The sequence below is a fragment of the Miniopterus schreibersii genome, assembly GCF_964146895.1.
Source record: "Miniopterus schreibersii genome assembly, chromosome: 7".
NCBI lineage: Eukaryota > Metazoa > Chordata > Mammalia > Chiroptera > Miniopteridae > Miniopterus > Miniopterus schreibersii.
Window position 1 is genome coordinate 79,035,739 of NC_138108.1, and position 72,089 is coordinate 79,107,827.

Sequence of the window (72,089 nt, forward strand, 5' to 3'; positions counted from 1 at the left end):
GTAGTTGGACTTAATGAGAACTTCAACAAAGAGGAAAAATAAAACTGAAAACTAGAAAATATATAAAAGAAACAGTCAGAAATGAATAATACATTAGCTGAAATGAAGAATACATTACAGGGAATCAACAGTGGCATAGATAAAGCAGAGGATCAAATCAGACATGCGGAAAACAAGGACTCAGAAAAAAACAATCAGAATAAATAAAACAAACAAACAAACAAACAAATAAATAAATAAACGTATGAGGAGCCTCTGTAACAATCTCAAGCACACCAACATTTGCATCATGGGGATCCTGGAAGGAGAAGTGAGAGAGCAAGGAATTGGAACATGTGAAAAAATAATGATGGAAACTTCCCTAACCTGGTAAGGAAAACACATACAAGTCCCAGAAGTGCTGAGAGTCCCAAACAAGATGAACTTAAGAGAATCATACCAAGATACATCATAATTAAAATGCCAAACATGAAAGACAAAGAGAAAATCTTAAAAGCAGCAAAAGAAATGCAGTTAGTTATCTATAAGGGAGCTCCCATAAGACTGTCAGCTTATTTTTCAACAGAAATTTGGCAGGCCAGAAGATAATATTCAAAGAAATATTCAAAGAAATGTAAAGCAAAAACCTACAACCAAGATTACTCCACCCAGCAAGGCTATCATTTAGAATCCCAGGACAGATAAAGAGCTTCCCATACAAGAAAAATCTAAAGGAATTCATCATCACCAAACCAGTATTACATGAAATGTTAAAGGATCTTCTTTAGGAAGAAGAATAAAATCAAAAATCTAAATAATAAAATGTCAATAAATACATCTATCAACAATTATATATTAAAAAAATAAATGAACAAGCAGAACAGAAACAGACTCATAGATACAGAGAACATTTTGACTATTGCCAGATGGGAGAAGGGTTGCAGGAGATGGGTTAAAAAGGTGAAGGGATTGTCTGGTCCACATGGCTCAGCAGTTGAGCATCAACCTATGATTCAGAAGATCCTGGTTCAATTCCGGGTCTGGGCACATAACTGGGTTGCAGGCTGGATCCCCAGCAGGGAGCATGCAGGAGTTATCCAATCAATGACTCTCATCACTGATGTTTCTATCTCTTCCTCTCCCTTCTTCCCTCTGAAATCAATAAAAATATATTTTTTTAAAAAAGGAGAAGGGATTAAGAAGTAGAAATTAGCAGTTACAGAACAGACATGGGTATGTAAAGCACAGCATAGGGAATATAGTCAATAACATTGTAATAACTATGTATGGTGTCAGACGTACAAGATTTATCCAGGTAATCACTTAGTAAATTATATAATGTCTAGTCAATGGGTTGTGCACCTGAAACTGATATAATATTGTATGACAACTGTGATTGAAAAATAAATTGTTTAAAGGGAAAAAAATTAAAAATCTGAAAAAGAAGAAAGAAAAAATCAGTGAAAAAAAACAGAGGGAGTAGTGTTTGCAGTGAAGTAAAAGCACAGAAATGCTGAAAGTTCTAAGACAAAGCAGGGAGTTCAGCACCAACAGTGGATCTGAAGGGCAACAGAAGCTGTGGCAACCTTTGTAGTTTCCTGAATACAATCCAGGACTTTTAGTGGAGGTAAAACAAACACAATAAAACAATGAAAAACCGTGTTCTTTTCCTTCATGCTCTAAATATTGACAACTGACCACAGTCCACAGATGTCCACAGATATGTGTATCACATCTATAATCAAACTACAGAATTTTTTTGGTGTTCAAATTAAAGATCTTAAAATATAACTACTCTACATTATTTACAAGGAGCAATATTTTCTGAGAAATTGATAGAGGAAGAACGGACATTTACTCCTTGTGAAATAATATTTGGTATTCACCACCAAGACCTTTACATTGTAAAAATAAGTAAATAAGAAGCATTAGAAAACATGGTCCAATAATAAACTTCTCATAACAAAATGCCATATGTGTCAATAATAGATAAAAGTGATATGCATAACCTTCCGTTTGACCCAAATAATTTAATTACTTATCCATCAGTTGCTTCACATAGAAATGTGATAAAATAATGTTCAGGGTTAATGTTATCCACTGTAATAGCCTCAAAAACAAATAGAAATATCACAGGATAATAGAGGAAAAAGAAGTGCAAAACTCTTTTTTGAGAAAACATGCTGCTAATGTGTTTCCAAAATATCATTTGCCAAGAAATAACCAGCATAAAAGGCACATTTCAGGCCTTTTGTTCATTGCTGTTGGTTGATTTTTTGATTGTGGCTGAAAGAGGACAGGGTTAGAACACTGCCAAGAGTAATTACAACCCTCAATGAGCCTAGGGCTGCAGCATTGAGAAGGGATTTTTTCATCATGGAGTTCAAATATCCATCCATGTCTTATCCATCCTCAAGCATCACTGACCACATGCTACTAGAGCAGGCACCTTCTTGTGTCCTGGGAACACAGCAGTGAATGTACATTTCACCTCATATCTAGTAATCCGATTAAGAGTGCTGATTGCTTTTACAGTGGCTGAACAGAAGAACAAAGAATTCTGTAGGGCAGTGGCAAAGGAAAAGAGAAGGAAAAAATTAAAATACAATTTTTTTTTTAAATATGCAATAAATTCAGTATACAACATTTTAGTCTAGATTTGGTACAAAGAAGTATGTATTATGTAAAAATGACAATTTTAAAAGACACTGCAGGCTACTGTTTCCTAATGTTCAGGGTAATCATTTAAAACTGAGTGTATTCCAGATTGCACCTTACTTGACTTCTGTCAATCTTTACAATAAGCTCAGCATTTAGTAGCTGCTTGGTTTACTGACAAGAACCCTGAAATGGCAGCCAAAATATGTGGTTCCAGTTAGAGTTATTAGACATTTGGCCCTGGAAGAAGCACCTGCATTCTGAAGCTCCATTATGCGGACATCACTACCTCTCAGTCCACCCCCAGAACACTGGTGTCAAGAACAAAGGCAATATTTCTGGGCTTTCTGTGTGGCTGCCAGAGGTTTAATAGTCCAACCTCACCCCAGTGAGCCGGGCTCAGTTCAGGTGTGGTCAATCTGTGCTACTCCTATAGCAGTTTTCCCTCTAGTCACAACTATCAGCATGGAACTTCTACAACGTTTGGGGGAGAATGAGAATGCAGGGAAATTCCAGAATTATCTGAAGGGTAAAGTGGGCGTGTGTCTTGTGCCCCAGGCCAAAGGCCAGATTGTTTAGGCGGCTCTCTTCTGAGTTCTCCAAGCCTACTTTGAGACATTCTGCTTCTCTGCCCTTTGCCCGTAATGTCTCATGGGTCTGTTGTTCTGTGAGATTGTACTCTTCCTTGCTCATTTAGTGACCCCTATTTCTCTACCTAGGAGCTTTCATTTGCCCTCACCCCCCATCACCATCCTGTCTGAATACTACTCACTGAAAACTGATTTCCAGTCCTTCATTCTGAAGCTCTTAAGGCCCTGTGGCCACCAATGGCCCTTTCTTCGGATCACTTAGGGCACTCACTTCCTTGCAATTTTGCAAACTGACTATCACTAAGTGTTCCTAGTTTTCTACCATATGCATGCTTTTCTCCTCAATTAGTATTAATCTTGTTGAAGGAGGAGCTGTGCCTCAAAGGTTGTCTTATCACTCACAGGACCTAGCACAGGTGCTAGACATGTAGGAAACAGATATTTCCTACTGATGGTATACTAGTTACAATGTCAGAAAACATGCATATTTAATCCTTCCATTTACAGATAAGCCAATATCTTTTTGGCCACAATGCAGAAAATAAAATAATTATAAAATAAAATTTGTTAAAATGACTCTTATTGAAATAGAATTATATTAATGCCACTCTGAATGTTGCCCTGTAAGAGTCTGTGAAATGTATGCCCTCCTATTATTAAAAATATCACTTTTGAAAACCTCTATTTTAATCTTTTAAAAATATTGTATAAAAAAGTCATCTCTTTTCCCTAATACTATTGTTTCAGTTAGATGTGAAACCAGCATGCAGACTTAGAAAATGTTGTGAGAGTCTTGAAAGTATAAGCCCACTTAGGAAACAGCTTCACAGAAGAGAAACTTGTAACATCAATGTTTCTTCCAGAACTTTAAGGCTGAAGTGCATGCTTCTTGATTAAAATAAGGTGAAAAATGTTCTTTTTCTGAATAAATAATTAGCAATTGAAGTTTTATTGCAATCATCTTTTTGATAGTTGTACAGAATAATGCATTGTTTCTCTTAAGTGAGTAAAATATTTAGCCTCTGTAAGTGGAAAAAATTGTCCTTGTCACAAACAAATCAGTCTCCATAAGAACCTTATTAAAAACCCTTTTAATAATTTGGTTTGGCTGAGCATTGTAGATGCAATTAATTAAAAGGGAATGCATAGTATCAAGGTTAGTCACTGGTCATCATCATTATTACTACTAATAATACAATTTACATTTTAAAAAATTTATCTTTATTGTTGAAACTATTACAGATGTCCCCCTTTTTCCCCCATTGATTCACTCCACCCTGCATCCACCCCACTCCCATGTCTCTCCCATAACAATGTTTGTGTCCATGGGTTATGCTTATAGACATATAAGTTTTTTGATTAATCTCTCACTCCCCACTCCCCACCCCCACCTTCCCTCTGTGATCCCTCAGTCTTTTCCATGCCTCTATATCTCTGGATCTATTTTGTTCATCCATTTATTTTGTTTATTACATTCCACATATAAGTGAGATCACGTGGTACTTGTCTTTCTCTCACTGGCTTATTTCACTAATCATAATACTCTCCTGTTCCCCCCTTGCTGTCCAAAGGACAAGAGATCCTTCTTTTTTACAGCTGCATGGTATCCTGTGGTGCAAATGTACCATAGCTTTTTTATCCACTCATCTACTGATGGGCACTTGAGAAGAATGTATATTCTGCATCTTTGAGGTGGATTGTTTTGTAAATGTCAATTAAATCTATCTGACCTAGCATATCATTTCAGGTCACTGTTTCCTTGTTGATTTTTTGTCTGGAAGACCTTTCGAGTGAAATCAGTGGGAATATTAAAGTCCCCTAGTATGACTGTCTTTCTGTAAATCTCTCCCTTAAAGTCCTCTAGAAGTTTGTGCATTTTTTTGTTTTATAAATTTAGGTGCTCCTATATTTGGTGCATATAATTTTATCAGGGCTTTATCTTCTTGTTGGATCGATCCTTTTAGTATTATGTAATGACCTTTCTTGTCTCTTATTATGGTCTTCATTTTGAAGTCTGTTTTGTCAGATATGAGTATTGTTACCCCAGTTGTTGTTTTTTCTTTTCCATTTGAATGGAACATTTTTTTTTCCATCCCTTCACTCTCATACTGTGTGAGTCTTGTTCTGAGGTGGGTCTCTTCTAGACAGCATATATTTGGGTGATGTCTCCTTATATATTCAGCCACCCTATGCCTCTTTATTGGAGCATTTAATCCATTTACATTTACAGTTATTATTGATAGATACTTATCTATTGTCACTTTAATTCTTTATGCCTATGTTTCTCTTTCTCTCTATTTCTACTTCTAATTGCAACAGTTCCTTTAACATTTCCTGCAATGCTGGTTTGGTGGTGATAAACTCATTTAGCTTTCTTTTTTCTGAGAAGGTCTTTATTTCACCATCTATTTTGAATGATAGCCTTGCTGGATAAAGCAGTCTTGGTTTCAGATCCTTGTTTTGCATTACCTTGAATACTTCATGCCATTCCCTTCCGGCCTATAGAGTCTCTGACGAGAAGTCAGCTGAGAGCCTTATGGGAGCTCCTTTGTAGGTAACAGATTGCTTTACTCTAGTTGCCTTTAATATTCTCTCTTTGTTTTGAATTCTTGGCATTTTAATTATGAGGTGTCTGGTTGTGGGCCTCTTTGGATCTTTCTTGCTGGGACTCTCTGTGTCTCCTGAACTTGTGTGACTTTTTCCTTCCCCATGGTTAGGGAAGTTTTATGCCATTATTTCTTCAAACAGGTTCTCTAACCCTTGCTTATTTTTTACCTCTTCTGGCACTCCTATGAGGCAAATATTGTTACATTTCATGTTGTCCCACAGCTCCCTTAAACTGTCCTGTTTTTTCTTTTTGGGTCTCTGATTGAGTGATTTTTTTTTCTACCCTGTCTTCTAATTCTGTGATACAATCCTCAGCTTCATTTAATCTGCTGTTTATTCCTTCCAATTAATTCTTTATTTCTGCTATGTCATTCTTAATTTCCTTCATAGTTTTCATATTTTTTTTCATGCTGTTGAGCATCTTTACAATCAGTATTCTGAACTCTATATCTGCTAGATTGCTTATCTCAATTTCATTTAGCTCTTTTTCTGTAAACTTCTTTTGTTCTTTCATTTGGGGTTTGCTTTTTGTCTACCCATTTTTGTTTACCCATGTTTGGGTTGTTTCTATGTATTAGGTAGATCTTCTAGGACTCTCAGTCTTTTTGAAGGGTCTCTGCTGAAGGCCAATGTCAGATGCGGTTTATGACTGGCCCTGAGTACCCTGTTTGGAGCTATCAACAACCCTCAGCTTGAGATGTCCTCTGCTGTGGCTGGGTGTGGTTTGACAGGACCAAGATGCACACCAAAGTCTGTTTTTCTAAGATCCAGGTCCAGAAGCAGATCAGGCAAAGACTTAAAACACTCTGAGGTCTGCCTCTGCCTGTAGGCTGATTAATCTGATTCTCTTAATGAGCCTCAAGCAATAGAAAATTCAAGGGGTTGTGCAAGAGGCATTCCAGCAGGGTGGGGCAATTGCTTACCCTTCAGGCAAAAGCTGCTTGGAGGGTAAATGTCTGCCTCTGCAGGATGGGAGAATGATAGCACAGGATTCCAGAGGGGTGCACTCTGAGCTCTATCTCCAGAGCCCACAACCTTAAATTCTCCTCACATAGCTCTAGTCCACTCTGCTCTCCCTCTGCTAGAGCCCAAGGTGAGTGGCTGCACATGAAACTTTGTGCACTGGCCTTTAAGAGAGTGCCTGCATTTCCACCCACCTCTTCCTGGTAGACAGAAACCCTGCTGCTTTTCACAGCCAGATGTTATGTGGGAATTGAGAACTGTTTCTCAGTTCTGCTGCTTTTGGCTGGGAAGCCCGGCTTGGGGTTTAGGTCCCAGAGTTTTTAGTGGGAACCTCCCACAGCTGAGATCTCCCTCCAGACCTTTAGCTGCTGCCTGTGGGAGCCAGGCCAGCCCTATTGTATCTCCACACTTCATACCAGTCTCTATGTGGTCTCCACTTTTCCTCCTTGGTTTATGAGGCTGCTCTCCAGCTCATCTTCAGTTGCAGCTGATTATTCAGGATGGTTTTTCTATATTTTAGTTGTAATTCCAGTTTGGTCCTGGGGGAGTGTCAGTGTAGCTTCCACTCAGTCCACCACCATCTTTAATCTCCTTAATCTAGTTGGAGTCTTTGAATAAACTAATTTCACAATTTACATTTCTTTAAAAATATATAGAGTGAAAAGAATCAGACAAAAATACATAATATATGATTCCATTTATGAAAAGTTCTGGAAAATTCAAAGTCACTGATACTTTAAGAAAGCAGCCACTCCCTAGAGATGGAATGAGGCATCACACAGGGCATTAGGAAACTCTTAGAGGGAATAGCAATGCTCATTACTTTGATTGTGGAGGTAGTTTTACAGGTGTATACACATGTAAAACACATAAAATTTTATACTTTAAATGTGTGTGCAAATACAATATATTCATTTATACTCTTAAAATACTTTCACTGATATTACCTGTGCATTGGGCTGCAGCATGGACTTCACAGCTCCAACCCTGTTACCTTGGCAGTTCTCCCTTAGCCCCTCTAGAACCCCAGCTCACACTCTGCTCACATCTGCTAGACACTGTTGGAGGAAGTGTCTTCTCTTTCCCTGTTTAAACTTAAGTACCCTCAGATTTATTTCCCACTCCAGCCTGGTCTAAAAAAAAAAAAAAAAAGCCAAACCATATCTAACACACACACTCATTACTTTGTTTCAACAGATACCAATATCATCAGTGGAGTGGTATTACATAGCTGGACGAGCAGGCATCGGGATGAATGGAACATTGATTGGAGTGTGATACCTCATAGGAAGATGTTATATTACACTCAAGATGAGCCCTGCTGGGATCTTTGTCTTACATTTTCACTCATCCATTAAATCACTTATACAATACACATTTTTGGACACCTAGAATGGTAAAGCTTGGAGCTCAGTCCTAAGGATCTCTGTTCTTCTATAGGGAGAAAACAATCTCTCTGTTCTTCTGCCTTCATTAAAGAGAAGCATTAATAAATAGATACATATTTATAGTGTAATGTGAGTTATCAATAGAGTTCTTACAAAAGTCATATCCTCATTCAAATGTACCCCTTTCTGTTTTTTTATCCACATGTACATCTTTATACATTTTCTGTGATGTACATTTAAACAGAATGCAGTATAGCTTTCTATTTTTAAGACTTATTTTAAAATAATATACACATTTCTTGAATAAGAACATCATGTACTCAAATCCTTTTTTGTGTGAGTGTATTGAATATTTTTTGAGGTGGATGGAATTCATAGTGTTCTTTTTTAAATTTATTTTTCAATGATAGTTGTCAGACCATATTATATTAGTTTCAGGTGTACAACTTAGTGATTAGACATTTATATACCTACAAAGTGGTCACCCCAATAAGTCTAGTACTCACCATACATTGTTATTACAATATTATTGACTATAGTCCTTATATTTTACATCCCTGTGACTAAGTACTCCATTCTTTCAGAGAATTCTCTAGTCATTCTTGAAGATGTGTTATTGAATCAGTAATTGTGAATATTTTACATTACCATCATTAGCTGTATTTGTGGTGTTATTAACAGTTCTTTTGCACAGGAGTAGAAGTTCTAATTAAAGTTCTCCACATCAGCATCCTTATCACAAATTACAGTGCCCATATCACTAAATTATTTTTCATTGATTTGTATTTCTTTACTCACAAACTTCTGGAAATCTTAAAGCTGCCAGAGAATTTTTCTGAGTTTAAGGAAATAAGAAAAAACAAAACCAGTAAGTATATCAAGCTCCACCCTGGATGAGGCAGGAGCTGTAATAACATTGAGAAATGAGGATCAGAAGTGGGCAAGCACGTTCTTTTAACTTATGTATGCTAGGGTCTGCCCAATCCTTTTATCACACAACCAGACAAATATTAGAACAAGTTTCCTGTGACTTGTTTAACAAGGAATAAAAAGCTCACTTGTTAGGCCAGCCTGCAAAATATAATGATACTCCCACCTTGATCCTGAAGATTCCAATTAGGCAGAATCTACTGTGAAGAAAAGAAATAAAAATCAACCTCAAAAAAGTGAACTATATTTATAGCAAATGTTACAAAAGAAGAAAAATCTAAAACCAATAATCTAAATGTTCACCTTAGGAACTAGAAAAAAAATCAATGTAAGAAGAGAAAATAATTAAAGTAGAGTTAATAAAATTGTAAATAGAAAATCAGTAGAAAATATCAACAAATCCAAAATCTGGTTCTTAGACAAGATCAATAAAATAGATAAACCAAGGTTAGAGAGAGAGAGAAGGAGAGAGGGAGAGAGGAAGAAAGGGAGAGAAAGAACACAAATCACTAATATTAGAAATGACACAAGGGGGCACCTCTATCAATTCTATGAAAATGAAAAGGATACTGAAGGAACACCCACAGATTTGACAGCCTAGGTGAAATAGGCCAATTCCTTGAAAGACACATTCTATTGTCAAAACTCACACACAAAAGATAAAAATATGTACTCTGAATAGGCCTGTATCTATTAAAAATTGAGGCAAAAGCTAATAGCCTTCCAAAACAGAAAGTCCCAGTCCCAGTTGCATATACTGATGAATGCTACCAAACGCATAAGAAAGAAGTTAAACTAATACTCTATAATCTGTTACAGAAGATAAAAAAGAGAGAACACTTCTGAACTCATTCTGAGGCCAGCATTATCTTAATAGCAAAACAAAACTAACACATTACAAGAAAAGAAAACTATAGATCAGTATCTCTCATAAACATTAATGGAAAAATCCTGAAAAATATTAGCAAGTCAAATCCAAAAGAAGATAAAAATAATTATACACTGTGACAAGGTGCAGTTTATCCCAGATATTTAAGGTTGGCTCGACACTTAAAAATAAATTAAGGTATTTGTCATATCAGCATTGAAAATGAAAAATCACATGATTATATCAAGAGATGAAGAAAAATATTTTAAAAAATCTAGCACCCATTTCCAATAAAAGTTCTCAGTAAACTAGAAATACAGGGAAACTTTATCAACTTGATAAAGATTATCTCCAAAAATCTAAAGTTAACATCCTACTCAATGGTAATAAGCTTGAAGCTTTTCCACTATCATCAGGTGCAAAGCAAGGAAGTTTCCTCTCACCATTTCTTTTTAAAATCATATTGGAAGTTCATGCTAACACAATAAGGCCAGAAAAAAGAAGCAAAATGTATATAGGTTAGGAAGCCAGATATAAAACTCTCCTTTTTCTCAGATGACATAATAGTCCACTTAGAAAATATGAAAGAATTGATCAAAAGACTCCTGGAACTAATAAGTGGTGATGACAATGTTACAGGATACACAGTTAATATACAAAAAATTCCTCCCCCACATAGCAACAATGAACAAGTGGAATTTGAAATTAAAAACACAGTATCATTTATATTAACACCCCCCAAAATAAAATACTTAGGAATAAATCTAACAAAATATATTCAAATCCATATGGTAAAAATTACAAAATTGTGATTAATAAAATCAAAGAAAAACTAAGTGGAAGGATAATTATTTTCTTGGACAATAAAAGTCAACCTGGTCAGTTGTTGGTTGTTCCAGCTTAGCCTATAAATTCAATGCAATCCTAAGTCAAAATTTCTGCGAGTTATTTTGTAGATATCAACAAACTTACTCAGCTTATTTGGGGAAGCAAAGCACACAGACTAGCCAAGACAATATTGAAGAAGAACAAAATTGGAGGACTGACACAACCTGACCTCAACATTTACTATAAAGCTACAGTAATCAAGACTTTGATGTTGACAAAATATTAGACAAACAGATCAATGGAACAGAACAAAGGGTACAGAAATAGACCTACATAAATACAGGTAATTGACTTTTGACAAAGGAACAAAGATGATAAAATGGAGCAAAGCCAGCCTCTTCAATAAACGATACTTGAACAACTAGACATGCACATGCAAAAATAAATCTAGGCACAAATCTTAAACCCTTCACAAAAATTAACTCAAAATTGATCAAGACCTAAATATAAAATGCAAAACTACAAAATTCCTTGAAGACAATATAGGAGACAACCTGAATGACCTTGGGTATGGTGATGCATTTTTAGGTAAAACACCAAAAACATGGTCCATGAAATAATTAATCTGGAATCCATTAAAATTTTAAAAATCTTCTGCTGAATGAAATACAGTTACCCAAAGAATTAGAAGACAAGCCATAGATTGTGATAATACATATGCAAAATAGACATCTGATAAAGGATTATTATCTAAAATATACAAAGAACTCTTAAAATTTAGCAATAAAAAATAACCCAGTTAAAATATGGACCAAATACCTTAACTAACTCCTCACAGAATCAGCTATACAGATGCAAGTAAGCATATGAAAATATGCTCCACATCATGTGTCATCAGTGAAATGGCAATTAAGCAACAATGTGATACTGGTACACACTTATTAGAATAGCCAAAATCTGGAGCACTGACCACACCAGGTGCTGATGAGGATGTGGAGCAGCAGGAATTCTTCAACATTGCTGGTGGGAATGCAAATTGGTCTGGGCGCTTTGGAAGACAGTTTGGCATTTCTTACAAAACCAAACATACTTTTACCATACAATCCAGAAATAGTTGTTCTTTGGTAATTACTCAAAGGCATGGGAAATTTATGTCCATACCCTGCATATGAATATTTAGAGAGGCTTTATTTCAAACTGTCAAAATTTGGAAGTAACCAAGATATCCTTCAGTACGTGTATGGAGATGTATACCGGGATGCATCCAGACAATAGAATATTATTCAGTGTTTAAAAAAATGAGCTATCGAGGCATAAAAAAAAGAGAAATCTTAAATGCATATTTTTGATGAAAGAAGCCAATTTAAGATGGTTACATAACGTATGATTTCAAGTATGTGACATTCTGGAAAAGGCAACTCTATGGAGACAGTGCAAAGGCCAGTGGTTGCTAGGGAGAATGGGGCAAGACTGATAGGCAGATCACAGAGGGGGGTTAGGGCACTGAAAATACTCTGTATGATATTATATTGATGACTATGTCATTCTGCATTTGTTCTAAGCCATAGAATGTACACCAAGAGTGAACCCTAATGTAAACTGTGGACTTTGGGTGATTATGATGTGTCAATGCAGGTCCATTAGTTGTAACAAATGCACCACCTGGTATAGGCTGGTTAATAATGGAGCAGGCTGTGAAGTGTGGGTCAGGGGATGAGTGGGAAACCTCTGTTCCTTCCTCTCAATTTTATTTTAAACCTAAAACTGTTTTAAATACAGTCTAAAAATCTACATCCTAGATGCTTCAGAATACTTGTAACTTCAAGTTTGGCACATTCCATGTAGATATCAAGGCTTTTACTTACCTATTTAAAGGGAGAAAGTTTGTCTCCTATTGGTATTGTGGAAAGTTTTTTAAGGACACAATGTGAAACTCTTTTCTTTCCCTTTCCCATACTTCTGACTCTTATATTTTCTTCTAATAAAAATGGTATGAAGAATTTTTTTATTTTATTTTCCTCTTCTTCTGTGCTGCTTTGGGCAATAGCACTCTGACATTGATCTCATTTCAGAGATACCCTGTCCTAAGGCTCCTAATCAGTGTGGAGCTGTCAGTTTCAATTCCCCAAGAAACTCTCCTGTGATAGGGGCTTGATGTAAGAAATGGCAGCAGGAAATGGAGAGTTCAGAGAAAGAGACATACTGTATTTCAGACTCATCAAGGAATCATTTTCCAATCCACATCTCTCGTCAGGTGGTCTGGTAATTTCTCATGGGGTCTTATAGTGTCCTTCACTAAGTGACCCCTTTTTTAGGCTTCAGTTTCAATTTGTTTTTTTTAGATGAAACAACAAAGAAAGTCATGGAACAACCTAGAAAGAGTGTAACCAAGGGGAAGGAAAAAACAAACTGGCTTTATGTGTATTTTCTTTCAATTTTGCCTTAGTATTCCATTGTTTATTACTTTTTAAAAAATAAATATGTTAGTTAAGCAAATGTTGTTTTGAGGACATATTTAGAAATCTGTGCTTTGCACTGGGTAAAATGCAAACAGTCCCTGCTTTTCTTCTGTGGGTGAGCTTAAGATCCATCCAGGAGGATGTGTGGCTAAGACTATTGGAGTCAAGGCTGTGACACGTACCAAGCACTCTACTCCACAGAAACATTTCTGATTAATTTAGTGGACTGGGCTCGTGCAGAATCTCCCTTCTTCTACTTGAAATAATAAAAAGCTAGAAAATACTTCAATAGAGAGTCAAGCAGAACAACTAGAATGCTTTCAGTAGCTTGGCTTTGGGGAAACAGACACCCTCATACAAGTCTGATGGTATATATACAAATTGGCATAACCATTATGAAAGAGGATTTGGAAATACTTAAAAAAATGAATAATAAATTTTAGTTTTGTCCCACTTCTAGAAGTTTACTGGGAAGATACATCACCAACACTAGAAACATATGTATGCACAAAGTTACCTACTGCCACACTGTCATAACAAAATGTTGGAAATATCTTTAAAGGTCATATGTAAAAGGTTGGTTGAATAACCTCTGGCTCATCCAACTGCTATGGAATGATTTCCAAGATACATTGTTAAGTAAAAAAGGCTAATTAAAAAAATATGCTATTTCATACAAAAGAATATAGAAAGTAAAAATACAGGTGTATGGAACTTTTCTCACTAAAAGAAACACTGTGAAAATAAAACATACATTAATGAGATTGATTACTTACGAGACATGGCTATAGATGGAGTAGAAATGTTGTGGGTGGAAGAAGGTCACTTCTTTAACTATCTTTTTTTATAGTTTTGACTTAGGAAGCTGTGTTCATGTTTTACATATTCGAAAATATAAAATCAAATCAACAAGGACTGGGAAGAAAAACCGCCATAAATTTGAATTCAAACAAGAAGCCAAATGACATAACTATGTTCCTAAGAAATATTGTAACTACCCTGATGGAAAGGAGGTATAATTTAAGCAGCTTTGCAATCTTTTTACTGTACACACTCAAACTAAAGATGGAAATAACTGTAAACAATCTGTGAACTCTAGTTGTGGGCTTCTTTTTCAATTGCTATGAGTTAGCAATTCTGAAACTACCTCCAGTGTATTGTATGTTTAAGAAAAAATTAAATGAAGGTGTAATGTGAACTGGATTTCTCAGGTACTACAGAAACTTGCAAATATGGTTAGATGAAAGAATAAACTGAACTATGTGAATTTGGATTGGAATTGGAAGTAACAGTATGAAGTCAAGGTTTTAGATAGAGAGAGATAAGGACATGAAGATATCAATATATTTATACCTCTCTGTATTTCCCAGCCCCACTGAGAATGAGCACACCCAAAGCCCACATCTTGGTTTCTAAGTACTCTTCTCCATCAAAAGAAACTAGAGCTCCTTGGAAAAATGGCTGATTTTAGATAAAGGAAGGGAAAGTCCAGGATATCCTGTTGGACCAGAAATATGAAACATCTCAAGTGGCCACACTTGGGTAATTTGATCAACAAATCAGATAATGATCGTCACGGATTATAACCTGATCAATACAATGAAAATACATGTGTTTACTTTTATATAAATAGGGAATATTTTCTGACAAAATCATCCATGTATGTTAAAATTAATGGATGTTTCATGAGGAACAGTATATTTACATAGTCTGAATGTATCTTATTACCTATTTCCCATTCGTTACAAAGGGAAAAGTAGTAACTTTACAGTGAGGAAGACTGCTAAACACCATCTGAACAGAGAGATTAAAGTTAACATTACCAGTGGTGGGAAAAACTGACATTCTCTGCTTTCTGTTTTAATTTACTGAGAAGAAAATAACATTATTTATTGGAATTCCTACCAAAATACACAAAGAGATATAATCATGAGAAAATTTAAGATATTAAAGAAGTTCAAGGTTTTTAAAAATATGTTTTTATTGACTTTTTTAGAGAGAGAGGAAGCAAGAGGGAGAGACAGAGACATCAGTGAGAGAGAAACACTGACCATCTGCCTTCCGCACGCCCCCATTGGGGATCAAGCCCACAACTCACTCATGTGCCCTGAATGGAATCGAATCAGGGATCTCTTGGTGCATGTGACCATGCTCAATCAACTGAGCCACATTGGCCTGGTGAAATACAAGTTTGTTCTAGGAAATAATTGGACTGTAAAGTTTAAAATATCAAAATTATGAGTAAATTTGCTATGTTGGCACAGGTAGAAATCATATTTCAAAAGATCAAGAAGTTAAGACGTGGAAGTGGAGATAGAGAATAAATTACATTCACTCATGTATCTAATCAGCAAAATTGGAAAAATTAACTGGACAAAGGTGAAAAGGTAGAAGCAGTTTGGTTTGGTTTAACTTGATATCGTTAGTCCTGAGACAGTTGAGCTTGCCTCTATCTGGGTCCATGAGGTTAACGACAAATTATTTGCTTAAAATAACCAATCAATTAGTCACTTTACTAATTTCTGAAATAGAAAATTCAATGGCATAGACTGTTACTCAAGTTCTCTCTTTGTTATTCCTCGGTAACCACAGCCGCCAATTCTCAGTGGCTTCCTACAGAAAAGGTTGGCGTCTCATTCATGCCATATGTTTGCCATTGTGGGTCCCTTCTGGTTCTGTTCCGCAAGCCTTTTTCATTCTGAAATCCAGGTCAAAGGAGAAGCACCTGTCAGGGACACTGCAGTTCTCAGGCTTAGCAGATGAATACGCAGTGAAGCCGCAGGACGGCTCTCAGAGGATCTTCTTGGCAGTGGCACAGGCAACTTCTGCTCTCATCCCATCAGTCAAAGTAAGCCACGTGCACGAGCATGGCATCCATGCAGAAATAACAAGAGAGATGTAGAAGGGATGCTGTGTATCCAGAAGTCCATTAACATGTTCAGTGAGTGTGAGGCTGGAACAACGATAAATAACACTTTAGTGTCCCTGACTGTCTAACAGAACCTGGAGGCACCTGGGGCTTAGCATCTTCTCCTGCAGCAACCTGTCAAGTCAGCAGCAGAGGAGAAGACAAGATTTTATGACCCTTCTCCCAGCTCTTCACCTACCCCCCCAACCGCCTGTTGCATGCTTCTGTTCCGTTCAAGGAAGGGTTTTCTTCCTGAAAATAACTGGTCATGGAGGGGGGAAGGTGATCTTATCTGGGGCAAAGGCATAAACTAGTTTTAAAATTGAGTACTTGAAGGGCTCGTGTTTGGTTCACTGAATTATTTGTGTATGGCTGTTTACAGGAAACTTACCTCCAAGGAAGCGACACAACAAAATTCAGATTTGGCAAGGCTGTTATGCCCGGTGGATCTCATAAAAAAGTACAAGGGTCCTCTCTTCCTGTGCGCCCTGGTCACAGCTCTCACTGGGCCTGGAGGGCACTGGGTGAAGCCGTCAGATCTAGAGGGATATGAGTTGAGGAGCTGCTTTCATGAAATAACCTCCTCACCAGCTGCTTTCGCTCTTATCTGAGCTTTGTCAGTGACTGGAGTATGACACATGATTGATTACTATTCTCTTGCCCAATTAAGAAAATGTATGTAATCCCTATTTCTATCCATAATCACTTTAGAGGAAAATAATCTGACTTTGATTTTTTGTATCAAGATCTATTTATTTTAAACATTAAAAAAAATGTATTGATTTTAGAGACAGAAAAGAAGTGAAGGAAGAGAAAGAGACACTGATTTGTTGTTCCACTTATTTATGTATCATTGGTTGATTCTTGTATGTGCCCTGACCCAGGACTGAACCCACAACCTTGGCATATCAGGACAATGCTCTAACTGATGGAGCTATCTGGCCAGGGCAGGATCTATTTATTTTAAACACAATGATTAGCATCTGCCCCTCTCTTTCTCCCTTTTCCCACTTGCATCAGTTCTCTGAAATGCATTTCTCTGTCTTTTCAGCTTAGATAATTCCTTCCTTCTTCTGATAGTCAGGGCATGCATCGCCTCTGCCTAACCAGTTCATTAATGCTCCTTTTCTGTCTTCTGCACTATCCTATTTGTAATTTTATCACAAATTCTGTCAGGCTGTTCCTGCAAAGATCATGCCCTGCACACTTATTTATCTTAAACTATTGGCCTGAAATTTAGCAGAGGCACGATTCTAAGAATCAATATGCATCTAATCACTTTTTTAAAGACCCAAACCAAATAAATTAAAATAAACAGATGTCAGATGCCAACACCCTAACCCTGGACAGCCAGATTTTTATATATTGAATGGGAGTCATGTATCTAAATGTTGGTAATTAATTGTCACATGAAACATGCTGTGTGGTTGGGTTGGAACAATTGCAGTAAGCACCTAGCATGTGAACTGACTGAAAATGACTGGGTCTGGTACATGGTTGGCCCATGCCTACCTGTCATAGGCACCAGTGAAATCCTGACTTGGACACAGGCATGCATCTGCCAGATAGTTTTTTAAGGATAAAGTGTTTGTAAAAGCACATGTTTGTAAAACATGTAAGTGACTGCAGTTGAAATCTAACTCACCCTATCAGTTCATTTCTTGGTACTTTCATGTACATATTTTGTCCTGAGAGAGGATAGCCTAGGCAGAGAAAGCAATCTGGAGACAAAGAAGGAGCCTAAGAATTTCAGTTTATCTTACCTTCTAATCTGTGAATTCATTCTTACATCCATGGATATATTCCGTGATACCTCTCTTTAAATTGGTAGCAGTTAAGTGGCAGAATGAAGTTAAAATTGTGTGTATAATTTTTCTCATGTTAGGTTCAAAAGAGTTGGGATTAGAAATCTTTCCATCATGGTAGAATAGGCATTGTTATGGTAAATGAATCTCTAACTGCCGGGGAAAAAGATGTTTAGCTCAAAGCCCTATACCTTGGTAATAGGAAGCAATAGATGTCAATTAAAGTCCTAAGGGGAAGACATGACATTTAATGAATCCAGTCTCCAGCAATAAAGGGGTACTGGCAAAATGCAATTGTAGGAGTTATTGGAAAAATAAAACTATTTCACAATTTTCCATTACACATGTGACTTCTCAATCAAAACACATGTCTTCTCCCCACCTAGATTTTTCATATAGGGGCTGTGTATTTATCTTCATAACTTCAATGCCCAGGGTAACCTCACACTGCACAAACTCAATGTTTATTGAATTGAAATTATAGATATTATTTCCAAAAATATGGACCCACATCTAAGAAAGTCCTTTTAAATTTTTTCACTTATAATGAATGCCATGGTTAACTGTGATTGGTCAAAAAGGGTGAAGAATGATAGAAAAAATAGCAGTAAGTAGAAAGAAACATAGATAGAAGGAGATCAAGAAGAACTGGGAGAAGCAGATGAAGTCAGAGTGAGAGGGGCCTGGGGAAGGAAGTCAGGGAGAAATGAGAGCAAATAAGATGGGTGAGTGGAGACGTGCAGGGGCACAAAGGAGAGGGGCCACCCTATGGTGAGGGTAGAATGTACAGCAAAGAGCTAAGCACCCTAAGGTTCTGTGAAATCAGTGGGTAACGGTACCTCTCATCAGTATCAGAACAGAATCTAGTAACAATAGAAGAAAGTTAGATCAGAGTAAACACAAAAGTAAGCGGTGTACATAACCATGTGGGCCTGAGGAACCACCACTTCCAGCCTGCTGGTCTTGTGTATTTTTATTTCCCTAATCACTTGGACACCCTCCAGCCCAACTTGGAAAAGAAAGGCTAAGGAACGGGACTGAATGAAATGTAAGAACATCATTTTTTGCTAATTTGCTAAAATAGCACATTCATAGATAAAATGAGAGAAAATGGTTAGAAGCAAAAAATGGAGATACATCTCCACGGCCCGCTGAGCATTTCAGCTCGGTGGACAATCAGCTCATAGTCAAGAGGAAGCTGCTCAGCTCTTTAGTTGGCTCTATTGCTTGAAAATCTTGGCTAGTTTGTATTTTCTTCTTAACATAGACTTCAGGCTGCTCTCATTAAGGAAGAAAGCCTTATTATCAACAAAGAGGCTTGAGACCTGAGTTAACTTTGGATGCTGGAGCTGTTTATCTTCGCCTGGGAAGAGTAAGAGCAGGGCTAGAAAAAAGGAGGAATCGACATTTCGTAAAGACGTCAAGAGGACTTGGTAACACTGCTACAAGCACCAGTGCTCCCAGGGAACAAAGGCAAATGGTCGATGGCTATGTCTACCTTGTCTATCACCTAATTTCTAAAGTGCACAAAATTCACTTAACTTTAGGAAATCAGCCCATCAGCCACATTGAAATCAATGGTTGTCATGGTGAGGATATTCCTGGAATTATTTCCAGGGCCTTTTTAGGTTATAACAGCAAAATTGCTCATACAACAGCTAAACCTTTCAGCGTGGGCAGCTTTATAAACTTTTTGGATCATAAAATCCTCAATTTAGAAGGAGTTTTTAGCGATTGTCTCATCATCACTCCTTGTAGTCCTTTAAAGACGGGGAGAGGGTGACCTAGAACAAGGGAGAGACCTATCTCAGGTCCGGAAGGTAGAGGCTGGGACCACTCATATCTCCCCACCTCCACGCCCCAGGCTTCAGGCCAACTGGAAAGGGGAACACAAAGTGGACATGCGGTGCGAAGCCTGCCAGCATCGGGTCCGTCTTCCTGGAAGGCAGAGCAGCGGCGTGCCTGAACCTGGCGGTTTCCCCTCTGTATTTCACAAGGCTGAGCCAAATCAGTACGTCCAGGCCTGCGTGGTGCACCCTTGTGCCCCCGACAGGCAACTCTTCCCTGTTCTTTCGGGATTGGCCCTGTGCCATGATATTTTGAATGGCCAGTGCACTGAATTTTACTTTTGTGGAGGTCTATTTTGAAAAGGAATGCCCGAGGCAGCATAGGATAAATAAATGTCTGCATAGCAGCTCTCTCTCTCCCTCTCCACATCTATTTAAACTTGTTCATTTGTTCTTTTATTACTAACGGCAATACAAACTTATTTCTCCAAGATGTCAAATGGCGTCTTTAAATAGGTCAGATTAGAGTGACAGACAGGTTTGGAATTTATTTATAAAAATCATCCTTTGTAAAATATACTCCAAAAATTGCTAAAAATGAGAAAAGTCTAGGGAGTCAGTGCCTTGTATTTACTTCAATAAATATTGATGAGGGCCCACTTCGTGCCAGGAACTTCCTTAGAGGCTAAGAACACAAATCGTAGTTCTGCTCATTGCTTGCTGTGTATGTTCTTTGGGCTTCAAAACTGAATACGTAGAATATAGTTAACACTATTTCTCTCATGCAGTTTTGAGGATTAAATGTGCTAATATTGCAATCTATTTCTTTGAGGGAAATTTTACACTTTCTTGCCATCTAGCTTTGTTTTAATGGGTCATGTTCCAATGGCCAAGTTCATGAGTTTTCACCCACCTGCACAAGTCACCTGTACAACTCTGGTCCTGAGTCAGAGAAAATGTCTGGTTACATGGACAAATGCTCTATGGCGGCCCTTTTGTTTGATATGTCTTTACATGTGAAAGGTTCATCCACCAAGAGGCTGGAGTATTCTCTCAGGGTAAGGAACTTGCTTACCTTTCTTTTTTAAAGGTTTACATGTATGAAGTCCATAGCTCATGCCTTTGAATGATTGTTTAATTGACTTGTAAAAACATTGCATGTATTAATAAAAATATTTCATTTCTGAGTTTGTTTATTTTTCACTTGATTTTAAAATAAGACTGTCTTGTTCAGACATTCATCACACTGAGCTGTCCCCATCCTGGCTGACTCATGCCCATGTGCAGGACACTTACTTTGCCCAACCTTGCTTTGTGTTTGCTCTGCTGCCATCATGTCTGTTCTCTTACACTGAGCAGAGCCTCCCATTTCTCACTCAAAACTGCCCTTTGAAAGTCACATCTGAAAAACAGCCTCTCTGAATATAGTTCCTCTTGTTATCTAGAAAGGAGTTGGCTTGGTATGGATTCAGTCTTTCTTTCTACCTCTAATTAATTTGAGTACAATACTTAAAGTATTTCAACAAATAGCTAGAATAAAACCCACTGTGTTTCCTTGATATGTGTGCCAAATATACAATCTCAATCAACACTGGGAGATAAAAATTATCAAATTTATTTGGAACTGAGCTTCTGAGATATTAACTTCTTCAAGTTTGCACAGATATGGTTAGCCAACCCTAAAATGTTCAGCCTTGTCATCTGTCTCCTCCCTCAAGACTCAAATATGGCAATTAATTCATTGCTTAATGACTACTAGACAACAGCCACTACGTTAGACATTGAGTAAATAAAACAGAAGATAAGAATTCTTTCTCAGGCCTAGTTCTACCTGATTTCTTTAATCTTCCACCCTTTCCACAACTACCTCCTTATCGAGAAGTTCAATTCCCTTGGCTTATGTAACCCAGCTTTCCCTGTGTTTTGTCTCAAAGATTCTCGTTCCTCTTTCACCATTTTTCCTTTGGGTACTAAATGTTGGATTCCTCATATTGCCATCCTAGGCCCTCTCCTCGTATGCGTTCTGTAAGAGGCGATATTACACCACACCCACAGCTTCAAATATCATCTGCTATGGACTGAATTTTATCCCCTCCCCAAATGTATATGTTGAAATACTAACCCCTCCCCCAGTACCTTGGAATTTGACTGTATTTGGAGATAGTGTTTTAAAGAGCTAATTAAGATAAAATAAGGTCATATGTATGGGCCCTAACCCAATATGACTGGTGTCTTTTACGAATATAAGATTAGGATGCAGGCATGCATAGAGGAAAAGACCATGTGAAGATATCAGGAAAAGACAGCCATCTGTAAGCCAAGGAGAAGAAACCCACCTCGCCAATACCTTAATTCCAAACTTCTAGTCTCCAGAACTGTGAGGAAATAAAATTCTATTGTTTAAGCCACGCAGTCTGTGGTACTTTGTTATGGCAGCCCCAGCAGACTAATATGCTACTTATATTTAATTTAGTGTTTTGTTTTTCTAAATCTAGATTTTAAAATGTAGTGAAAAGATAATGTCTAATGGCCTTTTGACAGTGGGGCAGAGAGCATAGACTGGAGGAGCATGAGTCTAACTTCAATGCAAATTGTGCCTTTGCTTGCTACTTCATGTAGGGGCAAAATAAAGATATTTCTGCCAAAATAAAAATTGTTGACAAAGTAATTATCATTGGGCCCCCACTTTAACTACAAATAACCTGCAAGATGTAGCACAGTAATCATATACAGTAATTAAAGATGAAAAAAATGTATGTCTAAACCAGATCTCTCCTCTGAGCTCTTGATCTGATTATACAACAGCAAGATATTCCCTTGTGGATATTTTAAAGCCACATCTGTAAAACCAAACTAATGACCACTCCCATTCAAATATGGAACTATTTCCAGTATTCTCTCTCTCCATCCATCTAGCTACAACTTCGCTTTACACATTCATCTTATTACTCTTGTAGCTAATGGTCAAGTCCTATCAATTTTGCCTCCTAAATATCTACTGAATCCATTCACTCCTCTCCATTTCTGCCCCGATGGTCTAAAGTAACATTGTTTCTCATCCTTACTACTCTAGGGACCTTCTAAATGGTGGTCACTGAATCTGCCTTTACATTTTCCAGTACAATCTCCTTCTCACAACTTACCTAACCTGCCCCTTAATTGCACCCTTCCTTCTGTCATCCCACTGATTAACCAGGAAGATATCACTTTAAAATGGTGATAAAGATGGTTCTAGTTACTGGAAGATCCATTCACCAAAAAGCCATTTGCTAAATTATAAGAATTTCTTTTGTATATTTGTCTTTCCTTTTGCTCCTGCCCTTATATCTGACCCTGAATCGGTCTCTACTGATTTGTAAGACCTCGTTTATAGTCAAGACAACTGATTCAAGAAAACATACAGAGGCAGGATAACACACAGGGAAGAACACACAGGAAGGTGGGGGCATCATTCCATAGGTGGATGGTCCTTCAGCACATTGATTAGGACAGATGACCCTGGAAATGAGTGACTGGAGAATTGTCCTATTCCCTCTGCCCACTAGGTTCTGACAGATATTAGCATTATCACACTTCTCAAGTTGATTTAATACCAATGTCTCCTTCACCATCATGTCAATAACCTTTTAACACAAGAGCCTTATTAAAGCCCTATGTAGTGGTTCTTAACTGGAGGTGTTAAGCTACTTTCAAGATGTCTCAAAATGTAGGGGACCATTCATTTGTCATAAGAGGTGGAGTGGGGTTTGGGCCTCTTTAGTGCATGAAGGCCAGAAATACAAAATATCTCCAGGTGCAGGCTACAGTTACCCCCCATAACACCTCTGCTGCAAACAGAGTTGGAGTGCACGAGCCATGTTCCCATAGCCTCTCCAGCTGGCCCTCCTCCCTCCAACATTATTCTGCCCATTCTCTTTTTACCAAGACAATCCTACTTAATATTCAGACCTTGGATACATTTCTACTCTACAAGAAAGTCTTGACCTTTGTAAATACATCAAATTATAAACTCAGCACTGTGTGCTCACAGTTTTATAGTAAGATGTCTATTCATGTGATCAGTTGATAAATGCCTGCTTTCCCCAGAGATAAATGTGAAGAACCACATTGTTGGTGTAATGACTGTATCCCCAGCACCTGAGAGTTCGAGGCACGTGGAGGCATTCTGTAAGCATCTGCTGACTGTGCAGATGAACTGACACAGGAATGGCACAGCCCCTGATCTCAAGGGACTTGCTGTATGGCTGGAAATATGGGACAGAGCCTGTGCTGAAGCACCACAGGGGGGCTATGAGCAAAGGAGGGGCACCCGCCTCAGCCTTGGCACAGTGAAGCCACTCTGTGCTGAGACAGGAGCTAGATGTCAGGGTTCACTCACACGTCAGTGCCTGGAATCCCTCAGGTCGAGACGGTTTTTCATTAGAAAGGTGGCACTTGGTGTGAACCACTCAGAAAGATGGCTGCTTCCAACCTGTCTCCTAGGCCTCCAGTCAGCTCCTGGCAGCACAGGCAACTCCTCGCTGCCTTGAGGGCGTGGAACAGCCCTGGGAGGTGAGGTTTTGTTTTTATTGGCTTCCACCACAAAGGGTCAGTGGGCTCTCGGAGGACTAAGGGGGCAAGGGGCCAGGTGCTGATCAAAGCAGGCTTCAGAGCTGGAGAGTGGAAGGCAGAGAGTGATGGGGGAGGGAATAGAAGCAAGTGGGGACGGAGCAGAGCAGGAATTAAAGAATAAAAGCAATCAGCCTTGAAAGTATCCCCCATGGTTGAAAAGAAAAGTCTATCTTTCTCATTTGCAAAGAAACCCGGAGCAGACAGACACCTCAGGATAGTCATTATGTCTTTACATCTTTAATTGGGCACTTCAAAGCATCACAATTAAGTTCTTTAAAAACATAAAACTCAAACTGAAAGGAATCCATGGAGACCAATGCTGTTGAATCTTCTAATCTGAACCCATGGCCCCGTTAAGAGCAGGAGGGGGCGATGGTGCAAAGACAAAGACCCGAGTCATTGGTTGAAGGACACATTCAGACTGTCCTCCCCGTGGTGATGGCTAAAACTGAAGGACAGGGAGAGACAGATTATGCTCTGTTCAACTCTAGCTCTGCAATGGATGCACTCTGAGAGGCAGCGCCGTTCCAAATGCCCCTGAGAACAGAGAAATTATGGTGCACGCCTTGAGCTCTGCCTCTGTGCCTGTGAATATGTGAATTATCTGTTTATTTGCTTATCCATCCCTACTTTTAGGAGCTGGATCACTCACACCTAACCCTGGACATGCCTCCCGAGGCCTCAGCTTCCCGATGTGCTGGTCAGAGCTGCCCGGTGCTGGGAACTCGCCTCTCTCCTGACGCTGTCGTGTGGACTCTGCTCTGGCTCCCTAACTTGTGCCTGCTTTCATAGCATCATTCTTCCCTCTTCCCCGAGTCCCACTATTCCTCACACGCGCCCTATGCACTTTACTTCTTGTGTATGGAGCTCTGCCCAGACTCTGCAAGGCAAAGACATAAGAAGGAATCTCAGAGCAGCAACTTAGAATTTCATCACTGTCTTCCTTGCTGTTCACTTGTGGTTGTTTTTAAACCCTACCTGTGGTGTGCTTCTGGCCTTTCCAATGTAACCAAGCCCACAGGGGGTTATTCTAGAGCTCTTTTTCCAGCCCAGTGCTCAAAATAAGCTGTGGCAGAGGCTCTGTGAAGTTGTTACAATAATTTTTAAGTTCAAATTTCTAATCCTGAACTATACACTCAGAGCTGAGCAATCATCACTTTCTCAGAATTTTCTTGAATCTTTGCGGGATGTGCACTGTCTTCTGAGGCCCGGGTGGCCTGGCACCATGCTTTACAGGCAGCCGGTACAGCCTGATGTCAGACCCTGGTTAGACTGCAGCTCAGCTTTCTTGGACTTCTACTCTCAGGGGCTCCGTAAGCCTCTTCTGATCCCACCTGCTCGATTGCTTTGGTTAGGTGGCTTTCCAAGATGCCCGATGCTACTTGAGTATTTTTCCGATTTCCGAGAGACTACTCTCTCTGATCAAAGTTCTAGCAAGTCCTGGGTTTCCAGTGGGTGTTTCCTTTCTGTACCCTGGCTTGGGTAACTGCTGGATATAGTCTACTTCTAGTCATTGTCTCTCTCTTGTTTCTCCAGTGTTGTTTTATTTTTTTTGACCCATTGTGGTGCCATGTATCTATGTAGTTCAGCACAGCTTAGCTTCTGTCATGACCCTAGGGAGTGAGTTGAAAGTAGTGAAGGAATACACACTTATGACAAATTTGCCCAAAGCCATTCGCGACTTTTTACCAACACCATATTGTCGCCATCAGGAATAAAACAGCTAGGTTATCCAATTAACCTGCTCTCAAAATCAGTGGGGATAACTCTTCCTAAGGGCCATTTTCTCTAAGGTTCTCCAGATTTCTCTAGTTATACAACAAGAAATTAATGTTTTATTATTGCCAGAAAATGTCCCGTGAAGAATGGAGATTAAGAAAGTCAGTTAAGTGCTTGCCGGTGTGGCTCAGTGGTTGAGCATCAACCCATGCACCAGGAGGTCAGGGTTTGTTTCCAGGTCAGAGCACATGCCCTGGGTTTTGGGCTCAATCCTCAGTAGGGGGCATGCAGGAGGCATTGGATAGATGATTACCATCATTGATATTTCTATCTCTCTTTCCCTCTCCCTTCCTGTCTCTAAAATCAATAAAAACATATTTTTTAAAAAAGAAAGCTAAGTATTCATAAGATTATCCATTCTGCTGTTATAAATCTTTGTCTGTTTTGCATAGCTCAATGTTATAAAAGCACCACTTATGAAATGATTGCTCAACACTTTGAGGTTATCACTAAGGCCTATGAAACTTTGTATGAGAAACTGAAAGAAACTGCAGAAAATGTTTGCCCTCAAAGAAACATGACGGTGATGGCTTCCTCTGTCTGGGGCTCTTATTGCTCAGGTGCAGCCTAAGGCTCCTACGGAAACGATCTTTCCTCCTATGTGGGGCATGATTACTGGGAATGAGGCTTCCCAGAGATGGAGGACCAACAGCTCTTTAATAACTGAGCAGCGGTGCTTTCCAACGCTTTATCAGCACTGCTTTCAAAGAAGGGTCTCAGTTCAAAGCGGTGAATGTGAAAAGTAGACATGGGTGGAGCAGTTTAAAAATGGATCCAGAGCCCTGGCCGTGTGCAGGAGGCAACCAATCGATATGTCTCTCTGACATCGATGTCCCTCTCTCTCCCTTCCACTCTCTCTGAAAAAGCACAGAAAAAATATCCTCAGGTAAGGATTAAAATAAATAAATAAATAATAAATAAAGTAAAAATGGAGCCAGAGCAGCCACTCCAGAGGAACTGCTTGGACATCTTGCCCCTTGAGCCTTTGAAATGTTTGAACTGCGCAGAATAACCTTTGGACTGGGCCAGACCAACATTGTCTTCCCAACAACTGTAAAATGAGCAGGTAAGCAGCCATTCTGACCACAAGAACTGATGATTATGGGCATTACTTAGAATCAGGAACCAGTCATGCAGAGCAAAAGAGTACTTTAGCTTCTAACACCAATAGACATTCCTTCCTTCCATCCATGTGATGGTTCCCTTCCTTTTCCCATAAAGCCCTTTGCTGTCACCCCATAATCAGGGCATAAGTTGGCTTTCTGCCTGAATCTATGTCTTGGATTGCAAGTCTGTCATTGCAAACAAATTCTTGTTGCCTCTCATTTTGACTTTTCATTTTTTATTTTTAGCTTAACAGTAGGTTTTTATTTCAATTTAAAGTTAAGACATAAAAACTCTGAAAGCTGGAAAAAACTTCACTTACTTCCACATCTAGTAAGTAGCAGGATAAGGGTTTGAATCTTGGTCTAATAGAACCAAAAACATGTATTTCCCATAAAAGCCAGAAACAGTTCCCCTTGCCATGGTCCCATCACTTTGAAGTTCATTTTTAGTATTGACTCTATTCTGCTTCTAATGGCTTTTATCTTTCAGGTAAATGTCAAAAAGCACTTAGCTGTCACCAAAAGCCAGACTGCATAGACAGAGAGGTGAACAAGTCCCAGCATCTGACCTCTAAATATCAAAAAAGTAGCTATCATGATTTCCACAAAGAACCTGGATTTCTGGTGCGCTGCTGCACACAGGAACTGGTTTCCTAACTGCAGTTTTGTAGGTTCTTTAGCTAAGAGTCACCAGAGAGCAAAGAGAGGGAAAAGATAGCACAGCCCTTTCTACCAGACTGACCCAGCCTGTAAACTTGGGTTAAACAGTTTTTATTCATTTATTGATATCTCAGAAAAAATGAAGCTCTTAAATATTTTTTTGAAAACTGAAACTTATGAATATTTTCCTCAAGTTATTGTGACTTTTATGTTCAATTTTTGATGTTTTAGGGAATTTCATATTTCCTGGCCTAAGAGACCCTAAAGACTGACAGTCTATCTTCCTGGTCTCCTTGATTGCTGCTTGTCTAGTAATTCCAAATGCTTTTTTAAAAATTTATCTTTATTGTTGAAAGTATTACAGATGCCCCCCATTTTGCCAATTGCTCCCTTCCACCTAGCATGTGCCCCTGCGCTCCACCCTAGGCCTTCCCCATACCATTGTCTGTGTCCATAGGTTATACATATATGCATATAAATTCTTTATTTAATCTCTCCTCACCCACTCCCCCACCCCCGCTTTCCCTCTGAGATCCCTCAGTCTGTTCCATGCTTTTGTTTCTGGATCTATTTTGTTCATCAATTTATTTTGCTCATTAGATTCCACATATGAGTGATGATTTTTAATTGTCTAAGGAGCCAAACTATTGCACATTTGGGGAGGTGACTCTCTTTGTCCTTCAGATGAGGTAGCTTTCTCTTTACCTGTCTAGAAAAATCTTAGTCATTCATTAAAGAATCCCGTTTCTTCACAGCAGGTGGTCACTCCCTTCTCTCTATAACTTCTGTGCTGTGCTTCTTTTTATTATCCTATTTATAATTGGTGATGATAGCTGCCTCTCCCTCTAGATTGTGAACTCACCAGAGCATAAGCTGTTCTTATTATAAGCTTATAATTATAATTACATATAATTATAATATTAATATATTACATGATGTTATTTAATTACTGTATTATTTGGACTAGAATAGTCAGATTTGTTCTAAAGAATCTTTGAATTTGGAAACCTCATTAAGACTTTAAACTTGCCCAGGACTGCAGATATCTGTGCACAGTGGGGTCAGGTGATGACACAAGAGCACCCACCAGTACTCTGGAGCAAGCAGTCAGGTTCTTTGGGACAACAAGTCAGTCTGAAGCAGGACAGGCTGGAGATGTGTTTCTGAGCCAAGGTCCTTGGACAGAGAATTGAGAAACAGGAGAGGCAGAAATTGAAAACAGACCCTAGCTATGAAGACACACGTGGGGCATTAACTAGGAGATAAACCCAAGGAACTGGGCTAGATGGGAGCAAGTGTAGAAAGGGAGTGAATCAAGCAGAGGGTCTCGGGACAGGAAGACCAGGGCTCACCCCTCTGTGTTGGTGCACATGCCTACTGTTTGGGGAAAGTGCGAGGCCAGGGTAAGGGGACTGATTTATAGATGGGATTCACTACTAACTCCTGTTATAGAGAATGAGACCTCTCTTTACCTATTCAAAGGACATTGCAAAATCTAGAATAAAAATAATCTTAACAAATAGTTGACATGGGCTGGTAGTGGCACTCTTGCGGCTCCTCCTATCCTGCAGTTTCAAGATACAAAGGATAAAGAAAGCATACCCGGGAGAGAGGCAGTCAGTCGGCATCCCTCTCTTCTTCCCGGGCACAGCCCTGTGCCCTGTTCAGTAGATCTTCAGACTACATAATTGAGTTTGGAGGGCTACATATCCTCATTAAACAGATTCTTACTATGAGACCGGATTAGACAAGCAAGGACAAGAGAATGGCAGAGATGGTGGCCATCCTGTTCCTGATGCAATCTCATTGACTGCGACTTGACCACCTAGTGTCCAAATTGTCTAGAAGCCTGTTTGAAACGTAAACTATGAAGGGTAAACTTTGCATTGAGTATATTTTGTGCCTTAAGAATCTGGCTAATGATAATCGCAAGCTGAAGTAAGTGGTACGATATTAAAATATACATTGTTTATTTCATCATTAGCTCAAAGGCAAACCTGGTTGATTTTGTTTGTTCACAATACATATAATATAACCTGGCAGCGGTACCTACTTGTCAGAGATGCTCGCATTTGATTTTCTGATAGGATATGTAGTCAAAAAGACTCACTGGCCATTTGCCTACCTCCTGGGCCTGTACCAGTGATTGCTTATTCTACCAATACGTTTTCAACTCCAACTTCAGATCGCAACTTCTGTTATTTTGGTTTCATTTGTTTCTTTCCCTTTTGACTTGAAATAGCTTGAAGTGACTCAGACAGACTCCTTCAAGACAGGACCAAAACTGTTAACTAGAGCACACTCATAGAAAGGACTCCGACTCCATAGAATTATAGTAAGACCGAAGGCCCCAGATATCAAACCACTTGGGCCAAATGGAGGAGGCAAAGTATAAATTGCTTAACAGTGTTTAATAAGTGATCCTCCCACAAAAAGTTTGAAAACTGCCATAGATGCATATTCACCATTTGAAGAGCTAGAGTCTTATTGTAAAGAAAACTTGAGCATGTGCGGTTCAAGCCCAAAGCCAGTGTTCCTAGGACACAATATGTGGTAAGGTGATGTAGATAAATTGCTAACTGTGAGAGGAGAGACTGTAGCCTGGGTCTTTATGGCAACATTTTAATCATTCAGCTTACCTATGCTCCTGAAGATCTTGCCCAGGGTGAGTGTTTCATTATCCAGTGTAAATTATTTTTGTTTAGTTGAAACTGTGATTGCCATTGCATCCAACTAGAAATCTACACTGGAGAGGGATTGCTGCTGTGGGTCATTTGTACTCAACTATTGCCGGCTTGCTGCTGCTGCAGATTAAACAAACTCGTCCCCATGCCTCAATTAGCTGGGCCCAGTGTTTTGGCTCATGGAAAAGTGAGGCTGTGGTACAGGGAAGACACAGAGTGGTCGCTGGAGTTGGATCAGATCTGACCAGGCATGGGCACAGATTTGTCACTGTCATTCCAAATGCAGCCTCAGGCTCCAGAACTAAGTTTTGGTTTTGGACTTTGGCATAAGTTAGATCTTTTTGAGTCTTAGTCCAATTTGTTATTGTCTGTGTGACTTTCCTAATATCCCCCAGCCTCAATTTTAACATCTATAAAAATAGGGCAAAATTTTACCAATTCTATGACTACAGGAAATGAGAAAGCTCCCAGAAAAATGCCCGCCCATGGTTCTCTACCTACTTTCATTTCTGCTTCTTTCTTATTAGATCTTCAAGTGTTGACAGTGAATTATTATTTTACGTATAGTGTTTTCTTTATTGTATTTAAAACTATTTTCTCCCATATTTGAATCCTTTCAATATTGGCCTGCCCTCTAAACTCCCCTGTTCCTTCCATGCAATAAGTAATAATCTTCTCAAGGTTGCTATTGAGAACATTCTCATATAATGATATTAAAGAGGAAATAAGGATATGAATAAAATAGCTACTATTTATCAAGTCCTTACTATGTGACAAACATTGAGCTGCTTTATGTAATTATCTTATTTAATTTTAATAGACTTGAAGATTGGAATCTAAAGAGATTAGAAAAATATTGCTGTGTTAAAATGTATAATGTTATTACTAATAAGGTAAAGTATACAATGCTCACTCAGAATTAAAATATGGATGAAGTAGAAAAAAATGAATAAATAAAATTATTATTCTAGCTTATTTTATTGCTACTTGTAAAACCAATTTGACTAGCTATTGCATTAAGATTTTTTTTGTTGTAATGTCATTTAAAAATTATTTATACTGAAAAATACTGGACTGTTTAAAAAAGATTTTTTTTAGAATAAACACATTTTAAGAACTCTGGAGAGCTTTTTAAGATGTAAGTTGCAGCCCAGCTGGTGTGGCTCAGTCTGTTAAATGTCAACCCATGAGCCAAGAGGTCCCATGTTTGATTCTCGGTCAGGGCACATGCCCAGGTTGCAGGCTTGATCTCCAGTTGGGGCATGAAAGAGACAGCCGAGGGATGCCTCTCTCTTGTTGATGTTTCTATGTGTCTCCCTTTCCCTTCCTCTCTCTCTAAAATCAATAAATAAAAATTAAAAAAGGAAGTAAGTTGCAAATCATGCTGATTGATAAAATAACAACTGAAAATGTCAATTTTGATTTTATTGTTGAATCAATTAATACTAGGGTAACCTGACCATAAAGAGACAGAGAGAGAGAGAGAGAACTGAAAATGTTAGAAAAGGGGACATGATTGAAGGAACCAGCACCTAGAAATTTGCCAAGATATAGAATCCAGGGTACAGAAGACAGTAGAAGATGCATTTATTCAGGTTTGTTTAATTGCTTTGAAATTATGTCAACGGGTGTAGAATCTGGCCTGTGATGAAGGCTCAGGTACATTTGAAATAACTTGAAAATGTTGACCAAGAGCCCTTTTCATGAAGATGGTGCTAAAAGCATAGAAGGAAACCCCTGCCCCTCCCAAAGCCTAAGCCAAAGCAATGGTTTTGAAGACAAAGGAAGCAATGCTTGAAGGCGTCCACAGCCACAAAAAATAAAATAAAATAAAATTGCACATTACCCGCGTTCCCATGCTGAAGACATTGCAGCTCCCAAGGCAGCCTAAATATCCTGGGAAGAGCATCCCCAGGAGAAACAAAGTTGACCACTATGCCCTCATCACGTTCCCCCTGATGATGGAGTCAGCCATGAAGGGACAGAAAAACAATACTCGTGTTCACTGTGCATGTCAAGGCCAACAAGCACCAGATCAAACAGGCTGTGAGGTGGCCAAGGTCAGCACCCTGATCAGCCTGACGGAAAGGAGAAGGCATGTGTTCAGTTGGTTCCCGACTATGATGCTTTGGCTGGTGCCAACAAACTTTGTATCATTTAAACTGAGTCCAGCTGGCTAATTCTAAATATAAAAAATTGTACTTTAAAAGCAATATTGATCAAGGAGAATGCCATCCCATGCTTCACTCCTATAGTGGAGTAAATTCTGGCTCAGAGGGAGTGTTAGAAGGCACTGGCTCTTCAGTACACTAGTCCCAATTATAAATTGACAGAAATTTTTCTTGATTGCTAATTTAGATAGTGGAAAACAGAAGATAAAAACTCAATGAAAGCCCAGCTGGGCGTGGCTCAGTGGTTGAGCATAGCCCTAGGATCCAGGGGATCAGGGTTCCATTCTCAGTCAGGGCACATGCCCGGGTTGTGGGCTCGATCCCCAGTTGGGGGTGTGCAGGAGGCAGCCGATCAATGATTCTCTCATCATTGATGTTTCTATCTCTCCCTCTCCTTTCCTCTCTCTGAAATTAATAAAGATATATTTTTAAAAACACACACACACACACAAAACACTCATTGAAAAGTAGAAATATTTATTATCCATATTGTCCTTTTTATGCATAAATGTTTCTAGAGACTCAGTAATAGGAGTATTTGGGGATTATTGCTGATTTTCTAACCTGAGAAGTGTCTCAAAAGGACCAAGGCAGACAGGCTAAATCTCCAAAGCACCCCTGTCCCAAGTGGTGATTAGAGCAAGTTTATCTCCTTAAGCTTCTGGGATAAAAGACCAATATGTTTGCCGGTCTTTCCCCTGCTCACTTCACCACAGACATTCTCTCACTTGTATTTGTGTTTTTAGCCCCAAGGGTCTGTGGGCAGATCCTAGGGTTTGCCAGGCTCTTATCTCACTGAGAGACGTGCATAAGCTCTTAACTTTGTGTAAAACAATCCTGTCCTGCTAATCCCCTGGCTGGTGCTATTATGTCATTCAAATCTTAGTTTAAATTTAGGTCTTTCCTTGTTATTGCCAAATAAGTGCCATTATTTATTTATTTTTCTTGGTATTTACCTGAATGTGCAAGAATATATTTAACATATTTTATCTGTTTTTCCCATTAGACTTTGAGCTTCATGAGATCTGGAACATTGCTGTGTCCTTCACCCTCACAGCCACAGCCTCTGGCACAGGGTATGGCCAACTGCTTGATAACGCCACAGAGTAAACAAGCAGTGGGTACTGGAAAACACAAAGTCCCTCCTTATAGAGAAGCTACCTCTGATTATCAGAATCCCTTGGAAAATTCTTAGAGATGCGTAATTCCTAGAGCAGATTCCAGACATTCCAGTACAGGAGGTCCAGGCTCACACTATTAAGTGTGACCTGGGCCCAGCAGCATGCCAGTCTTCTGGGAGCCTGCTAAAAAAATAAAACCTTGGGCCCCACCTGAGATCTACTGAATCTCGTTCTGCATTTCAAAAAGCTTAAGTGATTCCTATGAACATTAACATCTGAAAAACACTGGTCAAGGTGTTTAGTAAGTAATCTCCAGTTGTTTTTAAACTTCAACCCTGTTTTAAACCACTAGTCAAGAACCAGTCCAAGTGCCCATCAATAGATGAGTGGATAAAAAAGCTGTGGGACATTTACACCATGGAATACTATTCGGCTGTAAAGAAGAAAGGTCTCCTACCCTTTGGGACTTGGAAATGGACCTGGAGAATATCACGCTAAGTGAAATAAGCCCATCAGAAAAAGACAAGTGTCATAGGATCTCACTCATATGTGGAATCTAATGAACAAAATAAACTGATAAACAGAATAGATCCAGAGACATAGAAGCATAGAACAGACTGAGGGATCCCAGAGGGAAGGAGGGGGTGGGGGAGTGGGTGGGTGGATGGATGGATGGGGAGAGATTAACCAAATAACTTAAGTGCGTATATGCGTAACCCATGGACACAGACAATAGTGTGGTGAAGGCCTGGGGAGGGGGCTGAGTGTGGGGTAAAAGGGGTCAATGGGGATAAAAATGGGACATCTGTAATACTTTCAACAATAAAGATAACTTAAAAAAAAGAACATGTCCAAATCAATCAACGGAGTAAGAACGAACATTCACTGCTGCCTCCTCCCCTGTCCCAGCAGAACAGATGTTACAGCGAACATTTATTCATTTACTATAACATCCAGAATGAGCACCTAATTCAGTTAGGCACCTTGGCTGCCTCAGATAATACAAAGGAAAATGAAACGCTTTGCCTTCTCTTAGAAGGACATAAGTCTACAGTGGAAGAGAGGCTGCAATGTTGACAACAAAGAGCCAGGCCACACACGGGTGCGAAAGCTTGACTCCAAAGCAAAAGGGCCGGTTCTACTCAGAGCCTGATGGAAGCCCTTGGGTAAAGTAACCTGGTGATGAACCTGGACACACGAGGAGCTCACAGGTCAGGTAAAGTTATGCAGAGTCCCAGCAGCCTGGCATGACTGAGGATTGTCAACGCATGGTGAGTCCAAAGGGAGGCACATATGCAACTGGACAACCACCGGGCTCTTGCCGCCACGTTCAGCCTCTGCCCACAGTCCAGGGCACTGTTAAGTGAAGGGTCTATCAAATCATGGAATGAAAAAATGCCCTGGCAGGCGTTTTGGAGGGCCGATAACCAGCCTGTTCACCCTCAGCTATGTTCTCAAGGGTACCTAGATGTCAAAAGGTGAAGTCGAGCTGGCGTGGATCAGTTTTTGAGCATTGACATAGGAACCAGGAGGTCATGGTTCAATTCTTGATCAGGGCACATGCCCAGGTTTTGGGTTCAATCCCTGGTATGGGGCATGCAGGAGGCAGCAGACCAGTGACTCTCTCTCACCGTTGATGTTTCTGTCTCTCTCTCCCTCTTTCTGGAAAAAAAAAAAAGATAATTATAAAAAAAAGAAGGTGAAGCAAAAAGGGGGTACATTCTAGGCTGAGATTGTAACACACTTGAAGGTTTAGAGATGAGGCAAGGTTTCTTTTTTTTTTTTTATTTTCTTTCTTTTTTTACATTTTCTTTTAGGGAAAGCCAGCACTTCCCAGTGTTTCGAGTAGGCTGTGAGACAGGTGCAGCAACTATGAATCTGCAAGTTAGGAAGCCTCCAGAACATATAGCACCTTAAATGTCACACAGGGGAGCTGAGCTTATGTTGCTGGTCAGTGGAACACCTTCGAATGACTTTAAGTAGAAAGCCACCATGATCATATTTGAGGTGTCGGCCTTGTTAAGAAAGAATTAAGAGTAGCAAGTGCCAAGTAGAGGTCAGACGGGAGATGGTCTCAATAGCCCAGGCGTGAAGTGAGGAGAATTGCATCATGGAGGTGAGTGTAAGAAGGACAAATATCACTCAATATAGCATTCTCAAATTCCTTACTCAAAGGCGTTTGTCCTGTCTGATATAATTCTCAGGAGATCGGCTGATGAATTTCCCCGTTTATGGAATAATTTATTAGAAGCGTAAGTTACAATGTAGTGGGGATGACTGGGGATCTGCTTATTGACAGACCAAATACAAAAAGCACCAGGGAAAAGCTAAGAGGAAAATCTAATGAGAAGAGAGAAAAAGTAAACAAACAGCACACTCAGGGGCTGCAGAAGCGCGTCAGCGGTGTCCCAGTTAGTCTGAGGCACCTGTCCCTGGACAGCTGCTCGATCACATACACGGCACAGACAGAGAGCAGATACGCCCGAGGACCACAGACTCTCTGGGAAAAGAGTGAGCCTTGTTCACAAAGGCAGGAGAATGATATATTTTCTGCGTTAAGCACATTTTCTTTCAAGAGAATTCAAACTAAAGCTGGTATGGGCACTTGTAGGTGCAGAGTGAGCCACCCAGGCCCGCAAGCCCCCGCCCTCTCCACTTCCTCACCACCCTGATTCAGGGAAGAGAGCCCGGTTTGGGAAGATTGCCCAGGATCCTGCTCACTGTTGACTTCTGAGCTCACACTGAGAGCCAAGAGGGTAAAGGTTGAGATGCCACGACAGGGGCGACATCCCCCCGGTGACCCCATGTGATTTCCCATCACAGTCATCGCTGATGGGGGTGCGGACACAGCAAAGAGGTCCCTGTGTCCTGAAAGGGAACAAATACAGGTTTTTGGCTTTAGGGTCAGGAAATGAAAACGGTTGCATAGTTTTTGTTCTTGCTCACAACACTCAGGGGTACTACTGCTGAGCTGATTCTTCAGTTAGCTGAGCTGTGAGGCTCTGAGAGAGAGGTGAAGGTGATTTGGTAAAACACACGCACATAAGGGGAGGGAGACATATTGAGAAAATAGAAGATCAAAATCTACAAAAATATTTAAATTGTAATTTAAAAATTTCTAAGGCTTAGGAATTCTGATATTTCAGAGAGCATATTTCTTCTTAAAACACTGAGTCGGAGAGCAAGGTGGTAGAAATACATTTAAAATCCAAGGACTAGTTGGAATGTAAATCTTCCTACAAGGAAATCCTGTGAAAATGCTGATGGTTGACTGAAAGAATTCCTGGATTGTTATAACAGTAACACCAAGTAAACAACCTGAGCATTTACTGTGTGCTGGGCACTGCTATCCTGGCTTTGTCCGTATAAGGACAGGGGCTTCAGCACTGTGGCAGGTGAGGAAACTGTGTGCTTAGGGCTCAATGACTTCAGTGAAACCACACAGCTGGTCGGGGACAGGGCTGGCAGCCTCGCTCCAGAGCGCCTCCTCTCAACACATAACTTGGGTTGAGTTCCTAAAAATTAATCACATGTTACAAATGCAGGTCCTGAACTTGATGTCACAGCTTCTCTGTGAAACTGGGAAGCACACCCAGCAAACCCGATCAAATCCCTGCTGACAGGAACCATCATCAGAGGAGGCTTCTGAAGAAAACCGCCGGCCCACTGTCCTCTGCAGCTCGGGATCCCTTGACAGCCGTGCCTCCTGCAGGGGCCAGCACACCCCCGCCTGCGCGTGTTCCCTCCACAGCCTGGCTGCTGCCCACCCAGACCAGCTGGCTGAATGCGGACCTTCCTGTGCCCCCCACTCCCCCTCCGAGGCCCTGCTCCAGGCCCAGCCAGTTCCTGTCCCTCCGATGCACTCTGCGTGGGGTGCTCTTCTCATGAAAAATAAATGTGCATCTTTGTTTCCCAAAACATCAACCTGGGCTGGGGCCGTGGTGGACACAAACATAATCTAACTTGCAGCATTGCTCCAAGGAGTGGCTGAGAATGACAAGCAGTGGCTTGTCATTCGTAAAAATGAAATGATTCTGTACAGAGGCCCTGCCTATTAAAATGACCAGAGAATTAAGACTAAACTGCCTCTTCCTCGTCCTGCACTGTTCGGTTTTGGTTTTGCGCTGAGGGAATTTGACATCTCACCCCGCTGCTTAGAGAATGACGATAATTTTGTCACTTTTCCAGGCCAGGGCTGATTCTAGAATTTCTCTAGCTCCTCCAAACTCTCTATAATCCATTTCCTGAAGGGCTGCAATCACAGTACTAAGAACTTCAATGTGGCACCTCACTTAACATGCTCAGATATCATATGCTGCATCCTTAATTCCACATTTTTACAGATGGAAAAAAAACTGAAGTTGAATGAGATGAAGTAACTTCCCATTGCTGCCCGCTGCCGCCTGGTGAGCAGGAAAGCGAGCCCTGCGTTAAGGCCTTTCACCCGAACACTGTGTTTGCGGTAAGTCCGGTTCTTTCTTTGCCACAGCCCTTGTCTTTCATTGTCTACGGCACCAGTAAATCCAGCTCACCCGTGTTTGATGATAAGTTTCTTTTAAGAAAGATTTTCTATGATGACTTTTTAAAAGACAAACTGGTTTAGTTTCAGATTAAATAGGACAGTGCCAGGGGAAATTACTCCAGCCCAAGACATAATACCTCGTTTGTGTGTGTTTTCGTATAAGCCCATCTTCCAAATCCGATTTGCTGAAGAGTTAAACCCTAAAAGCAATGATTTGGGATAATGTGGTGGAGAGAGCCCGGCAGATGCGAGTTTCCAATCCTGTTCTCCATCCGTGTTTCTTTCTAGCTCAGCTCCTTCTGTGGACTTCACTCGGTAAACATTCCTGAGGACTCGGCCAGGCCAGGCTGAGACGGAGGTCACAAAGGTTAACAGCACACGGGGGCTGACACAGGCCGTATTTAAAGCTCAGCGAGGACCCTGTTAAAGGACCCACTGGCTGTAAAACAGGCCGCGGGCCATGCTTCTGCCGCGTGCTTCTTTGAAGGAGGTGGCCGCCGTCCCGCGAGCCCCGGAGCGCTGCGTGCTAGCAGCTCTGCCTTCGCCTGTGCTGTACCGACGCGCCCTTTCGATGCCCTGCAGCAAGCCGATCTGTTTGACTTTATTTAGGTCTGGTTTTACAAAAACAAAACAAAACAGAAAAACGATGGCTACAAAAACTTTTGCACCCTCACAACACTTAGTAAAATTCTGGCAAGAGTTAGTTTCTTCGAGTGCATTTTAGGAAATAGCATTTTTACCAGCCCCATAATCAATACCTATATCTCTCTCCTCCCTCAACTAAATAGCCTTATGAAATTGTCAAGAGCATCTTTCTTACAGAATTGTCCCATTATACAGGTTATGCTACTTTTTAAAATTTCAAATCAAGCACATAGAAGAGTCAAGGGTGTAGCATTTCACAATAAATTTTAGTGAACACCAGAGCCTTTTATTTTTTCTGTCAAAAACTACTTTTCCTGCTTTATGTGTCCTGATGCCCCTTTAATGACAAGCTCCACGAAGTGGCACTGCCTGCCACCCCTCAAACCCACCCCGGCACACTCACATCTTGGACGTAGGGCCCTAGAACATCCCTTGCCTTTATCTTTGCCTCTAGGAACTCTGCCCGTGTTGCTGGGACTCGGGCCAAGAACTTCAACGATGTCATTCTTGATCTTTACAACCCTGAGTGAACACCCCCTTTCCGGGGTCTCCAGGGCATCCTTTCTGGATCTGTCTTTCATGACACCTGTCCTGTTGTTAGGGCTTTCCATCGTTTGCCTACTAATGCTTGTCGGGAATGGGTCTTGTCTTTCAGGTGATGCAGACCATCTCCTGCCCTAGAGAATGTGCACTGTCTGTTTTTCAGTTTAGTTTACAAATAACAAAATTTACAACCCTCCAACCTATGAAATAAAACTGAGTTACATTAGATTTAACAAATAAAATATGATAATATAAAAAATGGATGGATTTTAGCTTTGATCAGGTTGAGTTTCTGATTGATCAGTCAGTTCTGTTGCTCCCTCAGGAAGCTCCTTCCACTGCTGTGCAATGAGCCTGGCCTTTCAGTCAGCAGCCAGAAAGGACGTCCATGGTCGGTGCCTGCCAGAGAGACGGTAGTTAAACTAGTTGTGTATAGAAGCAAGTCCAAGGGTAAACGTGAGACTGCCTTTGTGAGGTGAGGCTTCGGCTACTCAGCTGCCAGACCTCTCCTCCTTCCGTAGGCCATCAGAAAATATTTGGTTAATAGAAAAGTGTAAGCTAGAGTTTAAAAGTGTAACCATATCAATGGGGGGGGAAGAAAAATCGGAAAGCTCTTAGCTCAGAAAGGTTAAATCGCTTCCCTAACATCACCGAATTAGTCGGTGCATATAACTGGAGCTTAGGACCCAGGCGTGTGGCTCTGACGCCTGCACCCCCACCCCTGCCCTCCCCACGGCTGCTGCAGGGTCAGGGCAGAAGGAAGGGCTGCTCCGAAGCAGACTTGCGGACTAACTTAATCTGAAGAGGCTTTTTGGAGAAAATTGAATATTATTTTCCTGAAAGTTGCTAAATGCAGGTTTTACTGCATGATTTAGTTACTCAGTCAACATGGTTTTGCTTGAGTTGCTGTACATTATGCTACCAAAAAAAAAAAAAGATTGGAAGTGTCAGTGGCCTGTTTTAATGTAAATTCTCTATATGTGTGGTGAAACATATTGACTTCCAAGTAATAGTTTACTTTGACTTGATATATATTGACTTACACCTACTAGGGACTTATCGATTGTTTTCGGTAAATAGTCTGTGAAATGTTTTCTCATTTAGCTAGAAATAAAGCTCAGCTTTCGGCAAGATTTTTTTCCTTTCTTTTTAACTTTATTTTTATTGATGACACTATTACAGATGTCTCCATTCCTTGCCCTCCTCCACCCAGCAGTCACCCCAGCTTCCCTCTGGCCAACACAGCATGGTTGTCTGTGTCTGTGGGTTACGCATATATGTTCTTTGGCTAATTCCTTCATCTTCTTTTATCCCTCCCCCCTCTCCCCCTTGCTCTGACAGCTGTCATTCTGTTCCATGTTTCCATGCCTCTGTTTGCATTTTGTTCATTGGTTTATTTTGTTCTTTAGATTCCACATATTAGATTCCATCATATAGTACTTGTCATGAAAGAAAAAAATTTTTAATTGTGTTTCCATATGTCAGCACAATTCAAAACCATATTGTAGAAGAATTACAATTATTAAGTCAGGATGCTTTTGTTGTTATATCCAGATAGCTAAGTTTGTCAAAATTTGTGAATTTTAAGGATATTCTCTATATCAATACATTAATAGTAACTGTGTATGAATAGTGGACCCATGGGTGATATATTTTTCTTTCTGCTACTGTTCTGAACTTTTCAAATTCCTTAATTATTTAATGATTTTAAAAGTCAATTTAAAATATATATTTAAACTAAGACCTTACATTTTAGTTAGAGTTAGCTAAAAGATTCTTCACTACCGTTTATTAACATCTATATTATTGTATATAACATTCATATACCATTTCATTAAAAACAAGATATTTTACCTGTGTAATACAGCATGTGCTTCCAGGGCTGCTATGGAGATGGGTGCAGCCTGCAAAATGCACTTCCACCGTCTCATGAGCAGGAAGCCAGGATCAGCACCCTTATTTCTCCTGAAGTGGGTTATTTGTGGAGACTGCTCTCGGCAGCGTTCCCTGCCTTTTTGCACCCCAGCCCTCCATCACAAAAGCCACATTCCCCAGGATGCCTGGCCACCTGGCTCCCCACCGAGTTCAGCCAATGGGAGGCACAGGCAGGATTTGAAGGCTGAAGGAAGGGAGAAGGTCTGCGTCCCCCGCCCTCGGCCTGGCCAGTATCTTTCTTCAGAAGAGGCGCCAGGTCTCTGCTAGGGCTCTCAGACCTGCTAGAGGGCCGCACTGTAGTCGGTGTCCACCAGGCTTCAATAACACTGACCCCTCTCCTGGTACCTTCATTTTTCAGTGGCAGTGGTTTCCTGTTTTGTTAAAGGCTAGGTCCCTCTTTATTTTCTCAGGTCTTCCATCACCACCTACCGATTTTCCGCATTAAAATTCTTCTAGTAGAAGCGCTTAGATTAGATTCTATTTCCTGATTACACCCTGACTCATACAGTGGCCATCTGTGTCGCATCATTTGGACACCCTAGAAATCCAGCCACCATTACATTCTTTTGAATTTTGTGAAACTGCAGTATCTTGGAAATCGTGTCGATAATTCAAGGTGACTATGGAGAAGCCACTAGGCCCCAGGCATTGTAATGGATGTCCTCCAGCCCACCTGTCACTCATCTCAGGACACGGGTGTGCTCACTCTTTTCCTCCACCCATGCTGGTTCGCTTTCGGTCACCAAACACACCCTTTTTTTTTTTAACCTCAGGGCATGTGCACATGCTATTCAGTGTAGGAATGGCTTCCCACTTGACTCCTGAAAACTCACTATCCTTTATGCCTCAAGTGAAACATTACTTCTCTGTGAAGCCTTCCCTGACATCGGATCATTAATGTTTCCTTGGAGTACAGTCTCATTCCACCATTTAGTTCCTCCTCGTAGTACATATAAAATTAATTACTTAATAGTAGGCTTTGTATGCTAACATCTAATTATACCTGTTAAAATGTAGGGCCAATGAAGGCCGGGTCCAAATACACCTAATTTTAACCAGTGTCCCTAATATCTGCGAAGGTTCTTATGCATGCACAATTGGTGCTTGGTAATATTGGAGAAATTATTTCATTAATTGTCTCAATATCCCTTGAAAATGGATATTATTTTTTCTACTTTATATAATTTTATTAAATTCATTCTAAAATAGATTGAGTAGACTGCTACATAGCATGTTCTTTTTTTTTAATGCTGATGATAAAGCAATGGTCAGCACAGACCAAAAAAGTACTTCTCTTCATAAAACTTACGTTCTAGTCAGGGATATACACAATGCACAAATTAAATAACTAGCCTGTCAGATGACAGTAAGTAACACTGAAGACCATTCAGGAAAGCAGGCTAGAGAAAGCCATGTAAGGGCACGTGGTATTTTGATTCAGAAGTTTGGAAAGACATCCTTGATACCAGGATATGTGAGCCCAGAACTAAAGATGAGGCAATAAGACAAATGGAAGAACGGGGAAAGAATTCAGGGAAAAGAAAACCTTATTAATTTCAGAGGTAAGAAAAATAAAGTTCAAAGAGTTGAAGCAAGTTTCCTGAGTTTGTAGAGTCTAGATTCGTAACAGGCCTGTGTGACCTCAGGCGTCCGCTCTATTTGGTACATTACAATTTCACATTATGGAGTCTGGGATATTGAAACCATTACAAAAAGTTCATCACAACCGACATCAAGCCGAACCATTCAGCCATGATCGATACGTCTGCTCTCAGTGTGCTGACCATACTTCACAGGACAAGCAGCAGGTGAACACAGCATTAAGGATCTAATTCAGCTTCTACTTGTAGGAAATTTCATGTAAAAAAAAAAGCTACTTTGTAGGTGTTTGTTAGCAGTGGGGTTAAGACACCATCAATGCCCTGACCTGGTAGCTCAGCTGGTGAGAACATTGTCCTGACACGCCAAGGCCGCAAGTTCAATCCCAGGTCAGGGCACATGCAAGAATCAATAATGAAAGCATAAGTATGTGGAGCAACAAATTGATGTCTCTCTTTCTCTCTCTCATCAATAAGTAAATTTAAAAAAAAAGAAATTAGTATATATTTTAAAAGACACCATCAATGATAAAAGTAAAGCAAAGTATGGATTTTGAGCTCCAGAAAAACCCCTGAATTCTGTACTGTTTCAGAGCTGTGCTCACACACTCCCCATTTCTCATGAAGCAGCAACAGAGTGTGTAGTGTTGACTCTGGGAATGTCTACAATGTCATGGAAATAACTTGAAGTCATATGTCACCTTCACACACAGAGGCGTTATTAGGCTATCAAAAGGATGTCTTCGAAGCCATGACTAGTGAAAAATTTGTGTTTAGTTCTAGTCTTTTAAGTTAACTGTAGCGTTTTAAAAATGCTTCTGATGTCTAAGAACTCCTAATGAAGACGGATGAATGAGCTAGCCTTTTAGGCACAAACTGTGACAGTGTATACGAGATTGCCCAACTGTAGAGCTAGCCCCTTTGTTCAGCGAATCTTAGTGACTGCCTGTGTACATGACCTTTTCTATGCTGTCCTTGAGTCTCAAGATTAAAAGAAAATATCCAACTTAATTATAACAATGAGATTGCAGGTGGGATGGAGACTTGGAATGGTCAGACTTAAATTTTTGATTCTAGTCTGGACTAGGTATCAATGTCTTATGCTCTGAACTTCACCTGTAAAATGTCGAGGCATATATTATTTAAATTTAAGAGTGAATATAAAAGTATTGTTGTTTCATATTAAAATTAGTAATATTGTCTGATATTTTTAGATGTGTGGCAAAGGGTCACTCTGTTATGTGTATTTTCTGATTATAATTGACATTATTTAGTAGAATCAGGTTGGTATAGGAGAAAAGCACACATACTGGGACAGAGAGAACTGAATCATACCTTTGCTGTTCCAACAAATAACACTGTGCTTAAGGTCCCATAATGCTGCCTGCTGGACTCAGTCATTTTTTCATTGGGTATTAGGAGATTAGAGCAGAAGATTCCAAATTACCTTTTGGATTAAAAATATCCTGTGGTTCTCGAATTTATATCCTCTACTTATGTGATAAACAACATTTACAGGAACCTGCAACCTGAAGCTCTTAAGAAAGTCTAACATTCCGTTGATCACACAATGGAATAAACTCCAGTTAAAAAGCACCTTAGATTTGGGAAAGAGCATTGTTTCCAATCTAAGATAGCATTTGATTCAATCTATAAGATTATCCAGACTAACAAAAAAGGAATACTTCCAAAAAAGATTAGAAAACCTAGATTGCTTTGCCTTCTAATTTTGATAATGCAAGAAATAAAATTTCTTATTAATTATTAAGATCAATAAACTAAGAGCCAGCTTCTTCTAGAATCAAGCTTAAAAATCTTGGACCTAGTCGGTATTATGCTAAGTGAAGTGGGTTAGCCAGAGAAAGATAAATAACACATTTCACTTCTATGTGCGCTAGAGTCCCCATACTGTGGCAGTTTACCCAGTGCCACATGATTACCAGACTTAGTGTTATGATCCCATTGTAAGGTATATAAATGCTGAATTACTATATTGCACACCTGAAACTAATATAATATTGTACACCAACTCTACTTAATGAAATAAATTTAAAAAATAATTGAAAACCAAAACAAATAAATAAAACAAAATAGAAACAGACTCATGGGTATAGAAAACAAGCTGATGTTGGCCAATGGGCAGAGGGAGGGTGTAAGGGAATAAAAAATATCATATGAGGCTTTGTCTCTCCAGTTTTCACTCAAAATTTCTATCTAACTTAAAAAAAAAAAAAAAAAGCTGTCTGTATTAATGAGGTTAGATACCTCAAGTGCATTTATATTTGTCTGCTTGAGAATAAATGGCATTTTACTGGAGCTCTGCTTTTCTGTGCTGCTGGTATACAGGCCATTTGACAGACCGAGATATACACTTGTGCTTTAATTATTCTCTGCTCCTAAGGAATTTCCTGCTTCCTCTGGTACCCAGGCCACCAGAGCCAAACCTTTCAAAGGAAAGAGGAAAAGAACCATTACTTCCCTCCTTCAAGAGCTGCATGAAACTGCAGAAATTTGGATCCCCTTCTGGAATTTCTGTCCTTCTACCTGGAAGACTGCTCATGTTTTGCTTTATAAATTTCATCAATCACAAATTCTAAGGCTTTATATTAACACTTCACTTTTGAATTCAAGTTTAGCTTCTGCTGTGGAAAATGGGTGCTCATTAGTGTCTGCCTTTCTTTGCTTCTCAGTAGCATTAATAATGGAGACTTAAATGTATCAAAGAAACTTCAGTGTAATTTATAAGTTATATCACTGACAAATGTGCCTAATATACAAAAGCAATCGTTTTTAAAATTTATTTTATTGTTGAAAGTATTACAGATGTCCCTCATTCCCCCTTTTGCCCCCCTCCACCCATGCCCCACGCCACCCCAGGCCTTCCACTGTCTCTTGTCTGTGTCCATAGGCTATGCAATTATGCACATCAGTTCTTTGATTAATCAAAAACAGTCCTTTAAAAGAAGAGTAGAATATGTTAAAAATACCAACACTTCTATAGAAAAACAGGTTAGAGATATGAACACATATTTTGCAGAAAAAGAAGGTCCATTGCCCTTTATCATATAAAAATATTCTCAAGCTGAGTAATGAAGAGGTAAATGAAAATCTTAAATACGGTGATATACAATTTCTGACCTAGCGCTTTGACAATACGCTTTGTCGCAGAGACCAGGGGAAACATGGTAGTGGGGACAGTAAAGGATACAACACCTGTGAGGGAGAAGGTAGAAATAACGATCAACTTTACATGTACATCTACCTGTGGTCCAAGTAATCCCCACTTTAAGGATATAACACGGCCCTGGCTGCTGTGGTTCAGGTGGCCCGGCACCGTCCAGTGCACCAAGGGGTCTCCGGTTTGACTCCCGGTCAGGGCATATGTCTGGGTTTCGGGTTCAGTCCCCTGTCGGGGTGCATGCGGGAGGCAACTGATAGATGTTTCTCTCACAGTTATGTTTCTCTCTCCCTCTCTCCTTCTCCCTTCCTCTCTCTCTGGAATCAATGAAAACATTTTTTTAAAAAGAAGAATATAAGGCAGTGCATATGCAAAGGCATGTATGACGGGAAAATTATTTGTTATAGTAAAAGATGGGGACATCTCACATGCCCATTATAAGAGGAAGGCTGAGTAAACTCTGACAGATCTACCAGAAAGGAGACTTGGCACCTACAGTGAGAAATGAGGAATACCTCTAGCTGCTACTATGAGTGACGTCTTAAAAATGAGAGGGGAACAAAGTGGAGAAAATATATATTTTCCTACAAATAAATAAAATAATATGCTATCATTTATCTAAGAAAGTGTATGTAGTGTCTTATGTATTTATATATACACAGGTACAAGAAAAACAATTTACCCCAAAACCCGAAAATTAAACAGCAGATTATTTTGTGGGAAGAAGGAAAACAAGTGAAGATAATGGGAATAAAAGCTAGAGCTCTCTGAATATGCAATGTTTCACAGATTTAACCTTATGGGCATGTGAAGATTTTAGATACTTATAAAATAAGATAATATCCAACCAAAGGAAAAGGAAACAAATGCTTGTGTCTCAAGTTGGTGACATAAGTGACTCAAGAAGAATTATTTCAAAGTATGTGAAACAATGATTTTACTGTTCTCCCAGTGGGTCATACCATAAGGAAAAGTGAGCTGCAAAACAAAATAAAATATTAACTAGTTTATAAGTCATATTTTTGAGGTGATGTTGGTTTTATTACCCTGAGACTGTTGAATGTGTATTGTGAAATAAGCAACGAGTTACTTTCTTGGTGTCACTGAGGATCAGGGCAAAGAAAGCAAGAGGTAAGGTCACCAAGGCTATGTAAAGGTCATGCAGTATTGAAGTAAAGTTGGAAGTACTGGTACGAACTCATGATGCATTTTAACTAGTGAACAAAACCCTAAAAAATGACAATATTAGAATACCTGATTTCTAACTCCTAATAAAATAATGAATCTAGACAGTGACCATCAATAGCTGTCAACATCACTACAAAGACAATCTACTCAATCAGGTGTGTTCTCTGATGGAAATATACAGCCCACCTACAAAGAGTTCTGGGCAACAGTTCTATTAGGCCTATAGAATGCAAAAAGGAAATAGAGGGGCTGGGGGTGGGGAGAGATTAATCAATGGACTTATATTCATACATGCATAGCCCATGAACAAAGACTTTAGTGTGGGGAAGGCCTGGGGAGGGGGTGAGAGAGGAGTGGAGGGGGTCAATGGGGGGGAAAAAAGGGGACATCTTTAATACTTTCAACAGTAAAGATGAGTTTAAAAAAAGAAATACTGGGAACAGAGAACACATTACTTTAGATCAGGGAGCAGACTAAAAATTTTATATGACAAATATCTGGTTTCTTCAACAAATTAGTGCGAAGGAAAGTAAAAAGAGATAGAAGCTTAACCAAGAATTCAAATGGAACTTAAAAGACACATCAGTCAATTGCCATTGACTTGAAATCCAAATTCAAACAAGAAAACTTAAAAAAAAATGACAGGAAAATTTTGAACACCAAATCACGGATGATAATAAAAGTTATTCTTTTAATTAGTATAGGAATATGGCTCTTAAAAGAAAACACAACTTCCTTCTTTCAGAAATAGTCATGTGGCTCTTTTAGATAGAAAAGCGCCTATGTCTTTGAAACGCATTCTGACATGTTTACAGATGAAATGTTTGATTTGAGATTTTCTTCAAAATATTCAAAGTTGGGATGTGTGGGTGATGGTGACACACGACTTAACAATTTTTGAGTGTTATTTATGAGTATCTGAGATTTTATTATAGTATTCACACTAGTTTCTATTTGAAATATTTCATAATATAAAGCACAAAAATAGCCTTGTATCACTGTTTATCACTGTTTATCACTTTGCACTATCTCAAGTATTAATGAAATAATTAACTTATTTGGTGATATAAAGAAAATTCACCTAATTATTCCCAGGCTAAAATCCCTCCTTAACAGTGGTCAATGTCCTATCTACATTATTTTTATGTGATTATGTGGTCGTGGCTTTTGTCTCCAGGAACCCATTAAATCAAAATAAAATTCCTCCCCAAGAGAAACAAAAGAACTTATTATTTCAACTTTTTGAAACTTATACCATCAGAGTTTGCCAGTTCCAATAATGGATAAAAGTGTAACATTTTGATATGGGAGTGGATTTAAAACCATCCTTGTAATAGTTCAGTTGGAGCAGATTTTATTCTAGGGAGTTTAAGTGGGAAATGACTTACTATAGTGTATGTGATTGCTTGCAGAGGGTTAAGAAAGTTAAAAGTACATTCTAGATTGAACTTCTAAGTATTACTTCTTAAATCCCTCCACAGACCTGGATTATTGCTGTGTCCTCTATATCAGAAGACTTATACCTTCAGGATATCACCACTGTTAAACGTGGCTCCAGCAGGAAGCCAGTGTGAGTACTATGGGTCACACCTGTTACAATCTGCATCAGACAAAAAATAGATTCAAGTGCCTCTGATTGACCTAATCTAAATTAAATCTGGGAGTCTAGCTAAGAAAAAATTCTGTAAAATATAGTTTTAGCTTCCCAGCCATTTTATTCCCAGAAGTTACACTAAACAGAAGATACGGTGGAAGTAAAACACCAATCAACCACATATCACCAGGATCAACATATTTTTTGTATGGTTTTCATATATTATCACTCTGCAACCTTCTCTTTGTTCCCTCACCTCTGTCAGGTCTGAACCTGACTCCTTTCTGATGGTATGACACTTGCAGTTGTATAAAAGAAGCATTTTCTCTTATTCCAACTCCTTGTGGAGATTATGCAGACAGCGTTTCCCTCTCCACTTACTGGAGAAGTTTCATCCTAGACAGGGCGCTCTAGGCCAGGCCTCCTGTGAGGAATGCATCTGCCTGGAGGGCAGGAGCCTGGCTTCCGCCTCCACCTCAGGCTTTATCACCTGAAGGTGATTTTGAAGGGATGTTGAAAGTGGCTCAGCCTTTTGAGAGACGGGAACGTTTACATTGGTCATTCTGAAGCCCTCAAAGAGCTGTTCACGTATTTGTTTACTGTGAGCATTTGCCATTCTCCAGTTCAGATTCTGTACCGATCTCCTCTCTAAGCCTCCTTGCCAGTCGCAGCCTGGTGATCCTTAGAAGATCTCTATTCAGAGAGAGAGCCTCCAGCGCAGTGGGGCTGCTGCAGGGAACGGGCTCTGGGCAGCCACATGTGGACTTCTAGGATCAAGGTCTCTAGCAAGTGAGAGGCACAGAAGAAAGAGAAGCTGGGAGGAGGCAGGTGAAGAAAACACTGCAGGCAATGTGCTGACAAGGGGCGCTGATCAGCTGCAGAGAAGCTTTTCCTAAACAGAAATGGATTTGGAACATTAGAACAACAGCACACATGTCAATATAATATTCAAGGCCTGGTTCCAAATAATTCACCAGTGGTGGGACTAGGCGATAGCATGCAATTAAGACATTAATTAAAACCCATAATGCTTACCTAATTAGAAAATGTAAAAGTACCATTGTTCCTTTTTAAAGTAGCTGAAGCAGATGATTAGCAGGTGTTCTTCATGTAGATTTTTTTCATTAAATACTGTAGACTACCACGTGGGCAAAAATTGACTGGGAGTAATGATCAATGGTTATTATTTGAAGCAGCTGCTGAAGCAGAGTTGCTGCCCACTTCCACCCCCACCCCACCCCCGCCCTAGTACATGGCCAACTATATAACTGCTCTCTGTTTACTCCCAAATTCTGCTGTAGTTTAAATGGACAAGTTCCTTTCTTCAACTTTTTTCCTAAACTTTCTAGGAGTCTTATGGACTTTGAGTCTCTCAGATCTCAGGTTCGAAAAAAAAAGAACCCAAGGGGATGATTCAAATTGGAGCAGAGGACTATAGGTAAGAGACAGGAAATATTGCAGCAGGCCCTGAGGAAGCCAGTGAGCCTGGCAAGGCTACCCTGGAGGACCAGCCAGGTTTCCACTTGCTGGATGGAGGGCAGAGTTGATGCCATCCGCAGGAGCTTCTCGGATCCCTGTGCCATCCTTCTTGGATGTCTACTTTACGTTTATCATATTATATCATGTTATAAAAATGCATTTGTTTGCTTGCTTATTTCCATCCTGCTGGGCAATGAAACCTTCCCAAGTGTAGATATTCATTTGTTCTGTTGTAGCACCTGTTATATGCACAACACCCGAACAAGACTGAACACGAAGTGGATGCTTGGCAAACATTGATAGATGAATGAATGAATGAGTGAGACTAATGAGTTCTGTATTGTGTGTGCGTGTGTGTGTGTACTGCTTCTGGTATTATAGATGTTTTTGGTGACAGGTACTGTGTTTGCAACTTTTCATCGAATCAGAGCCTCCAGCATGGTAGTCAACTGTCACACATTCATAACAACCCCGGATTCAAACTCCATTATCACAGAGAAGTCTAGCAAATGCTACTAGCCTGAGGCTCATGCAAAGATGGCTAGGCTCAGCCTTTCACTCTCTACCCTGCTCAGATCTACAAACACCGCGAATGAAGACCACTAGTCCTAAATGTAGGCCTGGAAGGGTAAGCACAGAGATGGTCAGACTCAGCCTCCATGCACAGGAGACCGGAGATAGGGAAAGCATAAAAAGAAACAGCACCGTTGTGCACAAAGATACACAGACAAAATACTGACTAGTACCCTTTACTGGGGCTTACTCATAACTGGGCTGGGAAGGGAATGCGTGAAGGCATGAGCAATGACTGGGAAAGGTGGCCAGGCAAGGCGCTAAAGAAGCTTGCCAAGGGGTGCAGTTTATTTTACTTGGCCTCAGAATTAATTGTTGATGGATTTATTTTAAAAATTGACTTGTGAAATTTGTCTTCAGAAGTTTCACTGAGCAATCTGTATGGAAAATGAACCAGGGAGGGGAAAAGCCATAGGGAGAAAAACCACTGACATTGGGATGGTGAACGGTTCTTCCATTTTTGAATTTTTTATTTCTTCTCAAGTGTCTATTTTAATTAAATAAAAAAGACTGCCTCTCTTGTCCTTTTAGCATTTTTCTTTGGGGTTTTTATGTTCCAAGCAGAAGTTCTCAGCCCATTGAGACTTTTTTAATAGAAAGTATGAACTGAGGATGGAGGAAAGAACCTGAATCTATCAAAATCAGTGATTTCCCTGATGGTTGCTGTGAAAGGCTGCCCGCCTTCCCAGGCCTTGGTGTATGCTGAGTAAAAGCACTGATGTCCTCACAAGAGAGAAGATATAAAAACGCTACCAAAAATTCCTGGGTAGCTATAAAGGAAATAAATGGCTCCATTACTTTGAAATGTTAGCAGACATCGACACCGGAGCCCTGGGCAACACGTGAAGCCATCCGCTATTAAAAAATGGAATTTGATGACCTCGTCTCCCATGGAATATGAAGGAACGATAGTGTCATTTTCTGGGAAAGGCTATTTGGCTGCTAGTGGTGAAATGGGGTCACAGGGGTGTGGCTGTGTGTTCCTCGCCCCCCCTCGGTGTCCCTGTTGGCTTCACCTATGTCTGTAGCCCATGGGGACCATGGCAGAGCTTTCACCAAAGCACAAACCGTGGTGTCTCAGGGGCCGTCCAAAGTTTTTCAGTGCCTCTACCCACCTATTTCTGGAGATGCCTTTATTCTCTGTTTGCTCATTCAACTCCAAAATGAAGGCCCCTGAGGCAGCCATATACTGCTATGGAGGTGTGCTGGCTGCTGGGGCAGGACAGCGTGGGGAGAGGGGTAAGCGTCTGGGGCGGGGGAAGCATGGAGACCCGCCCTACTGCTTGTCTTCTCTCCCTCCCCATGTGGTAGGCTGCTGAGAAGCCCCTGGATGTGCTGCCTTGGCCCTGGGAGAAAGGAGGCCTGGCGCTGGTCGGAGACACTCGGCACCCACAGCGCACGGAGAAGGCCTCTGCGCTCCCCGGGTGCAGGTGACCCTGCCTCGCTTGGCCTTTGCAGCAGAGGGTGAGATGAGGGAACTGGTGACCTTGGAGGAGAAAGAAAAGGCCATTTATCCTAGGGGACACAATATTCTTGTTTTCTTTAGTCAGACCTGAATTATAATTTTCCACTAACTTGATCGACCTTGGGTAACCTTTTATAACCTCTCTGCATCGATTTATTTTTGTATACAAGACCAAAAAAACCCAACCCCTGGGATAGCCAATTCACAGAGGTGTGGGGGCACATTGGTCTGACATGCCTAAGTACTCAGTTTCAACTGCTTATCTTTATTGTTTCGCTCCTACCCTTACGTTTAGTATTGTCATGGTTGTTGAGAATAATGAAAGGGGTCTTCAGCACTCTCATGAACATAAAAGCGATGGAACTGCTCCATCACCAAAGGAACATTAGCCAGGAAGGTCTTTCAAAATATTTGCCTAAACTCACACACACACACACATGCCCATGCATCCACTGGAACCTGCCTCTGTACCTGGTGGAGATTTCAGGGATTTGGGATTAGGCTTCGAGCCACAGTGTATTCTGACTCCCACCCAGCATTTAGTACAAAAAACTGGGTGCAGAGCAAGATCTCAAAGCCCCACTACATGTGAGAGGGGCTGCTGATCAGAAGCATCTGTCCTGCCAGGAGGAGCTTTAGGTCGCTGCAGTGTCATCCAGGTACCTCTGGTTGGGCTGGGCCCATTTGTAACACTCCACCGCTGTTCTGTGGACCACGGCTAACTTAAGAAGGTCCCCTCTGTTCCCACTGTTCTGAGTGTTTTTATTATAAATAGGTATTGAATTATGTCAAATGCTTTTTGTGCATCAATTAATATAATCATGGGATTTTTCTTCTTTGGGTTATATTGATTTTAAAGTACTGAACCAGTCTTGCACCCTTGCAATAAAAATCACTTGGGCATGGCATATAATTTTTTTTATAAATTGATTAATTCTATTTGCTAATATTTTATGTTATCTTCATCTAAATTCATGAAGGACATTGGCCTTAAATCTTTCTCTCTCCCCTCCCCTCCCCTCCCCTCCCCTCCCCTCCCCTCCCCTCCCCTCCCCTCCCCTCCCCTCCCCTCCCCTCCCCTCCCCTCCCCTCCCCTCCCCTCCCCTCTCTTCCCTCTTCTCTCTCCTCTCTTTCTATTTTTCTCTCTTCTTTCTTTGTTTTTTTTCACCCTGTCTTCTGGTTTTGGTATCAGAGCAATATTAACTTCATGAAATAAAGTGAAATTCTTCTATCCTCTTGTTTTCTGAAAGAGTGTTTGTAGAAATGGTATTAATTTTTTTTTAAACATTTGGTAGAATTTGGCACTAATATTATCTGTGCCTTCAAATTTATTTTTAGTGGGGTTTTAAATTATAATTTCAGTTTCCTATATAGTGATAGGCTATTCAAAGTATCGATTTTTTGTTAGGTGGCTTGTAGTCATGTGTGCTTTTTGAAGAATTGGTCTATTTATATCTATGTTGTCAAATTTATGTGTGCAGAGCTGCTTATATTATTTTTATTACCCTTTTGATGTCTGCAAGGTGCATAGTTATGCCCCGTGTTTCATCCTGATATTGGTAATTTGGCTCTTCTCTCTCTGTTTCCTTTTCAGTCCTGCTACAGGTATGTCAATCTTACTGACTTTTTTCAGAGAATCAGCTTTTCTTTTATTGATGATAGTGTTTCATTTTCAATTGTATTGATTTCTGTTCTTTTAATATCTCATTTCTGTCCTTCTTGGTTTACTTTATGCTTTGTTTTCTCTTTTGTTTCTATGTTTGTTTGTTTTGTCTAGCTTTTTTTTTTTCAATGCTATTTTGTGTTGGTTCCAGGTGTTCAGCATAGTAGTTAAACAATCATAGTGTTCCCCTGGATGTTTACAATACATCAACTAGCACCGTGCATATTTATCACAATATTATTCACTGTATTCCCTGTGCTTACATCCCCTTGACTATTTTGCAGCTACCAATCTGTTCTTAATCCCTTCACTTCTTTCACTCATTCCTATAACCCCCCCTCCCTTCTGGCAACAACCAGTTTGCTCTCTGTGTTTATGAGTCTGTTTCAGTTTTTTGTTTGCTTATTTTGTTCTTTAGATTCCACATACAACTGAAACCACATGGTATTTGCATTGGTCTGACTGACTGGTTTCACTGAGTTGCAAATGATAAGAATTCATTCTTTCTCGTGGCTGAGTAATATTTCATTGAATCTCAGAGGGAGGGGGAGGGAGGACGGGAAGAGCTTAGCCAAAGAACTTACATGAATTTATGCATAACCCAGGGACACAGACAACTGCAGTAAAGGTGCGAGGGGGGCTGGACGGAGGGGGTCTGTGGAGGGAAAAAGGGGCATCTGTAAGACTTTCAACAACAAAGATAAATTTTTAAAAAATCAGTTTAGATCTGATATCACTTTTTTATCTGAATGTCTATTAATGGGCACTTGTGTTGCTTCCATATCTTGCCTATTGTAAAAATACTGCAGTGAACATTGAAATGTGCATATTTTTTCAAATTAGTGTTTTGGGCTTTTTCTAATATATACCCAGAAATGGAATTGCTGGGTCATAAGGCAGCTCCATTTTTAATTTTTTGAGAAAAACCCATACTGTTTTCAATAGTGGCAGCACCAATCTGCATTCCCACCAATAGTGTATGAGGGTTCCCTTTTCCCCACATTCTTTTTATTTTATTTTAAGTATATCTTTATTGATTTCAGACATAGGAAAGGAGAGGGAGAGAGAGAGACAGAAACATCCATGATGAGAGAGTCACTGATCGGCTGCCTCCTGCAGGCCCCCGACTGGGGATGGAGCCTGCAACCCGGGCCTGTGCCCTGACCGGGAATCGAACCCCATTCACCTGGATCCTAGGTTGATGCCCAACTGCTGAGCCACGCCCAGCCGGGCTCCCCACATTCTTGTCAACACTTGTCATTTGTAGACTTATTGATGGGAGCCATTCTGACAGGTGTGAGGTGATACCTCATTGTGCTTTTAATTGGCATTTATTGGACAATTAGTCACTTTGAATATCTTTTCATATATTAGCCATCTTTTCAAAGAATAAACATCTTTGGAAAAGTGTCTATCCAGGCCCTCTGCTCATATTTTAGTTGAATTTTTTGTTTTTTTGGTGTTCAGTAGCATGAATTGTTTATAAATTTTGGAGATTAACCCATTCTCAGATGTATCTTTGGCTAACATGTTCTCCTATTTAGTAGGTTGTCTTTTGGTTTTGTTGATGGTTTCCTTTGTTATGCAGAAATGTCTTAGTTTGTTATAGTTCCATTTGTTTATTTTTTCTTTTGTTTCCCTTGCCTAGGGAGATATAGCAGAAAAAAATATTTCTAAGAGAAGCGTAGGAGAGTTTACTGCCATTGTCTTCTTCCAGGATTTGAATGGTTTCTATTTGTCTTTTTTTTTTTTTTTTGAAATGGTTTTAGAGAGCAGGGAAGGGAAAAAGAGGGAGAGGAAGTGAGAGAGAGAGAGAAACATTGATGTGAGAGAGAGCATTAGTTGGTTGCCTTCCATACATGCCCTGACCAGAGACTGAACCCACAACCTAGGTATGTACCCTGACCTGTAATCAAACCCTCAACCTTTCAGTGTTTCGGACGACACTCCAACGAACTGAAACACACTGAGCAGGGCTCACTTAAGCCTTTAATCCATTTTGAGTCTCCTCTTGTGTATGATGTAAGGAGGTGGTCTAGTTTCATTTTTTTTGCATTTTATCTGTCCAGTTTTCCCAACACCGATTTATTAATAGATTGCCTTTACCCATTGTATGTTCTTGCCTCCTTTGTCAAATATTAATTGACCATATTGCTGTGGGTTTATTTCTGGGTGTCTGTTCTGTTCCATTGAACTACATTTCTATTGTTATGCTAGTACCATGCTGTTTTGATTACTATGGCCTTGTAGTATGACATAGTCTGATCCAGCTTTGTTCTTCTTTCTCAATATTGCTGAGGGTTTTTGCGTGTGTTTTTTGTGGTTCTATATAAATTTTTGAATTATCTGTTCTAGTTCTGTGCAATATGTCATTGGTATTTTGATATGAATTGAGTTGAATCTAAAGGTTGCTTTGCATAGTATCGACATTTTGATGATGTTAATTCTTCCTATTCATTAACACAATATACATTTTCATTTATTTCTATCTTCTTCTATTTCTCTGTTTAGTACCTTATAATTTTCCAGGACAGGTTTTTCACCTCCCTTGTTAAATTTATTCCTAGGGTTTATTTTTGTTGTTGTTTGTTTTTGTGTGTAAATGGGATTGTTTTCTTAGTTTTTGTTTCTGATAATTCATTATTGGTATATAAAAAAGCAAATGATATCTAATATTAATTTTGTACCCTGGTACTTTATATTGAATTTTTTTATGACTTATAGGTTTTTTTGATGGAGTCTTTAAGGTTCTCTTTAAATAGTATCATGTCATTTACAAATAATGACAATTTTCTGGCTTCCTTTCCAATCTGAATATCTTCTATTTCTTCATTTTGTCTTATTGCTATGACTCAGAGTCCCGGTGCTATGTTGAATAATATTGATAAAAGTGGATGTCCTGTCTTTTTCCTGATTTTAAGAGAAACAGTCTTACTTTTTTCCTGTTGAGTATAATGTTCGCTGTGAGTCTGTCATATATGACATTTATTATGGTGAAGTTTGTTACCTCTACTCTATTTTCCTGAGAGTTTTTATAATAAATGGGTACTGGATTTTGTCAAGTGCTTTTTCTCAATTTTCTGATATGATCATGTGATTTTTACCCTTCATGTTGTTTACGTGGTGTATCACAGTCACTGACTTGCAGATGTTGTACTAATGTTGTATCCCAGGAGTAAATCACACTTGATCATGGTGCATGAACTTTTTAATGTATTGCTGTGAATATGCTAGGTTTACAGGACAGAGGGGCATTCAGGGTACAGGCAGAATTACGTTTTTCATCAGTTGATGTTGCGATGGGGGAATTATTCTGAATTGTCTGAGTGAACCCAATGTAATCATCATGGTCCTTATAAACAGGAAAAGAAAACAATAGAAGAGTGAGTGTCAGGGTAATGCACCCAGGAATGACTTAGCACTCACTCCTGGCTTTGAAGATGAAAGTAGGGTACAAGCCCTAGATGATCTGTCCTCTCTCTGCCTTTCAGTTTTATTATGTTTTTTTCCTGTTGTTTCTTCATTTCATTTTGTGCATTTGTCTGGGTTTGTTTTGTTCTAAGAGGAATGAGACCCAGAAAATGTGCTATATTTTTAAATTAAAAATAGGGTGAGGTTCAGAGATGTTAAACAACTTGCCAAAGCTTGCACAACTGCTCATTCAGTGCAGTGATTGAATTCATTGTACCCTTACACCCTGTGTTTTTCCCAACTCCAATCCTTGGGGTAATGCTTTCATGCTATATTAGTATATATATATATAATTTTAATCCTCACTTGAGGATATTTTCCCATTATTTTCAGAGAGAGTGGAAGGGAGAGAGAGAAACATTGATGTGAGAGAGACACTTTGGGACTGGGGATCGAGCTTGCAACCGAGGTACGTGCCCTTGGCTGGAATTGAACCCAGGACCCGTCAGTCAGTGGGCCAGCGTTTAGCCACTGAGCCAAACCAGCTAGGGCATAAATCAATATTTTAAACGCTAGCTTAAGGAATGAAGATTTTAGCCCTGGCGTCGTGGCTCTGGGTGGAGCACAGTCCCATACACCAAAAGACAGTGGGCTCAGTGTCGGTCAGGGCACACACCTGGGTTGTGTGTTCGATCCCTGGTCATGTTTTTTTCTCTCTCTCTAAAAATTAATAAAACATATCTTTTGGTGAGGATTAAAAAAAGAAGGAAAGAATGCAGACTTTATTCCAGAAGTAACACAGAAACACTGAAAAAAGTTAGAAGAACTGGAAAGAGCATGTAATCAAGACATTTATGTGAATGATATTATTACTTAAAATTATACTTCTAAGTCTAAGGTATTTTTTCTTAGACTTAGTTTCCCTGTGTAACCTCTTTACAATACTGGCTATACTTTTGTTTAATACTTGTTTGGGGGTTTTTTATTCTAATTATCACTGACATTTCTCAAACCTCAAAACAGAGCTGGGAGAGGAAGGCTTCACTTTCTCCTGTTACCAGCAGCCTCAGGCACAGGGTGGGTGAGGAGAATGTTAAGAGGTATTTTGACAGAAGTACTAAATTAAAACAATTTTTAAAATATGTGTTTATCCAGCACATCCTAGTTTAGCAGCTGCGAATAGCTCTAGAGAAAGCCCAGCTTGCACCCATCTCACGGAAGCCAGCGTTTGTGTGCATATTGATTTGAACAGGAAACACATGTGATGTATTAGTATACAAAGCACACATCCATAAAGAGCTAGAACCACTTCATATCCAATATAACATGATAGGCTGCAAAATCTTAGATTTCATTTAAAAAAAAAAGTTACGTTTTTTTCAAAGGTTCCAATGAATATGTTTTTGTCTAGATATTAAAATTGATTATGTTAGGTTAAATAAATAACCAATAATTTATTGAACTCTTATTTACATTTAGCTGTATGGAAAGGTAACACTTTTTATGCCCTTATTCCTCAGAAACTGTTTTAGTCTTATCAGCCCTTTAACTCAATCCCACTTTCTCATTTTCAGCAGACAACCTCACTGCCTACTTACTGAGCAGATCCTGGCTGACTGAACAAAGTTCTCCTAGCTTCTCTTTTCTTCATTTGAAAAGGTCAGTGTGCATGTTTTGATTCCATTTACTTCCCTCTAAGAATAATGCATGTCCCCTCTCCATTCCTAGGTTTACTTCTCCATCCAGGCTTTGGCTCCCCTTCCCATTTTCAACATAGAGCAGATGTTTATACACACCCTAGGTTCACACTGCTGGTAGGGTCTCTGCACTCCCTAGCCCAAAGAATTATTTAATGACTCTATTTAATTATGTAAATCCATAAAATTAATCAACACTTATGGCCTTATAACTTTGTACCTGCTAGAAAAAATAATATACATAAATTGAAAAAAAAAAACCCTTTTATTGTTCAAACCACAATTTCTATTGAGATGTGTGCCTGTTGCTCACTGCACAGCTTCTCAAATAATGAAGACAAACTGGAAGCCACTGCTCTCTTATCATGTTTCACAGTGATTGTCACGTGGTGCTTGCTTTCGATGGCAGCAATACTGAGTACACAGCTTCAAGTGAGTAGGAGCATAGTGTAGTTTTAAGCAAAATGTCCCCTGCCTTTCCCAAGTTGTCCACATGGTGCCTTGTGGTTGTCAGATATCATTGTGCTTCTCTTAAAAATTTAAACTATTTCTAGTGACTGCTTGTGTTCACTGGGATGCTCTTAATACTTGAACACACATTTTGGAAACCATGGGCACGTGCCAGCTGCAGAGCAGGAAGTCTCAGCTCCAGGCCCAGTTTGTCTACATCCTACCTGCGCAGCCCAGGAGTTGTTTAGCCTGCATGATGATAGTACATGTTTGTGGGTTTGTCATAAAAGCTAAGTAAATTTTTATAAGCAAGGCATTTAGAATAATTCCAGACATAGGATCTACAGAATATAAATTAATGTTAGCTATCTATTTATATGTTAGCAATGCCCGCGTTTTCCAAAATCTTTAACCTCTTTATCAATTAGATCTCTTCCATCGCCCAATATATGCTACAGGCTCCTACCGTTCTAAAAACAGATATTTAAAAAACATTAAAATAAAAGTGTTTTCTTGACCTCACTCTTTCTCAAATCAGGTATCGTTTTCCTTCCCTCATCAGTTTCTTCAAAGAATCGTGATTCTGCTTCTGCTCCTCCCATCTCTGCGTAGCGTCGGGTTGTCTGGGCTGGGGGCTGGCTGTCCACGGCCAGGGGCCAGCATGGTCAGCGTCCGGTTTCAGCCTTCTCCCCGGCTTGCAGAACCTGTGGCTTTGCCTCTTCTCCAGGAGTGCGCATGGGGGGAGTGGGGAAGGATCTCGTTCTCTTTGCATGAGGCCACTAAACCATCATGAAGGCCCCATCCTCATGCCTCATGACATGATCTAACTTTACCATCATCTCTCAAAGGCTCCATCTTCAAATAACATCACAGTGGGAGCTAGGATTCCAACAAACAAATTTGAGGGGACACATTCAGTCCATAGCAAGGGGTTTACATGTCTACTGAGACATACACTAACCCATAAGGGCTAGGCCATTGGTCCTTGAAACTGCTGCTGCATCATCCCTGTGTTTGCCTGCAAGGGCTCTGACCTCTGACAGTTCTCTAGGGACACCCCTGTGTCAATCCTGAACTAGTGTAACTGCAGTTTCACTCCCCAGCACAAGGGCTTGTTAAAAAGCTCTCATAAGGCCCCTTCTATCTGCATATTAGTTGCCAGTCAAGGCTGTTCTGGAGGATGTTTCCTTCCAGGACCCAGAGAATCTTGATCAAGTGGGGAGAGGTGGTGGTGCTTTTATCAACTGAGTCCTAGGGACCTTCTCTTTTCTCAGGAGCCATACGCTCAAGAGCCTTAAAAGACAGAAACAGTTTTATGGTTTCTGTGCCACATTTTTTTCTTGAGGTAATGATCACAGGATGACCAACCTAATTAAATGTGGTGACTTTCCAAGTGTGAGAGAAATGGTTGGGCCAGAAACTTAAATAATACTAGTAAGGTTCTGAGATTTAAGTAGCTTTGTAAGTTATTCAGATGGACAGCCAACATGCAGAAAAAATGTTCTGTTTTCTCTCTTATTCATTTAATAAATTTCCATCACCCCCATCACCTTTATTTATTTATTTATTATTTATTTATTATCTATTGTTGACAGTCAGTATTACAGATGTCCCTGCTGCCCCTCCCCCTTTTGTCTCCCTCCACCCAAACCCTGCTCATCCTGGGCCTTCCCCACACTATTGCCTGTGTCCAAAGGCTGTGCATATATGCATGTATGTTCTCTGGTTCACCATCACTTTTAAAATCATAGCTTCCATAATTTTTCCTCTGACATAATGTCTCCTGTAAGCAACAGCATTTCCATGTTTCTGCTATATATGGCCACTTGGATGTCTCTAATACCTCAAGCTCAATGTAGACAATATTCAACTAGTATCTTACCTTGCTTTATAATTTCTACACCTCCATTCCTAATTGTGGGAAATGACATTACTTACTTACTCACTCTAGGGTCTGTGTCATAGATTCTGTAATAACCGTGTCTTCTAAAATCGCCACATCTTCTTATACTAACCGCTAACTGACACAGTGTGAATAGTATACAAAGTTGTTTAACAAATGTAATTCCAATTTCTCAGTTTAAGAATTCTGTGAGGTGGGAAAGGGAGATATTGTTGTCTCCATTGGACTGACTGGGCAACTGAAAGCTCAAAGAACTGATGTGCCTAAGCTAAAGTAAATCAGCAAAATATTTCAACTCTACACACTTTCTTTTGGGCTTTTCTGGACTCCTTAGTTGTTCCATAGATAATTAACTCAAATGTTTTTAGCCTTGAACAATTTAGAATGGCATGCTAATAATGCTGGGTTTCCCAGATACACATACCCTCAGATAGATAGAGGCATCTTATGGAGTAAATTTATCATCTCTCTAGATGTCAGATAACCTCTCAATACACCCTATGTACACTTTATTGTTTTTTTTGTTGTTCAAAATATTACAGATGTCCCCTTTTATCCCCATTGACCCCTTCCACTCACATCCATCTCCTTCCCTAGTCCCTCACCACACTATTGTCTGTGTCCTTGGGTTATGCATATATGCATATAAATTTTTTGGTTAATCTCTCCCCCCCCACCAACAAACCCACATCCACCTTCCCTCTGAGACCCCTCAGTCTGTTCCATGCTTCCATGTCACTGAATCTATTTTGTTCATCAGTTTATTAAGTTCTTTAGATTCCACATATAAGTGAGATCGTGTGATGTTTGTCTTTCTCTGCCTGGCTTATTTCACTTAGCATAATACTCTCCAGGTCCATCCATACTGTCCCAAAGGGTACGAGATCCTTCTTCTTTACAGCTGCGTAGTATTCCATGGTGTGAATGTCCCACAGCCTTTTTATCCACTCATCTACTGATGGGCACTTGGGCTGTTTCCAGATCTTAGCTATTGTAAATTGCGCTGCTATGAACAGAGGGGTGCATATATTCTTTCTGATTAGTGTTTCAGGATTCTTAGAATACATTCCTAGAAGTGGGATCACTGGGTCAAAAGGAAAATCGACAGCATTTTTATCCACCACCCTATTGCTTTTATCATCTCTGAAGTAAACTACACTTTTGACTCTAGAACAGTGACATATCTTAAAATTGAACTTTGTTTTATTTATTTTCCACTTAAATCATTGGAAATATGATTTACCCCTGATATCTTTATAGCACTTAAAAGTTTCTCCAAGAGTTTGGCATGAGCGAAAGAGAGGAAGTAACTCACATTGGGAGAAGCTGTTAATATAAAATCCATAAATCTTCCTTGTCCCTGAATCTGAAACATCCCATCCTTGTTTGTATGCATGACATCTTTCTGCACCTGTTGCCCAACTCCTGAATTAAGAGATTTCAACCACAGAACAAGCACGTCAGCCAAATACTCATCAGCAGACGAGTTTCCATTCCCTCATGCTGCCTGCCACTATTGATAACTATAAACTAGGTTGAGGACTTGTCCAGGGAAAATAAGCAAGCTCACTTAACCTATTCCCATGGCAAACAGGCAGCAACCAAAAAACCATGATTCACATTTTGCATTTTTCCCCTCCTATATGTCTAGTAACAACACTTCATATGCTTCACACCTTGATTTTATCTGAGAATAAAGTTTGCCTCATAAAAAATATGTTAGAAAGTCTTGCATTGTATGCTTGTTCCTTAAAAATTGATGGAATCTATCACTGAAGTGATAGCAGGTTGATGGATGTGTGAGTAGAGGGAAGTATTGGGTAGTAGCATATTGGCTGTGAAAGAAGGAAAGCTATGGGGTCCTTTTGCTCAGTAAACACATGATAGAGGAGAGAATTATAAGTTAATCCAAACTGAATTAAACATTAAAAGTGAGTCCCAATGGAGCCTTCTTTGTTTAAATGTTCTGCATTCTCTAGGTGAGATAAAGTTGTATCCTCTTATCTTGACAAAAAGCTCAGAAGAATTTTCCTTGTGTTCTTCATTGGATTGGTTCATAAATAAAAAGTATAACAGATAAGAACAGTGCTAAAATATCAGCCCCCAAGACAGTAGCATCTCACATAGTCTCAGGGAAAATGTAGTCTCAAAGGACACGCTTTGACTGCAGTCAGAAAACCTTCCTCATTACAAAGGAAGAAACCTACTGCATGACAGATTGGGTCCAGAAGTATCCAACAGAGAACAGTGAGAGAGACTGCAATGCTATCCGCAGTGCAGGGGCCCAGAGAAAGCACTGTGCTACTCTACACAGAAGAGAAAACCAAAATGGACTTAAAGGCTGGCGATTCTGGGCTCTGTTCACACCTGTACCACTTATTCTCAGACCATGTTCAGCTCAGTTAAGGTCCCCTGGCCCTGTCTTCTTTTCTCCAGGGGCTTGGCAACTTATGAGAAAGCACACTGTGCCCAGCTGGCATGACTCAGTGGTTGAGCACTGACCTATGATCTAGAAGATTGTAGTTCAATTTCCAGTCAGGGCACGTGCCCAGGTTGAGGGCTTGATCCCCAGTCAGGGGTGTGCAGGAGGCAGCCGATCAATGACTCTCTCATCATTGATGTTTCTATCTCTATCTCCCTCTCCCTTCCTCTCTCTGAAATCAATAAAGATATATTAAAAAAAAGAAAGAAAAGAAAGCACACTGTGTTGTGGCTAAATCAAGGGTCACAATAACTGTCCCCAAGGTGCCTCTTTTTCAACCCATCATACTCTGGGGTCTCTCATGTTCCTTTCAAATTGATCCAGGAGACTGCAGGGCTGTCACGTCAGATGATTCTCTCACCTATGATAAGCTATACTACATTCTCCTTTGCTTACAGAGCCAGCATCTTTTGTTGCTGTGAAAACCAGGGGCCTGTATAGCACCTTCCCTGTGTCCCCTGAAGGATCCTGGCGCTGCTATTCTGTCTAGCAGAGCACATGGATTAAATCCAATGTCACTTTACTGTTGCCTATTTTCTTTAAGACTCTTCCTCAATGAATCTTTTCTCGATTCCCAGGCTCTTATACATGTTTTCATTGTGTTTCAACAGCTTTTTGTTAACAACATTCTTTCTGATCTTATCTCATTGCATTGGACTAAATTGTGTATGAGACTCTCTCCCCCAACACTCACAGAATGAACCATTGATCAATGAAGGTGAACAGTAACAAGGCCAATGGGACTGGAAAAGCAATGTAGTGGGGAGTTTTACCTTAATTCTTCTTTGGAAGCTAACCACATCCCCACCCAAAACCCACAAAACATAACTTTGAAGCAATCAGTACCCATTTCAACCTTGGATGGAAAATGCCAGTATTGCTTCAAGTCAAACTGTGCAGGAATCAGCTCTTTAACAATTGATTTTTATGAAGATAGTATAAGATAATTTTCAGCCTGGCTGGCATGGCTCAGTGGTTGAGCACTGACCTATGAACCAGGAGGTGATAATTTGATTTCTGGTCAGGGTATATGCTTGGATTGTGGGCTTGATCCCCAGTAGGGGGCTTGAAGGAGACAGCTGATCAATGACTCTCTCTCATCATTGATGTTTCTCTCTCTCTCTCTCTCTCTCCCTTCCTCCCTCTGAAATCAATAAAAAAAATATATTTTTTTTTAAAAAAGTTTTGCCCAAGAAATGCAATAAAATTTAAAAAAATAGTGTTCAGTTGGCTTGGAACCCAGTGCTGCAAGATCTAGGGAGAGCAACAGAATTAGAGAGACAAAAGAATCAAAGAATTTGTCTTTTTTTTTGGTTTTCATTCTCATAGCTTAGGATAGAATAAGACACATCAAATTATCAATACACATATGCTAAGGGAATGAATGAATGAATGGGTTTCTGAATTGCTGGACATAAGTAATTATCCTGAAAATTAAAACACTGCCACCCTCTTCATTTCTCTGATAGGATTATTTTATTCAGTATTTTCTTTCTTTCTGTAGATCCAAAGAACTGAGACTAAGGAAATATTGCTTCACGTTTGGCTTATAAGCATACAGATTAATGAGATTTTGAAGCAAAAAAAATAAAAATAAACTTCCAAGTAGATAAAGTTGGCAGAGTTTGAACTGAGTAGTAGATGGAAGGGAAATTCTACCATCTTAAAGGGACACACACAGATACACACACACACACACACACACACACACACACACCCCTTATATCTCTTTAACCTGCTAGCGGCATTAGAAGTTTACCATTAAATGTCCAGCAATTTGCCTTTAGGGTCTTTATTTTGTAACATAAGTTACATGATTGACTCTTTCCAAAGATAGGAGAGAACACAAGATTTTTGGTGACGGATAGGGAGTGCAGAGGCCTTTTGAGCATCGAGCTCTCCATGTGCACAGCCCCCTCTCCCCCCGCACCCTAACACCTGGACTAGATTGAGCAACTCTCCAGATACTGTGTTAAGCTCTGAAATGCTAACACATTGAACTCCCTCAGCAACACTGTGAGGGAGGCATTATTGTCATGTACATTGCATCAAGGAGGAAAATGACTGAAAGAGGTGAATTCCCAACAAAGCTTCTAAGTGGAAGATCTGGGAGTTGAACCCAGGTAATCATAAGTCATACTTTACCAGAATAAATGCTGAGACAGGCACCTCTGCAATACTCTTGTCAGCAAGAAAATAGCCCACCCCTGATTCCAAAGATAGATTTAAAAAGCCCACCAATAAATCATAAATAGCTAAATACATGCATGCACAATACATGCATGCATACATGCCTACACACACATTCAGGTTTTCCTCCTAGGTCCTCCCCTTCCAACAGTTTTCTGTTTATGCCAACCTCCAACCCTACAGACAACTCTCCAATTTAAGGGACTGGATTCTTGAAATACAAAGAGAAATACAAAACATCAATGTTATTCAATATATTTTCTAAAAAGCAGAGAAAAACAGGGGTCACAGAGCTAGAGAGTTCTGGTTCCGGGAGGTCTGCGAGGCTTTATTTAGTCAGGAAACACTGGGCCATCCTTCAGGAGCTTTAAGCCAAGTTAAAGCTCTGCACTAACTGGCGGTGGCCAATCACTAACCATTCAGGCTTCATTTTCAGGATACATAAAATGAACTGCTGAGTTCTGTGCTGTGTAAGTTTCACTGTCCTAAAATCCTCACTTTTAATTTTTAAATTAATATTAAGTGAAAATGAGATGAAATGCTGAATGATAAAAAGATAGTTGTAATATATTTTAATAGTTATCTAATTAGTGTGATTTATCAAAAGACTTAATACATATTCAGAATTTTTTATTGTTGCTTTAAATACGTTGCTTCTTGAAATATTGCTTTTTCTTTTTTTCTTAAAAGTTCTGTATTTCCCTTGATGTTAATCAATATTCTGCATTGTCCTAAAAGTTTCATTTCCTTCTTAACATGCCTCAGGTATCCATGGTTTCCTTGTGACCTAGTTGAAATCACAGAGCTCATCTCATTTCTGTTGCAGACTCCACTGCCCACCAAATGTTAGTAGGCACATAAAAGTGATTAGTAAAGATAAACTCTCTATGTCAGATGGAGCATATGTGTTCATTGTGAGATAAACAAAAAACATTCGTTTCATAAATATTGAGCCTCCTATGTGCTAGGAAGAGGCAATAAAGATAGGGAGACACACATTCTTGGCTTCACAGAATTACATTTTACTTGAGAGGAGCAGAAAGTAAACACAAGTATAAACAGCATTATTCTTAGGAATCAAAGAAGGCCATGCAGATCTAAAACAGGGTGACTTAATAGAGAGTAAGGAATATTGTTATAGATGAGAGATTTCAATTGGTTTCATTGTAGAACTGAGCTGATACCAAATGATGAAAAAAAAACCAAAGGCTAGGAGATGAGGACAGGAAGTGGTCAGTTCTGTGAGGGCTTCGGGCCTTGTGTGGCACAGGGAGACGTGACTCATTCTAACGGTCTTCTCAGAGTTTTACGCTGTAGAGTGAGATAATCTGAATACTATCTTTAGACACCAAGTTCCCCCCCACCCCCAAAATCTATGGAATTGTCCTACTCCAAATTTTCTTGTCCTCCAGGGTTGGTTTTCTCATCATTTCTGTATCTTAGAATCATATTTCCTTATATGAAATCTCATTGTCACACTAAATTTTCTTCAGTGATATACCCAAAATAATAAATTTGAACAAATCCTTGAATTAGAATGACTCCAATGAAGATTTTTGAGAGGGAAAAAAAGAGAAATTTACATTACATCATTGCAGACACATCCAATTAACTTCCCACCTTAATCCTTAAAGTGTATTTCTGCCATCTCATCACCATCGTATTCTTTGATCTTGTCTTATCCCGCCCCATTCTGCTAGATTTCCCATTATAATTATCCTTCTTTCCCTAAACCAATGGCTCCAAATCCTCTCCTACCTCAGGTAACATTTCAGCACTCTCTTTTATTTCCTCTCCCAAAATTATGTACTCAATCCTATAATGCTTAATAATCAAAGGGAGTCTTCTTATTAACATGACTCATCATCAATAGAAGGATATTTTTTCTTCTGTGAAAAGAGTTTTCCTGGATTTCCCTCTTGTTTGGAAGTTTCTGGACATTTTCTGTGGCTTTTCATTTAAGACCTTATTTGGGGCCAAACTATCACTATTTTGGTTTCCCATTTTCCTGGTAGACTCTCCCTTTATGATCACCTAGAATAAAGCACAATGGAACGTTGAGTGAATGGATCTTTCAAAATGAACCGAATGTGAGGCACTTAAGCCAGTAATCCAGCTACTTTGCTGACACCTGTTTTGCAGCAGGTGCTAATGGGCACCCGCCCCCCTCCTTGTTTAAAGGACATGCTGCTCTTCCAAATAACAATATGTATTCTGCACGAATCCCAGCAGGATATAAGATTCGCAGTTTACAAATTTTGGCTTTGCCTAAAGGTTATTTACTTTGCTCATCATTGGTGAGAAGTACAGAAACAAAAGAACAGCTTCAGGAACATTTTTTAGGGGATGTATAAAAATGTAAACCCTTCAAATTCAACAGAGCAAGGGAAGTGAAAGCCATTTTTCTTCAATCTCGTATTTAACCCAGTAGCTACAGACATAATATTGGGACATATGGAAAGATACAGGAACTTACCATCCAAAATGTTTTATCTGAAGACCATGCCTTCACACAAATATAAGAAGAGAGCACTGACCCTTTATATAGGTTGCTTACCATTCACACCTTGGATAGACATTGAGCTATTTCTCATCTCTAGCTGGCCCTTCTCTGCCTTTTTCGTCTTCCACAGCCTCTTTAGTCTATTGTCCTCCAGCTTTCCAGGAATGGACTCCAATTAGTTTGGTTCAGCTCATTTTCTCCTCCATAAAACAGGAGCAAAATATTTCTTTCAGGGATGAAAGCATGAGTTTTCTCCAAAGACACAAAAGTTCTTTCTCTAGAAATGGCAGCAACTTATTTATTTATTTATTTATTTATTTATTTATTTATATTTTTATTTTTTTAGTTTATTTTTTCCCATCACCATTCATCCCCCTTGCACCTTCTTCCCCTTCCACTCACCCCTTTCCCCCTGCAATTGCCACGCACTTTCATTTTATGGATACTGTGCAGGATGCTATGGAGTGCCATAAACATATGCAGAAACAGCTGACACTCTAGGACTCACTGAGGGATATGGAGAAACCCTAACGACCTCTCAGAAACATCAGGAAACGGTGTGCAGAGCCCTTGGCCTTGTTCCTAAGGACCCTGGGGCTTACAATGAGAATCCCACCTGGCTTTCTGCTTCTGAGTGCCTGGCCGTGCACCTGGTCCCATGCAGGTGTGCTCAGGCTCTTAGATTTAGAAAGTAGGCGTATAGGAATTCCACTAACTGGCAACAGAGGATTGTTTACAAATAGGCAATTTTAAAGGACAACATAGCCATTAATGGAACTGGTGTCCTCTCTCTGGGATGATGGAAAGGTTTTAGGGATTTGCCATGTATAGTTCAATGGGAACAGCATTTGCTGCCCTTTAATATCACCATGCACAAACCTCTTCCTAAATGTGATATCAGTAATCTGAGGTGCAACATCACATTTTATGGTAGAGTCTGAAACTCTGTGCCAACACTGAAATCAATGTTATTTCAGTTTTCTACCACTCTGGCTCCCTTCTCCCTTGATTCCATCTCCTCTTGCCTGTGAAGTTCTCAGTAGATCCTGGTTTCCCTGCCTCAGGATCAGTCACCTGCCGCAGCTTTGACGGCGTCCTTTACACTGTGTCTTCCTCTGTCCAGCCTGTCAGTGCCTGCTCCATGCCGAAGTGCTCCCTCAGACCTCAGTCCTCTGCAGCCGCACCCGGGGCTTCCTTAGAACAGCTGGAGCTGAGAGCAGCTAACATATGGATAGGGTGTTCTCAGTAGCTGGAAACGTTAGTTGCCCCAACACTAACACCTCTATTTAACCAATCATACTACCACCACTTAGATCAGACCAACATTTATTGCAAATATATAAGCAGATTTTCTGACTGGTTATTCTGATGCAAAGGCATTTGGAGAAAAATTGAGAGTTATGATAATACAATTCCAAATTCTGTGTGTATGTGTGTGTATACGCACACACATGTTTTGATTGGAACATGACACTGATAACATATAATTTGTTTTTTAAAAAGGATAATAATATTGAGTTGCAGGAAAATGTTAATGTCTTCTTGTATATCCATATTTTAATATATTTCACAGACATGAAATATTACAGTAAAGCCATATTTGAATATTCATTTTATATTAATCTGATGTTAGTACACATACCAGAATTATGAATCTTAAAAACCAAGAACAAATAATTTTGTAGCTTGGATTCCTAACTTTTCATCATTTAAAAATTAGAAACCTAATCATTAAAGTTGCCCAATCAAAATTGTGTAATTAGATAAGATGAACAAATAATTCATAAAATCTCATTAGGTTTTTAGAGCAAGGTGGTTTTTTGAATGGGAAAGAGGCCTTCGATAAATGAGAAATTTCAAGCTATTCACAGAAGAGTCACTTACATGGGAGAAGAAGTCTTAGCCCAAAAGACCTTCAGCAGAGGAGGCGTCATCTGTAAGGGGCCCTAGCAGTGGCATCTGGAGAGTCCCAGGGCACGAACAGGTGGCAGACAGGAAAATAACAAGGAGTGAAAAAGCTGCCTGACTAAATCAGCCCAGTGGTTGTCCACGCCTCTCTCCTCAACCTCACCCTTCCCTCTACACCAAGCAACAATGAGAACAAAACACAGCAGTTAAATTGAAACAGACAAAACAAAGGCTTATTGTCTAAATATGTTGTATAAACTCTCCAGGGAAAATGGAAAGAGTGTCAGTTCTGCCCTAAATGGGGGAAAGCCAGATAAACTATAAAAGTATAACTCTTTTTGAGCCCAGGATGCCCTTCATATTCATTTCCATCATTAAAAGACCAAACAAAATAAGTGCTCTCCCACGTTGTGTTTCCCTTCCCCCTCTCCAGTGATAAAAGCGAGTTCCCCTGTCTCTGACCCGTGTCTTCAGCACTCGACATTTTTGCCTCGCTGTCTGGAGTGTGTTATGCATCTCTCTCTCTCTCTTTCTTCTCTGAAACACTATTTTCTTTAAGACAAGTAGCATGTCTAAAGTAACAATATATGCTATGCAGTATATGCTATTCACAGCTCTCTTATATGAAGTACTTTCTTTTCATTGTTAATTAATCCAGCACTATGTCCCTGGCATTACTCCTGTTGCCTGAGTTATAGCAATGAAGAACACAGACCATGCCTCCGTCTGGTGGAATTGACAGTCTGGTGGGGAAATACAAACAAGTAAATCACTTTTTTCTAAATGCTAAACAGGTATGAACTTCAAACCTTAAAACCATCATCTCTCTCTCTCTCTGTGTTTTTTCTTAATATAAAGACCCACATTTTATTTTATTTTATTTTTTTTTCTCCAACAAGGAGGTATTTTATTTTTTAAATTAGATTTATTGGGTGACATTGGTTAATATGATTATGTAGGTTTCAAGTGTATGCACATGTCATTGAACAGTACATGAGCCACTTTTATCTGGATATTTGCCATCATCTTAAACACAGTGAGCCTCATCTGAATTTTGTAACTTCTCCTGGCATAGCCTCCCACTTTCAACTTTCCTATTTCTATTATTAGTAGTATTTTTTACTAATGACATATTATTTTTTACCTTCTATATTATAACTCTAATCAGGGGAAGTGACATTCCTACCAGCAACACCTTTATAATTTTCCATTTTCTTTATTTCTACTGGTAACTCTTTAGTCAGTGTCCTAATCACTTTA